Here is a 72,089-nt window from a genome sequence, read left to right on the forward strand (position 1 = left end):
TTACGCTCACGGATCTGGGTTTGAGAGTCACAAGAAGTTTTAGAAGGAATCACTTTCTCAATGATTCAGCTGTACCGCTTTCATTCACAGGGAATTAACTTAAAAACATTCAGAAACAGTCACTTTAATTGAACATACCCATTCTCTGTGTTTCCATTGCTCTCTCCATACCCACTCCCTCTCCCTCCCTCCCCCCAGTCTCTTTCTCTCCATCCCTCATTCTTCATGTTTTGGATACTGGCGACCATCCCAGCACACCATGGTTTTAGCTCCCCTCTCCTGACTCCAAGCCAACGTTGGAGAGGGGATAAGGGTGTATGTGTGTGTGTGTGTGTGTGTGTGTGTATGTGTGTGTGTTTGTCTATATGTGTGTGTGTGTGTGCATGCCTGTTTATGTGTGTGCCTTTGTGTGCATGATTGCCAGTGTGTGTGCTTGTACACATCTGTGTGTCAGTGTGTTTGGCCACTAGTCTCCAGGGAGACAGAATAGTCCAGAGATCCCGGTACACTAGTCTCCAGGGAGACAGAATAGTCCAGAGATCCCGGTACACTAGTCTCCGGAGAGACAGAATAGTCCAGAGATCCCAGTACACTAGTCTCCGGGAGACAGAATAGTCCAGAGATCCCAGTACACTAGTCTCCGGGAGACAGAATAGTCCAGAGATCCCAGTACACTAGTCTCCAGGGAGACAGAATAGTCCAGAGATCCCAGTACACTAGTCTCCGGGGAGAGTGAATAGTCCAGAGATCCCAGTACACTAGTCTCCTCCAGAGATCCCAGTTCACTAGTCTCCAGGGAGACAGAATAGTCCAGAGATCCCAGTACACTAGTCTCCAGGGAGACAGAATAGTCCAGAGATCCCAGTACACTAGTCTCCGGGGAGACAGAATAGTCCAGAGATCCCAGTACACTAGTCTCCTCCAGAGATCCCAGTACACTAGTCTCCAGGGAGACAGAATAGTCCATAGATCCCAGTACACTAGTCTCCTCCAGAGATCCCAGTACACTAGTCTCCAGGGAGACAGAATAGTCCAGAGATCCCAGTACACTAGTCTCCAGGGAGACAGAATAGTCCAGAGATCCCGGTCACTAGTCTCCGGGGAGACAGAATAGTCCAGAGATCCCAGTACACTAGTCTCCTCCAGAGATCCCAGTACACTAGTCTCCGGGAGACAGAATAGTCCAGAGATCCCAGTACACTAGTCTCCGGGGAGACAGAATAGTCCAGAGATCCCAGTACACTAGTCTCCAGGGAGACAGAATAGTCCAGAGATCCCAGTACACTAGTCTCCGGGGAGACAGAATAGTCCAGAGATCCCAGTACACTAGTCTCCAGGGAGACAGAATAGTCCAGTACATTCCACTGGCTCTAGCAGCATTCTGAGGTCACATTAATCCTTTAGGGAACATGCTTAATTCAGAACATAAAGGATACCTCCCAAATGGCACCCTAGTCCCTACATCGTGCACTACTGTTGACTAGGGTCCATGAGGCTCTGGTCTAAAGTAGTGCACTATGTAGGGAATACGGTGCCATTTGGGACACAGTCATATTCCCCCCCCCCCATCCCATGCTTTCTCACAAGACCTCACTGCACTGCACTGTAGGCTGTTTTCCCTGTGGAATCCCAAGTTCTTCCATTGTCACAATCAGCCAGTGCATAGGCTTATCCCATTCCCATTGGAATAGAAGGATTCCTGAAGTCATAAACGGCTAAATTATACTGCATCCTTTTACTGTTCCATTATTCCTCGTTTCCTATTCTCTGGTGTTCCATGATCAAGGATCGTACCTCCCCTGAGGGAGGTTTCTCTGGTGTTCCATGATCAAGGATCGTATCTCCCCTGAGGGAGGTTTCTCATGTTCCCATTCGCTGGTGTTCCATGATCAAGGATCGTACCTCCCCTGAGGGAGGTTTCTCATGTTCCCATTCGCTGGTGTTCCATGATCAAGGATCGTATCTCCCCTGAGGGAGGTTTCTCATGTTCCCATTCTCTGGTGTTCCATGATCAAGGATCGTACCTCCCCTGAGGGAGGTTTCTCATGTTCCCATTCGCTGGTGTTCCATGATCAAGGATCGTATCTCCCCTTGAGGGAGGTTTCTCATGTTCCCATTCTCTAGTGTTCCATGATCAAGGATCGTATCTCCCCTGAGGGAGGTTTCTCATGTTCCCATTCGCTGGTGTTCCATGATCAAGGATCGTATCTCCCCTGAGGGAGGTTTCTCATGTTCCCATTCTCTAGTGTTCCATGATCAAGGATCGTACCTCCCCTTGAGGGAGGGTTCTCTGGTTCCCATTTGAATGAGGAAGATCTAATCTAGTCTCCACTACATAGTCTTTGCCTTCAAGGTATATGTTGCGCAATTACAATCAGTAACATGTAATAACACGGTCATAACAGCTGACATAACTAGTCATAACCTGTCATAATATGGTTATAACACTGTCATGACCCATATATTTACACCTGTTGTGACATACAGTGTGTTATTTTATGGCTGGTTACACCTACATAAGAGTGTCACAACCCACATTTATTCAAATAATCTTTTTCACAGCCAATATGTTTCCTTTCGTTTGAAAGTTTGTTTTGTTGTTGGACAAGTTTGTCCTTTGTTGTTGTAATGAATTCTTTACAGTATTTTGTTCGTCATATTTTAAATAACTAATAGAAAATATACTTCATGCCAATGTCAAGAAGCATTTCGACCATCGTAATCTTATCAGGCAGAGAGTCCTATCATGTCCTTTAATCAGTCCTCAGTCTAATAGAGGGTGTCTTGTCCTGCTCCTGAAATCTGCTCCTACATTCATCCCAGTCATCAGAAACAGAGCACTGAGGCAGGTGCATGTCTGACTCTGTGCACAATAACAATGATAATGATGATAATTTAATATGGACAATTAAAAATGTAATATTAACATAAACAAGGAGGCTGTGATGTAATGGAATGTTTTTCCTTGTGTGGTGTGTTTTGACACTTTATAATAGGTTATGACAAGGTAATGTCAGCTGTTATGACCATATTATGACAGGTTAATGTCAGCTGTTATGACCTTATTATGACATGTTAATGTCAGCTGTTATGACCATATTATGACAGGTTAATGTCAGCTGTTATGACCATATTATGACAGGTTAATGTCAGCTGTTATGACCATATTATGACAGGTTATAACAGGTTAATGTCAGCTGTTATGACCATATTATAAACAGGTTAATGTCAGCTGTTATGACCATATTATGACAGGTTAATGTCAGCTGTTATGACCATATTATGACAGGTTAATGTCAGCTGTTATGACCATATTATAACAGGTTAATGTCAGCTGTTATGACCATATTATGACAAGGTAATGTCAGCTGTTATGACATATTATGACAGTGTTATGACGCAGGGTGTCAAGTAAAGTGTTTCCTTATTCTGTGCACCCCCCTCTATTCACAGAACCAAACCTCTCTGGTTTCCTCATACATAATGCTTAGTGTGTTTGTTACTGTGTCCCTTCTGGGCACCCTTACTGTGTGTGTGTTGTGTGCTGTATTTCTTATGGTGAGCTCTCCCTGAAGAGTGTGTAGTCCTTATCGCCCCCAAACAGTTCAAGTAACTGGGGAGAATGTCACCACCAGGATCCATCCCTGCTCTGGACCCCAGGACCAGATAACTCTCACTGGGCTTGGTGTAGCCAGCCTCCCCCAGGTCCAGATAACTCTCTCTGGGCTTGGCGTAGCCGGCCTCCCCCATGGGTAAATACAGATGGCCCTTCTCCTGGTAAGGCGAAACTTGCTGCATCTCCATCTCCAGGCTTGGAGCACCAGGCCGGACTCGGACCCCGGCTATGCCAGGAAAGGTGTACTGCTCCTGGGCGTAGCGTTGTTCTAGGTGGTGGGTGATGGCCAACTGGAGGAGGTAGAGGAGCTCTGCTAGGTTGAGAAGGAGAGAGACTCCAGCGATGGTCTGGGTGTAGATGGTGAAGATGGTCTTCTCCGTGGGTCTGGAGACGAAGCAGTCCACCGTGTGAGGACAGGGGTCCCGGACACACTCGAACCGGGCCGGGATCACGAAGCCGTAGAGGTACCATAGCCCCACGATGAAGCCGACCTCCAGGAGGACCTTGAGGAGGATGCTGGCGGCGTAGGCACAGAGGAGACGGCCCTTCAGCTTAGGAGCCTCTGGGAGAGCTTTCACCACCTTTCTCCCTCCTTTCTCCTCCTCTAGTTCTTCTATCTCTTCCCCCTTTCTCACCTCCCTCTTCTTCTTCTTTACTCCACCCTTCTCTCGTCCCTCACCAGCCCCACCCTCCTCCGTCCTCTCCTCCTCCTCTTCCTCCTTTTTCTTCTCCTTTGCAGCCCTCATGGCCACATATCCGAAGTAAAAAATAGTCGGCGTGGAAACAAAAATCACCTGGAGGACAAAATAGCGGTAATGTGATATGGGGAAAGCTTTGTCGTAACACACGGCGGTACATCCAGGTTGCTTGGTATTACAGACGAAGTCGTCCTGTTCGTCGTCCCAGGCTGACTCTGCGGCGGTGCCCAGGACCAGCATGCGGAACAGGAAGAGGACAGTGAGCCAGACACGGCCCACCCCGGTGCTATACTCCTGCCCCTCCTCCAACAGCTGCTCCAGGAAGGACCAGTCAGCTCTGGACATCCTCTGTCACCTGCAGGGGGAGACAGGTGAACTCATGTTAACACGACGTACCATACAGGACGTACCATACAGGACGTACCATACAGGACGTACCATACAGGACGTACCATACAGGACGTACCATACAGGACGTATCATACAGGACGTACCATACAGGACGTACCATACAGGACGTCCCATACAGGACGTCCCATACAGGACGTACCATACAGGACGTACCATACAGGACGTACCATACAGGGGGAGACAGGTGAACACCATACACAACGTACCATACGCAATGTACCATATGCAACGTAAAAACATTAGATAATGTATATCAGCACACACACACACTACAAACAAGACTCTCTCTTACTCACACACACACAAAGACTCTCTCTCTCACACACACAGACAGACACACACTACAAACAGACTCTCTCTTACTCACACAAAGACTCTCTCTCTCTCTCTCTCTCTCTCACACACACACACACACACACACACACACACACACACACACACACACTACAAACAGACTCTCTCTTACTCACACACACACACAAAGACTCTCTCTCTCACACACACAGACAGACACACACTACAAACAGACTCTCTCTTACTCACACACACACAAAGACTCTCTCTCTCTCTCTCACACACACACACACACACACACACACACACACACACACACACACACACACACACACACTACAAACAGACTCTCTCTTACGTGAAACATGCTCCTGGATGTTTTCTAGAATACTTCCTTTTACTAGAGGTCATGTGTGTCAGAACACAACATAACCCACCTAATAAATAACCCTGTTTCCATGAGCTCACCACCCAAACCAATGTGCTTCGGGGTTTTTCCACCTTCATGTTTTGGTTTAAAGAAACATTAAATAAAACATCGAAACCTTTCGGAATAGTATTACAAATAAAGTAATTTTAGTCTTTTTTTGACTGTATCATATTACGCAACACTGTAGTCGTTCTCAGCATACTCCACCGAGTGTTATATGATGCTGATTTAATTACACTTATGGAATGTTCAGAATGAGATTCATGTTTCTCTGTCTCAGTGACGTACACAATACTGTGTCTCTTCCAGTCTACGTTCCCCTGGGGGACTGTTGTTATGCTGTCCCCTGAAATGTCCACATGATTCGCACGCACGCACGCACGCAGGCACGCACACACACATATAAACATCCTGTGAACTCTTGACTTTTATCTGTTTGTTTGTTATCTCTCTTTTACTATTATTACATATTATATATATACTTTCCTCAAAGTGGAGTAGAGAGAGGGAACTAAGGGAAGGGAGGGAGGAGAGAGAGGGAACTAAGGGAAGGGAGGGAGAAGAGAGAGGGAACTAAGGGAGGGGAGGGAGAAGAGAGAGGGAACTAAGGGATGGGAGGGAGGAGAGAGGGAACAAAGGGAAGGGAGGGAGAAGAGAGAGGGAACTAAGGGAAGGGAGGGAGGAGAGAGAGGGAACTAAGGGATGGGAGGGAGGAGAGAGAGGGAACTAAGGGAAGGGAGGGAGGAGAGAGGGAACTAAGGGAAGGGAGGGAGGAGAGAGAGGGAACTAAGGGAAGGGAGGGAGGAGAGAGGGAACTAAGGGAAGGGAGGGAGGAGAGAGAGGGAACTAAGGGAAGGGAGGGAGGAGAGAGAGGGAACTAAGGGATGGGAGGGAGGAGAGAGAGGGAACTAAGGGATGGGAGGGAGGAGAGAGAGGGAACTAAGGGAAGGGAGGGAGGAGAGAGGGAACTAAGGGAAGGGAGGGAGGAGAGAGAGGGAACTAAGGGAAGGGAGGGAGGAGAGAGAGGGAACTAAGGGATGGGAGGGAGGAGAGAGGGAACTAAGGGAAGGGAGGGAGGAGAGAGAGGGAACTAAGGGAAGGGAGGGAGGAGAGAGGGAACTAAGGGAAGGGAGGGAGGAGAGAGAGGGAACTAAGGGAAGGGAGGGAGGAGAGAGAGGGAACTAAGGGAAGGGAGGGAGGAGAGAGAGGGAACTAAGGGATGGGAGGGAGGACAGAGAGGGAACTAAGGGATGGGAGGGAGGAGAGAGAGGGAACTAAGGGAAGGGAGGGAGGAGAGAGGGAACTAAGGGAAGGGAGGGAGGAGAGAGAGGGAACTAAGGGAAGGGAGGGAGGAGAGAGAGGGAACTAAGGGACGGGAGGGAGGAGAGAGAGGGAACTAAGGGATGGGAGGGAGGAGAGAGGGAACTAAGGGAAGGGAGGGAGGAGAGAGGGAACTAAGGGAAGGGAGGGAGGAGAGAGAGGGAACTAAGGGAAGGGAGGGAGGAGAGAGAGGGAACTAAGGGATGGGAGGGAGGAGAGAGAGGGAACTAAGGGAAGGGAGGGAGGAGAGAGGGAACTAAGGGAAGGGAGGGAGGAGAGAGAGGGAACTAAGGGAAGGGAGGGAGGAGAGAGAGGGAACTAAGGGATGGGAGGGAGGAGAGAGAGGGAACTAAGGGATGGGAGGGAGGAGAGAGGGAACTAAGGGAAGGGAGGGAGGAGAGAGGGAACTAAGGGAAGGGAGGGAGGAGAGAGAGGGAACTAAGGGATGGGAGGGAGGAGAGAGAGGGAACTAAGGGAAGGGAGGGAGGAGAGAGGGAACTAAGGGAAGGGAGGGAGGAGAGAGAGGGAACTAAGGGAAGGGAGGGAGGAGAGAGAGGGAACTAAGGGATGGGAGGGAGGAGAGAGAGGGAACTAAGGGATGGGAGGGAGGAGAGAGGGAACTAAGGGAAGGGAGGGAGGAGAGAGGGAACTAAGGGAAGGGAGGGAGGAGAGAGAGGGAACTAAGGGAAGGGAGGGAGGAGAGAGAGGGAACTAAGGGATGGGAGGGAGGAGAGAGAGGGAACTAAGGGATGGGAGGGAGGAGAGAGGGAAATAAGGGAAGGGAGGGAGGAGAGAGGGAACTAAGGGAAGGGAGGGAGGAGAGAGAGGGAACTAAGGGATGGGAGGGAGGAGAGAGGGAACTAAGGGAAGGGAGGGAGGAGAGAGGGAACTAAGGGAATGGAGGGAGAAGAGAGAGAGCGGGAACTAAGGAAAGGGAGGGAGAAGAGAGAGAGAGGGAACTAAGGGAAGGGAGGGAGGAGAGAGAGGGAACTAAGGGAAGGGAGGGAGGAGAGAGAGGGTACTAAGGGAAGGGAGGGAGGAGAGAGAGGGAACTAAGGGAAGGGAGTGAGAAGAGAGAGAGGGGGAACTAAGGGAAGGGAGTGAGAAGAGAGAGAGCGGGAACTAAGGAAAGGGAGGGAGAAGAGAGAGAGAGGGAACTAAGGGAAGGGAGGGAGGAGAGAGAGGGAACTAAGGGAAGGGAGCGAGGAGAGAGAGGGTACTAAGGGAAGGGAGGGAGGAGAGAGAGGGAACTAAGGGAAGGGAGTGAGAAGAGAGAGAGGGGGAACTAAGGGAAGGGAGTGAGAAGAGAGAGAGAGGGAACTAAGGGAAGGGAGGGAGGAGAGAGAGGGAACTAAGGGAAGGGATGGAGGAGAGAGAGGGAACTAAGGGAAGGGAGTGAGAAGAGAGAGAGAGGGAACTAAGGGAAGGGAGTGAGAAGAGAGAGAGAGGGAACTAAGGGAAGGGAGGGAGGAGAGAGAGAGAGGGAACTAAGGGAAGGGAGTGCGGAGAGAGAGAGAGGGAACTAAGGGAAGGGAGAGAGGAGAGAGAGGGAACTAAGGGAAGGGAGTGAGGAGAGAGAGAGAGGGAACTAAGGGAAGGGAGTGAGAAGAGAGAGAGAGGGAACTAAGGGAAGGGAGTGCGGAGAGAGAGAGAGGGAACTAAGGGAAGGGAGTGAGGAGAGAGAGAGAGGGAACTAAGGGAAGGGAGAGAGGAGAGAGAGGGAACTAAGGGAAGGGAGTGAGGAGAGAGAGGGAACTAAGGGAAGGGAGGGAAGAGAGAGAGGGAACTAAGGGAAGGGAGTGCGGAGAGAGAGGGAACTAAGGGAAGGGAGGGAGGGGAGAGAGAGGGAACTAAGGGAAACGAGGGAGGAGAGAGAGGGAACTAAGGGAAGGGAGGGAGGAGAGAGAGGGAACTAAAGGAAGGGAGTGAGGAGAGAGAGGGAACTAAGGGAAGGGAGGGAGGACAGAGAGGGAACTAAGGGAAGGGAGGGAGGGGAGAGAGAGGGAACTAAGGGAATGGAGGGGGGAGAGAGAGGGAACTAAGGGAAGGGAGGGAGGAGAGAGAGGGAACTAAGGGAATGGAGGGGGGAGAGAGAGGGAACTAAGGGAAGGGAGGGAGGAGAGAGAGGGAACTAAGGGAAGGGAGGGAGAGAGAGAGGGAACTAAGGGAATGGAGGGGGGAGAGAGAGGGAACTAAGGGAATGGAGGGGGAAGAGAGAGGGAACTAAGGGAAGGGAGGGAGGAGAGAGAGAGAGGGAACTAAGGGAAGGGAGGGAGAAGAGAGAGGGAACTAAGGGAAGGGAGGGAGGTGAGAGAGGGAACTAAGGGATGGGAGGGAGGGGAGAGAGAGGGAACTAAGGGAAGGGAGGCAGGAGAGAGAGGGAACTAAGGGAAGGGAGGGAGAAGAGAGAGAGGGAACTAAGGGAAGGGAGGGAGGGGAGAGAGGGGGAACTAAGGGAAGGGAGGGAGGAGAGAGAGAGGGAACTAAGGGAAGGGAGGAGAGAGAGAGGGGGAACTAAGGGAATGGAGGGAGGAGAGAGAGGGAACTAAGGGAAGGGAGGGAGGAGAGAGAGGGAACTAAGGGAAGGGGGGAAGAAGAGAGAGGCAACAAAAGGAATGGAGGGAGAAGAGAGAGGGAACAAAAGGAATGGAGGGAGAAGAGAGAGGGAACTAAGGGACTGGAGGGGGGAAAGAGAGGGAACTAAGGGAATGGAGGGAGGAGAGAGAGGGAACTAAGGGAATGGAGGGAGGAGAGAGGGAACTAAGGGAAGGGAGGGAGGAGAGAGAGGGAACTAAGGGAATGGAGGGAGGAGAGAGGGAACTAATGGAATGGAGGGAGGAGAGAGGGAACTAAGGGAAGGGAGGGAGGAGAGAGAGGGAACTAAGGGAATGGAGGGAGGAGAGAGAGGGAACTAATGGAAGGGAGGGGGGAAAGAGAGGGAACTAAGGGAAGGGAGGGAGAAGAGAGAGAGAGGGAACTAAGGGAAGGGAGGGGGGAAAGAGAGGGAACAAAGGGAAGGGAGGGGGGAAAGAGAGGGAACTAAGGGAAGGGAGGAGAGAGAGAGGGAACTAAGGGAAGGAAGGAGGGGAGAGAGAGAGAACTAAGGGACGGGAGGTATTTTTTGTATTTCATTTCATTGACTTCATCTCTACTTGTATTTGTGAGAGGTATTGAATGCACTGAGCTGTCTGTTTGAACTACTGGCACACAGCTCAGACACCCATGGATACCGTACAAGACATGACACCAGAGGTCTCTTCACAGTCCCCAAGTCCAGAACAGACTGTTGGAGGCACACATTACTACATAGAGCCATGACCACATGGAACTCTATTCCACAGTACTACATAGAGCCATGACTACATGGAACTCTATTCCACAGTACTACATAGAGCCATGACTACATGGAACTCTATTCCACAGTACTACATAGAGCCATGACTACATGGAACTCTATTCCACAGTACTACATAGAGCCATGACTACATGGAACTCTATTCCACAGTAATACATAGAGCCATGACTACATGGAACTCTATTCCACAGTAATACATAGAGCCATGACTACATGGAACTCTATTCCACAGTACTACATAGAGCCATGACTACATGGAACTCTATTCCACAGTACTACATAGAGCCATGACCACATGGAACTCTATTCCACAGTACTACATAGAGCCATGACTACATGGAACTCTATTCCACATCAGGTAACTGATGCAGCAGTAGAATCAGATTTAAAAAACAGATAAAAATACACCTAATGGAACAGCGGGGACTGTGAAGAGACACACACAAAGACACATAGACATGCAAACACACACATGGTAACATACACACTATACACACACACACACATGATAACACACACACTATACACACACACACACACACGATAACACAAACACTATACACACACGATAACACACACACTATACACACATGATAACATACACACTATACACACACACTATAACATACACATTATACACACATGATAACATACACACTATACACACACACTATAACATACACACTATACACACACACATGATAACATACACACTATGCACACATACACGTTAACATACACGCTATACACACACACGATAACATACACACTATACACACACACACGATAACATTCACACACATGGATTTAGTACTGTAGATATGTGGTAGTGATGGAGTAGGGGCCTGAGGGCACACACTTAATATGTTGTGAAATCTGTTGTGAATTTATAGTCATGTTTTTTCAATTGTACAACTGCCTTAATTTTGCTTGACTCCAGGAAGAGTAGCTGCTGCCATGGCATGAACTAATGGGGATCCATAATAAACCCCAGGAAGAGTAGCTGCTGCTATGGCAGGAACTAATGGGGATCATAATAAACACCAGGAAGAGTAGCTGCTGCCCTGGCAGGAACTAATGGGGATCCCTAATAAACGCCAGGAAGGGTAGCTGCTGCCTTGGCAGGAACTAATGGGGATCCCTAATAAACCCCAGGAAGAGTAGCTGCTGCCTTGGCAGGAACTAATGGGGATCCATAATAAACACCAGGAAGAGTAGCTGCTGCCTTGGCAGGAACTAATGGGGATCCATAATAAACCCCAGGAAGAGTAGCTGCTGCCTTGGCAGGAACTAATGGGGATCCCTAATAAACCCCAGGAAGAGTAGCATTTCATACGCACACAAAAATGCCAGTCCTGTTTAGCTGTTTACTGTATGTTAGTGTTTCCCCACCCTGGTCCTCCAGTACCCCCAACACCCTGGTCCTCCAGTACCCCCATCACCCTGGTCCTCCAGTACCCCCAACACCCTGGTCCTCCAGTACCCCACAACACCCTGGTCCTCCAGTACCCCCCAACACCCTGGTCCTCCAGTACCCCCAACACCCTGGTCCTCCAGTACCCCCAACACCCTGGTCCTCCAGTACCCCCCAACACCCTGGTCCTCCAGTAGCCCCCAACACCCTGGTCCTCCAGTAGCCCCCAATACCCTGGTCAACCAGTACCCCCAACACCCTGGTCCTCCAGTACCCCACAACACCCTGATCCTCCAGTACCCCCAACACCCTGGTCCTCCAGTACCCCACAACACCCTGATCCTCCAGTACTCCCCAACACCCTGATCCTCCAGTACCCCCAACACCCTGATCCTCCAGTACCCCCAACACCCTGGTCCTCCAGTACCCCACAACACCCTGGTCCTCCAGTACCCCCCAACACCCTGGTCCTCCAGTACCCCCAACACCCTGGTCCTCCAGTACCCCCAACACCCTGGTCCTCCAGTACCCCCCAACACCCTGGTCCTCCAGTAGCCCCCAACACCCTGGTCCTCCAGTAGCCCCCAATACCCTGGTCAACCAGTACCCCCAACACCCTGGTCCTCCAGTACCCCACAACACCCTGATCCTCCAGTACCCCCAACACCCTGGTCCTCCAGTACCCCACAACACCCTGATCCTCCAGTACCCCCAACACCCTGGTCCTCCAGTACCCCACAACACCCTGATCCTCCAGTACTCCCCAACACCCTGATCCTCCAGTACCCCCAACACCCTGATCCTCCAGTACCCCCAACACCCTGGTCCTCCAGTACCCCCAACACCCTGGTCCTCCAGTACCCCACAACACCCTGATCCTCCAGTACCCCCCAACACCCTGGTCCTCCAGTAGCCCCCAACACCCTGGTCCTCCAGTAGCCCCCAATACCCTGGTCAACCAGTACCCCCAACACCCTGGTCCTCCAGTACCCCCAACACCCTGATCCTCCAGTACCCCCAACACCCTGATCCTCCAGTACCCCCAACACCCTGGTCCTCCAGTACCCCCAACACCCTGCACCTCCAGTACCCCACAACACCCTGGTCCTCCAGTACCCCCCAACACCCTGGTCCTCCAGTACCCCCCAACACCCTGGTCATCCAGTACCCCCAACACCCTGCACCTCCAATACCCCCTCCAGTACCCCCAACACCCTGGTCCTCCAGTACCCCCAACACCCTGGTCCTCCAGTACCCCACAACACCCTGATCCTCCAGTACCCCCAACATCCTGGTCCTCCAGTAATCCCCTGGTCCTCCAGTACCCCCAACACCCTGCACCTCCAATACCCCCTCCAGTAACCCCCAACACCCTGGTCCTCCAGTACCCCCCAACACACTGGTCCTCCAGTACCCCCCCCCCCCAACACCCTGGTCCTCCAGTACTTCCCAACACCTTGATCATCCAGTACCCCACAACACCCTGGTCCTCCAGTACCCACAACACCCTGGTCCTCCAGTACCCACAACACCCTGTTCCTCCGGTAACCCCCAACACCCTGGTCCTCCAGTACCCCACAACACCCTGGTCCTCCAGTACACCCAACACCCTGGTCCTCCAGTACCTCCAACACCCTGGTCCTCCAGTAATCCCCTGGTCCTCCAGTACCCCCAACACCCTGCACCTCCAATACCCCCTCCAGTACCCCCAACATCCTGGTCCTCCAGTAATCCCCTGGTCCTCCAGTACCCCCAACACCCTGCACCTCCAATACCCCCTCCAGTAACCCCCAACACCCTGGTCCTCCAGTACCCCCCAACACACTGGTCCTCCAGTACCCCCCCCCCCCAACACCCTGGTCCTCCAGTACTTCCCAACACCTTGATCATCCAGTACCCCACAACACCCTGGTCCTCCAGTACCCACAACACCCTGGTCCTCCAGTACCCACAACACCCTGTTCCTCCGGTAACCCCCAACACCCTGTTCCTCCAGTACCCCACAACACCCAGGTCCTCCAGTACACCCAACACCCTGGTCCTCCAGTACCTCCAACACCCTGGTCCTCCAGTAATCCCCTGGTCCTCCAGTACCCCCAACACCCTGCACCTCCAATACCCCCTCCAGTAACCCCCAACACCCTGGTCCTCCAGTACCCCCCAACACACTGGTCCTCCAGTACCCCCCCCCCCCCAACACCCTGGTCCTCCAGTACTTCCCAACACCTTGATCATCCAGTACCCCACAACACCCTGGTCCTCCAGTACCCACAACACCCTGATCCTCCAGTACTCCCCAACACCCTGATCCTCCAGTACCCCCAACACCCTGATCCTCCAGTACCCCCAACACCCTGGTCCTCCAGTACCCCCAACACCCTGGTCCTCCAGTACCCCCCAACACACTGGTCCTCCAGTACCCCCCCCCCCCACCCAACACCCTGGTCCTCCAGTACTTCCCAACACCTTGATCCTCCAGTACCCCCCCCCCCCCCCCAACACCCTGGTCCTCCAGTACTCCCCCACACCCTGATCCTCCAGTACCTCCCAACAACCTGATCCTCCAGTACTTCCCAACACCCTGGTCCTCCAGTACACCACAACACCCTGGTCCTCCAGTACCCCCAACACCCTGGTCCTCCAGTACCCCCCAATACCCTGGTCCTACAGTACTCCCCAACACCCTGGTCCTCCAGTACCCCCAACACCCTGATCCTCCAGTACCCCCAACACCCTGGTCCTCCAGTACCCCAAACACCCTGATCCTCCAGTACCCCCAACACCCTGGTCCTCCAGTACCCCCAACATCCTGGTCCTCCAGTACCCCCCAACACCCTGGTCCTCCAGTACCCCCAACACCCTGGTCCTCCAGTACCCCCAACACCCTGGTCCTCCAGTAACCCAAACACCCTGATCCTCCAGTACCCCCAACACCCTGGTCCTCCAGTACCCCAAACATCCTGGTCCTCCAGTACCCCCCAACACCCTGGTCCTCCAGTACCCCCAACACCCTGGTCCTCCAGTACCCCACAACACCCTGATCCTCCAGTACCCCCCAACACCCTGGTCCTCCAGTACCTCCAACACCCTGGTCCTCCATTAATCCCCTGGTCCTCCAGTACCCCCAACACCCTGCACCTCCAATACCCCCTCCAGTACCCCCCAACACCCTGGTCCTCCAGTACCCCCCAACACCCTGATCCTCCAGTACCCCCAACACCCTGGTCCTCCAGTACCCCCAACACCCTGCACCTCCAATACCCCCTCCAGTAACCCCCAAAACCCTGGTCCTCCAGTACCCCCCAACATACTGGTCCTCCAGTACCCCCCCCCCCCCAACACCCTGGTCCTCCAGTACTCCCCCACACCCTGATCCTCCAGTACCTCCCAACACCCTGATCCTCCAGTACTTCCCAACACCCTGGTCCTCCAGTACACCACAACACCCTGGTCCTCCAGTACCCCCAACACCCTGGTCCTACAGTACTCCCCAACACCCTGGTCCTCCAGTACTCCCCAACACCCTGGTCCTCCAGTACCCCCAAACACCCATGTCCTCCAGTAATCCCCTGGTCCTCCAGTACCCCCAACACCCTGCACCTCCAATACCCCATCCAGTAACCCCCAACACCCTGGTCCTCCAGTACCCCCCAACACACTGGTCCTCCAGTACCCCCCCCCCCCACCCAACACCCTGGTCCTCCAGTACTTCCCAACACCCTGATCCTCCAGTACCCCCAACACCCTGGTCCTCCAGTACCCCAAACACCCTGATCCTCCAGTACCCCCAACACCCTGGTCCTCCAGCACCCCCAACATCCTGGTCCTCCAGTACCCCCCAACACCCTGGTCCTCCAGTACCCCCAACACCCTGGTCCTCCAGTACCCCACAACACCCTGATCCTCCAGTACCCCCCAACACCCTGGTCCTCCAGTACCTCCAACACCCTGGTCCTCCATTAATCCCCTGGTCCTCCAGTACCCCCAACACCCTGCACCTCCAATACCCCCTCCAGTACCCCCCAACACCCTGGTCCTCCAGTACCCCCCAACACCCTGATCCTCCAGTACCCCCAACACCCTGGTCCTCCAGTACCCCCAACACCCTGCACCTCCACTCCCCCCTCCAGTAACCCCCAAAACCCTGGTCCTCCAGTACCCCCCAACACACTGGTCCTCCAGTACCCCCCCCCCCCCCCAACACCCTGGTCCTCCAGTACACCCCCACACCCTGATCCTCCAGTACCTCCCAACACCCTGATCCTCCAGTACTTCCCAACACCCTGGTCCTCCAGTACACCACAACACCCTGGTCCTCCAGTACCCCCAACACCCTGGTCCTCCAGTACCCCCCAACACCCTGGTACAGTCCCCCAACACCCTGGTCCTCCAGTACCCCCAACACCCTGTCCTCCAGTAATCACCTGGTCCTCCAGTACCCCCAACACCCTGCACCTCCAATACCCCCTCCAGTACCCCCCAACACCCTGGTCCTTCAGGACCCCCACATCCTGATCCTCCAGTACCCCCCCAACACCCTGGTCCTCCAGTACCCCCCCAACACCCTGGTCCTCCAGTACCCCCAACACCCTGGTCCTCCAGTAACCCAAACACCCTGATCCTCCAGTACCCCCAACACCCTGGTCCTCCAGTACCCCAAACATCCTGGTCCTCCAGTACCCCCCAACACCCTGGTCCTCCAGTACCCCCAACACCCTGGTCCTCCAGTACCCCACAACACCCTGATCCTCCAGTACCCCCCAACACCCTGGTCCTCCAGTACCTCCAACACCCTGGTCCTCCATTAATCCCCTGGTCCTCCAGTACCCCCAACACCCTGCACCTCCAATACCCCCTCCAGTACCCCCCAACACCCTGGTCCTCCAGTACCCCCCAACACCCTGATCCTCCAGTACCCCCAACACCCTGGTCCTCCAGTACCCCCAACACCCTGCACCTCCAATACCCCCTCCAGTAACCCCCAAAACCCTGGTCCTCCAGTACCCCCCAACACACTGGTCCTCCAGTACCCCCCCCCCCAACACCCTGGTCCTCCAGTACTCCCCCACACCCTGATCCTCCAGTACCTCCCAACACCCTGATCCTCCAGTACTTCCCAACACCCTGGTCCTCCAGTACACCACAACACCCTGGTCCTCCAGTACCCCCAACACCCTGGTCCTACAGTACTCCCCAACACCCTGGTCCTCCAGTACTCCCCAACACCCTGGTCCTCCAGTACCCCCAAACACCCATGTCCTCCAGTAATCCCCTGGTCCTCCAGTACCCCCAACACCCTGCACCTCCAATACCCCATCCAGTAACCCCCAACACCCTGGTCCTCCAGTACCCCCCAACACACTGGTCCTCCAGTACCCCCCCCCCCCACCCAACACCCTGGTCCTCCAGTACTTCCCAACACCCTGATCCTCCAGTACCCCCAACACCCTGGTCCTCCAGTACCCCAAACACCCTGATCCTCCAGTACCCCCAACACCCTGGTCCTCCAGCACCCCCAACACCCTGGTCCTCCAGTACCCCCCAACACCCTGGTCCTCCAGTACCCCCAACACCCTGGTCCTCCAGTACCCCACAACACCCTGATCCTCCAGTACCCCCCAACACCCTGGTCCTCCAGTACCTCCAACACCCTGGTCCTCCATTAATCCCCTGGTCCTCCAGTACCCCCAACACCCTGCACCTCCAATACCCCCTCCAGTACCCCCCAACACCCTGGTCCTCCAGTACCCCCCAACACCCTGATCCTCCAGTACCCCCAACACCCTGGTCCTCCAGTACCCCCAACACCCTGCACCTCCAATACCCCCTCCAGTAACCCCCAAAACCCTGGTCCTCCAGTACCCCCCAACACACTGGTCCTCCAGTACCCCCCCCCCCCCCCCAACACCCTGGTCCTCCAGTACTCCCCCACACCCTGATCCTCCAGTACCTCCCAACACCCTGATCCTCCAGTACTTCCCAACACCCTGGTCCTCCAGTACACCACAACACCCTGGTCCTCCAGTACCCCCAACACCCTGGTCCTCCAGTACCCCCCAACACCCTGGTCCTACAGTACTCCCCAACACCCTGGTCCTCCAGTACCCCCAAACACCCATGTCCTCCAGTAATCCCCTGGTCCTCCAGTACCCCCAACACCCTGCACCTCCAATACCCCCTCCAGTACCCCCCAACACCCTGGTCCTTCAGGACCCCCACATCCTGATCCTCCAGTACCCCCCCAACACCCTGGTCCTCCAGTACCCCCCCAACACCCTGGTCCTCCAGTACCCCCAACACCCTGATCCTCCAGTACCCCCAACACCCTGGTCCTCCAGTACCCCCAAACACCCATGTCCTCCAGTACCCCCAACACCCTTGTCCTCCAGTACCCCCCAACACACTGGTCCTCCAGTACCTCCCAACACCCTGATCCTCCAGTACTTCCCAACACCCTGGTCCTCCAGTACCCCACAACACCCTGGTCCTCCAGTACCCCCAACACCCTGGTCCACCAGTACCCCCAAACACCCATGTCCTCCAGTACCCCCAACACCCTTGTCCTCCAGTACCCCCCAACACACTGGTCCTCCAGTACCCCCAACACCCTGGTCCTCCAGTACCCCCAAACACCCATGTCCTCCAGTAATCCCCTGGTCCTCCAGTACCCCCAACACCCTGCACCTCCAATACCCCCTCCAGTACCCCCCCCCCCCCCCCAACACCCTGGTCCTCCAGTACTCCCCCACACCCTGATCCTCCAGTACCTCCCAACACCCTGATCCTCCAGTACTTCCCAACACCCTGGTCCTCCAGTACACCACAACACCCTGGTCCTCCAGTACCCCCAACACCCTGGTCCTCCAGTACCCCCCAACACCCTGGTCCTACAGTACTCCCCAACACCCTGGTCCTCCAGTACCCCCAAACACCCATGTCCTCCAGTAATCCCCTGGTCCTCCAGTACCCCCAACACCCTGCACCTCCAATACCCCCTCCAGTACCCCCCAACACCCTGGTCCTTCAGGACCCCCACATCCTGATCCTCCAGTACCCCCCCAACACCCTGGTCCTCCAGTACCCCCCCAACACCCTGGTCCTCCAGTACCCCCAACACCCTGATCCTCCAGTACCCCCAACACCCTGGTCCTCCAGTACCCCCAAACACCCATGTCCTCCAGTACCCCCAACACCCTTGTCCTCCAGTACCCCCCAACACACTGGTCCTCCAGTACCTCCCAACACCCTGATCCTCCAGTACTTCCCAACACCCTGGTCCTCCAGTACCCCACAACACCCTGGTCCTCCAGTACCCCCAACACCCTGGTCCACCAGTACCCCCAACACCCTTGTCCTCCAGTACCCCCCAACACACTGGTCCTCCAGTACCCCCAACACCCTGGTCCTCCAGTACGCCCAAACACCCATGTCCTCCAGTAATCCCCTGGTCCTCCAGTACCCCCAACACCCTGCACCTCCAATACCCCCTCCAGTACCCCCCAACACCCTGGTCCTTCAGGACCCCCACATCCTGATCCTCCAGTACCCCCCCAACACCCTGGTCCTCCAGTACCCCCCCAACACCCTGGTCCTCCAGTACCCCCAACACCCTGGTCCTCCAGTACCCCCCAACACCCTGGTCCTACAGTACTCCCCAACACCCTGGTCCTCCAGTACCCCCAAACACCCATGTCCTCCAGTAATCCCCTGGTCCTCCAGTACCCCCAACACCCTGCACCTCCAATACCCCCTCCAGTACCCCCCAACACCCTGGTCCTTCAGGACCCCCACATCCTGATCCTCCAGTACCCCCCCAACACCCTGGTCCTCCAGTACCCCCCCAACACCCTGGTCCTCCAGTACCCCCAACACCCTGGTCCTCCAGTACCCCCCAACACCCTGGTCCTACAGTACTCCCCAACACCCTGGTCCTCCAGTACCCCCAAACACCCATGTCCTCCTGTAATCCCCTGGTCCTCCAGTACCCCCAACACCCTGCACCTCCAATACCCCCTCCAGTACCCCCCCAACACCCTGGTCCTCCAGTACCCCCCCAACACCCTGGTCCTCCAGTACCCCCAACACCCTGATCCTCCAGTACCCCCAACACCCTGGTCCTCCAGTACCCCCAAACACCCATGTCCTCCAGTACCCCCAACACCCTTGTCCTCCAGTACCCCCCAACACACTGGTCCTCCAGTACCTCCCAACACCCTGATCCTCCAGTACTTCCCAACACCCTGGTCCTCCAGTACCCCACAACACCCTGGTCCTCCAGTACCCCCAACACCCTGGTCCACCAGTACCCCCAAACACCCATGTCCTCCAGTACCCCCAACACCCTTGTCCTCCAGTACCCCCCAACACACTGGTCCTCCAGTACCCCCAACACCCTGGTCCTCCAGTACCCCCAAACACCCATGTCCTCCAGTAATCCCCTGGTCCTCCAGTACCCCCAACACCCTGCACCTCCAATACCCCTTCCAGTACCCCCCAACACCCTGGTCCTTCAGGACCCCCACATCCTGATCCTCCAGTACCCCCCCAACACCCTGGTCCTCCAGTACCCCCCCAACACCCTGGTCCTCCAGTACCCCCAACACCCTGGTCCTCCAGTACCCCCCAACACCCTGGTCCTACAGTACTCCCCAACACCCTGGTCCTCCAGTACCCCCAAACACCCATGTCCTCCAGTAATCCCCTGGTCCTCCAGTACCCCCAACACCCTGCACCTCCAATACCCCCTCCAGTACCCCCCAACACCCTGGTCCTTCAGGACCCCCACATCCTGATCCTCCAGTACCCCCCCAACACCCTGGTCCTCCAGTACCCCCCCAACACCCTGGTCCTCCAGTACCCCCAACACCCTGGTCCTCCAGTACCCCCCAACACCCTGGTCCTACAGTACTCCCCAACACCCTGGTCCTCCAGTACCCCCAAACACCCATGTCCTCCAGTAATCCCCTGGTCCTCCAGTACCCCCAACACCCTGCACCTCCAATACCCCCTCCAGTACCCCCCAACACCCTGGTCCTTCAGGACCCCCACATCCTGATCCTCCAGTACCCCCCCAACACCCTGGTCCTCCAGTACCCCCCCAACACCCTGGTCCTCCAGTACCCCCAACAACCTGATCCTCCAGTACCCCCAACACCCTGGTCCTCCAGTACCCCCAAACACCCATGTCCTCCAGTACCCCCAACACCCTTGTCCTCCAGTACCCCCCAACACACTGGTCCTCCAGTACCTCCCAACACCCTGATCCTCCAGTACTTCCCAACACCCTGGTCCTCCAGTACCCCACAACACCCTGGTCCTCCAGTACCCCCAACACCCTGGTCCTCCAGTACCCCCAAACACCCATGTCCTCCAGTACCCCCAACACCCTTGTCCTCCAGTACCCCCCAACACACTGGTCCTCCAGTACCTCCCAACACCCTCATCCTCCAGTACTTCCCAACACCCTGGTCCTCCAGTACCCCCAACACCCTGGTCCTCCAGTACCCCCAACACCCTGGTCCTCCAGTACCCCCAAACACCCATGTCCTCCAGTAATCCCCTGGTCCTCCAGTACCCCCAACACCCTGCACCTCCAATACCCCCTCCAGTACCCCCCAACACCCTGGTCCTTCAGGACCCCCACATCCTGATCCTCCAGTACCCCCCCAACACCCTGGTCCTCCAGTACCCCCAACACCCTGGTCCTCCAGTACCCCCAAACACCCATGTCCTCCAGTAATCCCCTGGTCCTCCAGTACCCCCAACACCCTGCACCTCCAATACCCCCTCCAGTACCCCCCAACACCCTGGTCCTTCAGGACCCCCACATCCTGATCCTCCAACACCCCCAACACCCTGGTCCTCCAGTACCCCCCCAACACCCTGGTCCTCCAGTACCCCCAACACCCTGGTCCTCCAGTACCCCCCAACACCCTGGTCCTACAGTACGCCCCAACACCCTGGTCCTCCAGTACCCCCAAACACCCATGTCCTCCAGTAATCCCCTGGTCCTCCAGTACCCCCAACACCCTGCACCTCCAATACCCCCTCCAGTACCCCCCAACACCCTGGTCCTTCAGGACCCCCACATCCTGATCCTCCAGTACCCCCCCAACACCCTGGTCCTCCAGTACCCCCCCAACACCCTGGTCCTCCAGTACCCCCAACACCCTGATCCTCCAGTACCCCCAACACCCTGGTCCTCCAGTACCCCCAAACACCCATGTCCTCCAGTACCCCCAACACCCTTGTCCTCCAGTACCCCCCAACACACTGGTCCTCCAGTACCTCCCAACACCCTGATCCTCCAGTACTTCCCAACACCCTGGTCCTCCAGTACCCCACAACACCCTGGTCCTCCAGTACCCCCAACACCCTGGTCCTCCAGTACCCCCAAACACCCATGTCCTCCAGTACCCCCAACACCCTTGTCCTCCAGTACCCCCCAACACACTGGTCCTCCAGTACCTCCCAACACCCTCATCCTCCAGTACTTCCCAACACCCTGGTCCTCCAGTACCCCCAACACCCTGGTCCTCCAGTACCCCCAACACCCTGGTCCTCCAGTACCCCCCCAACACCCTGGTCCTCCAGTACCCCCCCAACACCCTGGTCCTCCAGTACTCCCCAACACCCATGTCCTCCAGTACTCCTCAACACCCTGATCCTCCAGTACTCCCCAACACCCTGATCCTCCAGTACCCCCAACACCCTGATCCTCCAGTACCCCCAACACCCTGGTCCTCCAGTACCCCCAAACACCCATGTCCTCCAGTACCCCCCAGCACCCTGGTCCTCCAGTACCCCCAACACCCTGGTCCTCCAGTACCCCCAACACCCTGGTCCTCCAGTACCCCCAACACCCTGCACCTCCAATACCCCCTCCAGTAACCCCCAAAACCCTGGTCCTCCAAGTACCCCCAACACCCTGATCCTCCAGTACCCCCAGCACCCTGATCCTCCAGTACCCCCCAACACCCTGGTCCTCCAGTACCCCCAAACACCCATGTCCTCCAGTACCCCCCAACACCCTGGTCCTCCAGTACCCCCAACACCCTGGTCCTCCAGTACCCCCAACACCCTGGTCCTCCAGTACCCCCAACACCCTGCACCTCCAATACCCCCTCCAGTAACCCCCAAAACCCTGGTCCTCCAAGTACCCCCAACACCCTGATCCTCCAGTACCCCCAGCACCCTGATCCTCCAGTACCCCCCAACACACTGGTCCTCCAGTACCTCCCAACACCCTGATCCTCCAGTACTTCCCAACACCCTGGTCCTCCAGTACCCCACAACACCCTGGTCCTCCAGTACCCCCAACACCCTGGTCCTCCAGTACCCCCCCAACACCCTGGTCCTCCAGTACCCCCCCAACACCCTGGTCCTCCAGTACTCCTCAACACCCTGATCCTCCAGTACTCCCCAACACCCTGATCCTCCAGTACCCCCAACACCCTGATCCTCCAGTACCCCCAACACCCTGGTCCTCCAGTACCCCCAAACACCCATGTCCTCCAGTACCCCCAACACCCTTGTCCTCCAGTACCCCCCAACACCCTGGTCCTCCAGTACCCCCAACACCCTGGTCCTCCAGTACCCCCAACACCCTGGTCCTCCAGTACCCCCAACACCCTGCACCTCCAATACCCCCTCCAGTAACCCCCAAAACCCTGGTCCTCCAAGTACCCCCAACACCCTGATCCTCCAGTACCCCCAACACCCTGGTCCTCCAGTACCCCCAAACACCCATGTCCTCCAGTACCCCCAACACCCTTGTCCTCCAGTACCCCCCAACACACTGGTCCTCCAGTACCCCCCCCCCCCCCCAACACCCTGGTCCTCCAGTACTCCCCCACACCCTGGTCCTCCAGTACCTCCCAACACCCTGATCCTCCAGTACTTCCCAACACCCTGGTCCTCCAGTACCCCACAACACCCTGGTCCTCCAGTACCCCCAACACCCTGGTCCTCCAGTACCCCCCCAACACCCTGGACCTCCAGTACCCCCCCAACACCCTGGTCCTCCAGTACTCCCCAACACCCTGGTCCTCCAGTACCCCCAAACACCCATGTCCTCCAGTACTCCTCAACACCCTGATCCTCCAGTACTCCCCAACACCCTGGTCCTACAGTACCCCCCAACACCCTGGTCCTTCTGGACCCCCACATCCTGATCCTCCAGTACCCCCCCAACACCCTGGTCCTCCAGTACCCCCAACACCCTGATCCTCCAGTACCCCCAACAACCTGGTCCTCCAGTACCCCCAAACACCCATGTCCTCCAGTACCCCCAACACCCTTGTCCTCCAGTACCCCCCAACACACTGGTCCTCCAGTACCTCCCAACACCCTGATCCTCCAGTACTTCCCAACACCCTGGTCCTCCAGTACCCCACAACACCCTGGTCCTCCAGTACCCCCAACACCCTGGTCCTCCAGTAACCCCAAACACCCATGTCCTCCAGTACCCCCAACACCCTTGTCCTCCAGTACCCCCCAACACACTGGTCCTCCAGTACCTCCCAACACCCTGATCCTCCAGTACTTCCCAACACCCTGGTCCTCCAGTACCCCACAACACCCTGGTCCTCCAGTACCCCCAACACCCTGGTCCTCCAGTACCCCCCCAACACCCTGGTCCTCCAGTACCCCCCCAACACCCTGGTCCTCCAGTACTCCCCAACACCCTGGTCCTCCAGTACCCCCAAACACCCATGTCCTCCAGTACCCCCAAACACCCATGTCCTCCAGTACTCCTCAACACCCTGATCCTCCAGTACTCCCCAACACCCTGATCCTCCAGTACCCCCAACACCCTGATCCTCCAGTACCCCCAACACCCTGGTCCTCCAGTACCCCCAAACACCCATGTCCTCCAGTACCCCCAACACCCTTGTCCTCCAGTACCCCCCAACACCCTGGTCCTCCAGTACCCCCAACACCCTGGTCCTCCAGTACCCCCAACACCCTGGTCCTCCAGTACCCCCAACACCCTGCACCTCCAATACCCCCTCCAGTAACCCCCAAAACCCTGGTCCTCCAAGTACCCCCAACACCCTGATCCTCCAGTACCCCCAACACCCTGGTCCTCCAGTACCCCCAAACACCCATGTCCTCCAGTACCCCCAACACCCTTGTCCTCCAGTACCCCCCAACACACTGGTCCTCCAGTACCCCCCCCCCCCCCCCCCCCCCCAACACCCTGGTCCTCCAGTACTCCCCCACACCCTGGTCCTCCAGTACCTCCCAACACCCTGATCCTCCAGTACTTCCCAACACCCTGGTCCTCCAGTACCCCACAACACCCTGGTCCTCCAGTATCCCCATCACCCTGGTCCTCCAGTACCCCCCCAACACCCTGGTCCTCCAGTACCCCCCCAACACCCTGGTCCTCCAGTACTCCCCAACACCCTGGTCCTCCAGTACCCCCAAACACCCATGTCCTCCAGTACTCCTCAACACCCTGATCCTCCAGTACCCCCAACACCCTTGTCCTCCAGTACCCCCCAACACACTGGTCCTCCAGTACCCCCCCCCCCCCCCAACACCCTGGTCCTCCAGTACTCCCCCACACCCTGGTCCTCCAGTACCTCCCAACACCCTGATCCTCCAGTACTTCCCAACACCCTGGTCCTCCAGTACCCCACAACACCCTGGTCCTCCAGTACCCCCATCACCCTGGTCCTCCAGTACCCCCCCAACACCCTGGTCCTCCAGTACCCCCCCAACACCCTGGTCCTCCAGTACCCCCAAACACCCATGTCCTCCAGTACTCCTCAACACCCTGATCCTCCAGTACTCCCCAACACCCTGATCCTCCAGTACCCCCAACACCCTGATCCTCCAGTACCCCCAACACCCTGGTCCTCCAGTACCCCCAAACACCCATGTCCTCCAGTACCCCCAACACCCTTGTCCTCCAGTACCCCCCAACACCCTGGTCCTCCAGTACCCCCAACACCCTGGTCCTCCAGTACTCCCCAACACCCTGATCCTCCAGTACCCCCCAACACCCTGGTCCTCCAGTACCCCCAACACCCTGGTCCTCCAGTACCCCCCAACACCCTGGTCCTCCACTACCCCCAAACACCCTGGAGGACCAGGGTGTTGGGGGTACAGGGTGTTCTGACCAGGGTGTTGGGGGTACAGGGTGTTCTGACCAGGGTGTTGGGGGTACAGGGTGTTCTGACCAGGGTGTTGGGGGTACTGGAGGGCAAGGGTTGGAAACCACTGCTGCATGTACTGTAAGTGGACCACAGCTTCCCCCCTCCTCAATCACTACAGCACGCTAACAATCCTCTTTTAAAACCATGTTATGTGAGGCCAGAACGAATAACACCTGTCTCCCTGTCCATCCGTCCACCTGTCTCCCTGTCCATCCGTCCACCTGTCTCCCTGTCCATCCGTCCACCTGTCTCCCTGTCCATCCGTCCACCTGTCTCCCTGTCCATACGTCCACCTGTCTCCCTGTCCATCCGTCCACCTGTGTCCCTGTCCATACGTCCACCTGTCTCCCTGTCCATCCGTCCACCTGTCTCCCTGTCCATCCGTCCACCTGTCTCCCTGTCCATCCGTCCACCTGTCTCCCTGTCCATCCGTCCACCTGTCTCCCTGTCCATCCGTCCACCTGTCTCCCTGTCCATCCGTCCACCTGTCTCCCTGTCCATCCGTCCACCTGTCTCCCTGTCCATCCGTCCACCTGTCTCCCTGTCCATCCGTCCACCTGTCTCCCTGTCCATCCGTCCACCTGTGTCCCTGTCCATCCGTCCACCTGGCTCCCTGTCCATACGTCCACCTGTCTCCCTGTCCATCCGTCCACCTGTGTCCCTGTCCACACATCCACTTGTGTATCCATCCTGTGTTACACCATATGTTTCTTTGTTGTAGTTTAATGCCATTTCAGAAACATATATTCTTCCTGTATTTTGCAGGCCTATTTACCATCCAAATGTATGAAATATATTTCCCAATAGTTTGTATGACGAAGGCTGTGTGGTCGATTCGTAGAGCTTGTTGTTAAAGAGCAGTGATACACTATCAAGAGCGGTGTGCGTGTTTCTTATCCCCCCCCCCCCCCCCCCCCCCCCCCCCCCCCCCAATAATTCGTATACAAAGTTATGTTCTTGAGACACGTTTGACCGAACTTGATGGATTTTTCAACTGTTGACAGTTGGGGCAAACTATTTTATACATTGTTGTTGTTGTTGTATACTCTTAAAATGTGAGCAAGCCCTATGTTAATTGACTCTGTCATTTTAACTTTGCTATACCAGATCATTTACAATCCCATACGCATGCGTCACTTTGTATGTTATGCTTTCATCATCACAGTCGTAACTCACAGATAATTCTACGAAGACGAAAAGTAAAAGTTATGGGCGACCAATATGTTATAAGAATAGCCTACATTTTTTTTAAAAGCTCGTCTTAAGATAAAAACGAAGCATCCGTACCTGTCAGTCGTAAAGTTGGGTTCTTCTGTTGGTTGACTTCTCCTCAGTACTCCGTCGTTCTACCACTCTGCGGTATGTTCGGCAGGCGTCCCCGCGTGCTTTCTTTTAATAACCAGCCCTGTAAATGGAAAAAGTGGGGCGAATTTTCCCACGCTTTTTATTGGTCTTTCCAAAAGGAAATTGGTCCAGGAAAGGGGATGGATGAATTCTAAAATAGTTCTCTAGAGCTTTTCACTGCGCTCTGCAACGCCCGCGACTTCAGAGATGACCTGTCGATAATGAAGGATTTGTTTAGCCTAAGTAAGCTATTAGCTAGAATAAGTGAAAGTGCCAAAGTTATCAACTTGAAGGCATTTCGTATCAAAGTTGACCAATCGGTGTAGAAGGTGAAGTCTATAGCGTAATTGTCAACCTGTGCGTAACCATAAAGGTGTGAAACAATATGTCAATACGATCTGTTCAACAGTAGATTTAACACGTAGCCTATAATGAAATTCATTGTCGTTTAAGTTTGCTGATTGATTGGACTCCTATGAATTTGAGTTTTCAACTCTTTTGGTGTTATTTTCCGTAAAGCCACACAATGGCGCCAGTCACCGTTTTTCCGAGAAGAAACTCTATGACGCACCAACAGAGTGTATGAAGCGCCAGCGGATTGTATGACCAGGGCCGGTTAAATGCAGGGGCCTATCGGTGCTGAAGCCCCTGGGCCCAGGCCCGTGGGGGGCCCAAGAGGAAGCAACAATTTTTTTGTAATATGTTGCTGTCAACAGTTTGGACACACCTCCTCATTAAAGGTGTTTTCTTTAGTTTTACTATTTTCTACATTGTAGAATAATAGTGAAGACATCAAAACTATGAAATAACACATATGGAATCATGTAGTAACCAAAATAGTGTTCAACAAATCAAACTAGATTTTAGATTTTTCGAAGAAGACACCCTTTGCCTCGATGACAGCTTTGCACACTATTGACACTCTTGCATCTCACAAAGACATGGTGGTTGGAACCAAACATCTCAAATTTGGACTCATCAGACCAAAGGACAGATTTCCACTGGTCTAATGTCCATTGCTCGTGTTTCTTGGCCCAAGGAAGTCTCTTCTTATTGGTGTCCTTTAGTGGTTGTTTCTTTGAAGCAATTTGACCACGAAGGCCTGATTTCACGCAGTCTCCTCTGAACATATGATGTTGTCTGTTACTTGAACTCTATGAAGCATTTATTTGGGCTGCAATTTGTGAGGATGGTAACTTTAATGAACTTATCCTCTGCAGCAGAGGTAACTCTGGGTCTTCCTTTCCTGTGGCGGTCGTCATGAGAGCCAGTTTCATCATAGCGCTTGCTGGTTTTTGTGACTGCACTTGAAGAAACTTTCAAAGTTCTTGGAATTTTCCAGATTGACTGACCTTTATGTCTTAAAGTAACGATGGACTGTCGTTTCTCTTTGCTTATTTCAGCTGTTCTTGCCATAACGTGGACTTGGTCTTTTACCAAATAGGACTATATTCTGTATACAATTCTACAATGTAGAAAATAGTAAAAATAAAGAAAAATCCTCGAATGAGGTATGTGTGTTCAAAATGTTGACTATTACCATTCCATTGGTGTTGTTCAATGAGCACATAATAGTCAAATATCTTACCAGCATCAATGATACAACATCGTCTTCTGTCTCAAGATATCTATCTATTCTTTGGGACTGATTTAATCCAGGATAAATTATTGGAAGTGTGTCCTTGTCAGCATCAATGATTTAAATAAATCAATGTTTTAGTGATTGGTCCCACAGCCAACTTTAGCCTAATGCAAGTCATCACTATTTATTTTGTCTTTCTAAACTCTAAACATCCATTTATCAAAAAGTTTAAAATATGTAGATGTAAGCGTAGCAAATTAGAAGTTGGCTGAAGACCAAATGGAGACAAGGCCTAGCTTTCCCTTTGTGTATGTAACATCAATTTAAAAAAAACTACAATCCCCATGGTCAATCGCAAGTTGACTACAAAGAATGATCAACCTTAACCAACACGATTGGTGTTGTATGTATGGTATAATGAATCTAAGCGTAATGAATTCAGCCATGAGGGATGGCAACATTTCCTTTGCCCATGATAAGGACCAGTCAAGCGCGTGATGCAGAGTTCTAAAGATTCTATACGCCCTACAGCCGAATTGAAAAGAGACAGAGAGAGCAGAGAAATGGAAATGGAATCGTGAGATGCCTAGACGATTATCTAATCGATCATTAAATCAAAATAGCTGCTACAGTGCTTTGTGACTGACTGGCTGGCTGACTGACTGGCTGGCTGGTTGGTTGGCTGACTGACTGACTGGCTGGCTGGCTGACTGACTGACTGGCTGGCTGACTGGCTGGCAGACTGACTGGCTGACTGACTGACTGGCTGGCTGGCTGACTGACTGGCTGGCTGACTGGCTGACTGACTGACTGGCTGGCTGGCTGGCTGGCTGACTGGCTGGCTGGCTGGCTGGCTGGCTGGCTGGCTGACTGACTGACTGGCTGACTGACTGGCTGGCTGGCTGACTGGCTGACTGGCTGGCTGGCTGACTGGCTGACTGACTGGCTGGCTGACTGGCTGGCTGACTGGCTGGCTGACTGACTGACTGGCTGGCTGGCTGGCTGGCTGGCTGGCTGGCTCGCTGGCTGACTGGCTGGCTGGCTGGCTGACTGACTGACTGGCTGGTTGGCTGACTGACTGGCTGGCTGGCTGACTGACTGACTGACTGACTGACTGACTGGCTGGCTGGCTGGCTGGTTGGCTGGCTGACTGGCTGACTGGTTGGCTGACTGGCTGGTTGGCTGGCTGACTGACTGGCTGGCTGGCTGGCTGACTGACTGGCTGGTTGGTTGGTTGGCTGACTGGCTGACTGGCTGACTGGCTGACTGGTTGGCTGACTGGCTGACTGACTGACTGACTGACTGGCTGGTTGGCTGACTGGCTGGCTGGCTGGCTGGCTGGCTGGTTGGTTGGCTGACTGGCTGACTGGTTGGTTGACTGGCTGGCTGGCTGACTGACTGACTGGCTGACTGGCTGGCTGGTTGGTTGGCTGACTGGCTGACTGGTTGGCTGACTGGCTGACTGACTGACTGACTGACTGGCTGGTTGGCTGACTGACTGACTGACTGACTGACTGGCTGGTTGGCTGACTGACTGACTGACTGACTGGCTGGCTGACTGGCTGACTGACCCACTCCAATTTGGATACCGCACCAACAGATCCACAGATGATGCAATCTCTATTGCACTCCACACTGCCCTTTCACTCCTGGACAAAAGGAACACCTACGTGAGAATGCTGTTCATTGACTACAGCTCAGTGCTCAACACCATAATGCCCTCAAAGCTCATCACTAAGCTAAGGACCTTGGGACTAAACATATCCCTCTGCAACTGGGTCCTGTACTTCCTGACGAGCCGCCCCCAGGTGGTAAGGTTAGGTAACAACACATCCACCACGCTGATCCTCACCACGTGGGCCCCTGAGTGGTGCGTGCTCAGTCCCCTCCTGTACTCCCTGTTCACTCATGACTGCATGGCCAAGCACGACCCCAACACCATCATTAAGTTTGCTGATGACACAACAGTGGTAGGCTTGATCACTGACAACGATGAGACAGCCAGTCAGAGACCTGACCGTGTAGTGCAAGGACAACAACCTCTCCCTCAACGTGATCAAGACAAAGGAGATGATTGTGGACTACAGAAAAATGAGGACAGAGTACGTCCCCATTCTCATCGATGGAGTGGAGCAGGTTGAGAGAGCTTCAAGTTCCTTGGTGTCCACATCACCAACAAACTAACATGGTCCAAACACACCATGACAGCCGTGAAGAGGGCACGACAAAACCTATTCCCCCTCAGGAGACTGAAAAAGACTAGGCATGGGTCCTCAGATACTCCAAAGGATTTACAGCTGCACCATCGAGAGCATCCTGACGGGTTGCATCACTGCCTGGTATGGCAACTGCCTAAGCTTCCTGCCATCCAGGACCTCTATACAAGGTGGTGTCAGAGGAAGGCCCTAAACATTGTCAAAGACTCCAGCCACCATAATCATAGACTGTTCTCTCTGCTACCACATGTCAAGCGGTACCGGAGCGCCAAGTCTAGGTCCAAGAGGCTTCTAAACAGCTTCTATCCCCAATCCATAAGACTGCTGAACAACTAACCCAAACTATTGACTCTGTACCGGTACCCCCTGTATATAACCTCCACATTGACTCTGTACCGGTACCCCCTGTATATAACCTCCACATTGACTCAGTACTGGTACCCCCTGTATATAGCCTCCACATTGACTCTGTACCGGTACCCCCTGTATATAGCCTCCACATTGACTCTGTACCGGTACCCCCTGTATATAGCCTCCACATTGACTCTGTACCGGTACCCCCTGTATATAGCCTCCACATTGACTCTGTACCGGTACCCCCTGTATATAGCCTCCACATTGACTCTGTACCGGTACCCCCTGTATATATTGTTATTTTTTTCTTCTCCTCTTAAATTACTTTTTACTTTTATCTCTTATTCTTATCCATATTTTTTTTAAACTGAATTATAAAACTGCATTGTTGGTTAGGGGCTCGTAAGTAATCATTTCACTGTAAGGTCTACTACACCTGTTGTATTCAGCATTTCACTGTGAGGTCTACTACACCTGTTGTATTCAGCATTTCACTGTAAGGTCTACTACACCTGTTGTATTCAGCATTTCACTGTGAGGTCTACTACACCTGTTGTATTCAGCATTTCACTGTAAGGTCTACTACACCTGTTGTATTCAGCATTTCACTGTAAGGTCTACTACACCTGTTGTATTCAGCATTTCACTGTGAGGTCTACTACACCTGTTGTATTCAGCATTTCACTGTGAGGTCTACTACACCTGTTGTATTCGGCATTTCACTGTAAGGTCTACTACACCTGTTGTATTCAGCATTTCACTGTAAGGTCTACTACACCTGTTGTATTCAGCATTTCACTGTAAGGTCTACTACACCTGTTGTATTCAGCATTTCACTGTAAGGTCTACTACACCTGTTGTATTCAGCATTTCACTGTAAGGTCTACTACACCTGTTGTATTCAGCATTTCACTGTGAGGTCTACTACACCTGTTGTATTCAGCATTTCACTGTAAGGTCTACACCGGTTGCATTCGGCGCATGTGACTAAAACGATCAGATTTTATTTTATTTGTAAATGCCTTGGTAGGTTGACTGATTGCAGGTTGCAGGCACTGGTTACAGTTTGAATGGGTAGCTTGATGAGAGCCAGTCAATATTTAAATCACTCAGAAAATATACTTCTCTGTTGATCACATACATTATCAACCATTTCCACACACACTGTATTATCCAGATTCTGACTGTTAGCAGTTGGTGGTCTATAGCATCTTCCCACCAGAATGGGCTTTAGTTGAGGCAGATGAACCTGTAGCCATATTAACTTCAACAGTATTTAACATTATTCAGATAGTGACTGTTAGCAGTTGGTGGTCTATAGCAGCTTCCCACCAGAATGGGCTTTAGGTGAGGAATGACAGGCAGATGAACCTGTAGCCATATTACAAAGGAGGTGATAGTGGACTACAGGAAAAAGAGGACCGAGCCCCCCCATTCTCATCGATGGAGTGGAGCAGGTTGAGAGCTTCAAGTTCCTTGGTGTCCACATCACCAACAAACTAACATGGTCCAAGCACATGAAGACAGTCGTGAAGAGGGCACGACAAAACCTATTCCCCCTCAGGAGACGGAAAATATTTGGCATGGGTCCCCAGATCCTCAAAAGGTTCTACAGCTGCACCATCGAGAGCATCCTGACTGGTTGCATCATTGCATGGTATGACAACTGCTCGGCCCCCCAATGCAAGGCTCTACAGAGGGTAGTGCGTACAGCCCAGTACAGCACCGGGGCCAGGACCTCTATACCAGGCGGTGTCGGAGGAAGGGCCTAAAAATGGTCATAGACTCCAGCCATCCTAGTGATAGACTGTTCTCTCTGCTACCGCACTGCAAGCGGTACCGGAGCGCCAAAGTCTAGGTCCAATAGGCTTCTAAACAGCTTCTACCCCCAAGCCATGAGACTGCTGAACAGATAATCAAATGGCTACACAGACTATTGCATTACCCCCCCCCCCCCCTCCCCCCCACCACCCACACACTGCTGCTACTCTCTGTTATTGTCTATGCATAGTCACTTTAATAACTTTACCTACATACATAATTACCTCAATTACCTCGACACCGGTGCCCCGCACATTGACATTGACTCTGTACCGGTACCCCCTGTATATAGCCTCCACAATGACTCTGTACCGGTACCCCCTGTATATAGCCTCCACATTGACTCTGTACCGGTACCCCCTGTATATAGCCTCCACAATGACTCTGTACCGTAATACCCTGTATATAGCCTCCACAATGACTCTGTACCGGTACCCCCTGTATATAGCCTCCACATTGACTCTGTACCAGTACCCCCTGTATATAGCCTCCACAATGACTCTGTACCGTAATACCCTGTATATAGCCTCCACATTGACTCTGTACCGTAACACCCTGTATATAGCCTCCACATTGACTCTGTACCGGTACCCCCTGTATATAGCCTCCACAATGACTCTGTACCGTAATACCCTGTATATAGCCTCCACATTGACTCTGTACCGTAACACCCTGTATATAGCCTCCACATTGACTCTGTACCAGTACCCCCTGTATATAGCCTCCATATTGACTCTGTACCGTAACACCCTGTATATAGCCTCCACATTGACTCTGTACCGTAACACCCTGTATATAGCCTCCACATTGACTCTGTACCGGTACCCCCTGTATATAGCCTCCACATTGACTCTGTACCGTAACACCCTGTATATAGCCTCCACATTGACTCTGTACCGGTACACCCTGTGTATAGCCTCCACATTGACTCTGTACCGTAACCCCCTGTATATAGCCTCCACATTGACTCTGTACCGGTACCCCCTGTATATAGCCTCCACATTGACTCTGTACCGGTACCCCCTGTATATAGCCTCCACATTGACTCTGTACCGTAACACCCTGTATATAGCCTCCAAATTGACTCTGTACCGTAACACCCTGTATATAGTCTCCACACTGACTCTGTACCAGTACCCCCTGTATATAGCCTCCACATTGACTCTGTACCGGTACCCCCTGTATATAGCCTCCACATTGACTCTGTACCGGTACCCCCTGTATATAGCCTCCACATTGACTCTGTACCGGTACCCCCTGTATATAGCCTCCACATTGACTCTGTACCGTAACACCCTGTATATAGCCTCCACCTTGACTCTGTACCGTAACACCCTGTATATAGCCTCCACATTGACTCTGTACCGTAACACCCTGTATATAGCCTCCACATTGACTCTGTACCGTAACACCCTGTATATAGCCTCCACATTGACTCTGTACCGTAACACCCTGTATATAGTCTCCACATTGACTCTGTACCGTAATACCCTGTATATAGCCTCCACATTGACTCTGTACCGTAACACCCTGTATATAGCCTCCACATTGACTCTGTACCGTAACACCCTGTATATAGCCTCCACATTGACTCTGTACCGTAACACCCTGTATATAACCTCCACATTGACTCTGTACCGTAACACCCTGTATATAGCCTCCACATTGACTCTGTACCGTAACACCCTGTATATAGCCTCCACCTTGACTCTGTACCGTAACACCCTGTATATAGCCTCCACATTGACTCTGTACCGTAACACCCTGTATATAGCCTCCACATTGACTCTGTACCGTAACACCCTGTATATAGCCTCCACATTGACTCTGTACCGTAACACCCTGTATATAGTCTCCACATTGACTCTGTACCGTAATACCCTGTATATAGCCTCCACATTGACTCTGTACCGTAACACCCTGTATATAGCCTCCACATTGACTCTGTACCGTAACACCCTGTATATAGCCTCCACATTGACTCTGTACCGTAACACCCTGTATATAACCTCCACATTGACTCTGTACCGTAACACCCTGTATATAGCCTCCACATTGACTCTGTACCGTAACACCCTGTATATAGCCTCCACATTGTTATTTACTGCTGCTCTTTAATTATTTGTTATTCTTACCTCTTACTTTTTTGGAGGGTATTTTCTTAAAACTGCATTGTTGGTTAATAAGGGCTTGTAAGTAAACCATTTCACAGTAAGATCTACACCTGTTGTATTCGGCGCATGTAACAAATAAAATGTGAATAAATAAAATTAGATTTGATGTGTGTGTGTTACAGGGGATGCGAGATAGAGACAGGAACAGATAGAGAGAACGACAGACAGACAGACAGACAGACAGACAGACAGACAGACAGACAGACAGACAGACAGACAGACAGACAGACAGACAGACAGACAGACAGACAGACAGACAGACAGACAGACAGACAGACAGACAGACAGACAGACAGACAGGACATTCCAGAGTTCCTAACCTCCTGCCAAATGTATGACCATATTAGAGACACATATTTCCCTCAGATTACACAGATCCACAAAGAATTTGAAAATAGCTTTGATGAACTATTGGGTGAAATTCCACAGAGTGTCATCACAGCAGCAAGATGTGTGACCTGTTGCCACAAGAAAAGGTCAACCAGTGAAGAACAAACACCATTGTAAATAAAACCCTTATTTATGTTGATTTGTCTTCCCTTTTGTACTTTAAGTATTTGCACATCGTTACAACACTGTATATAGACATAATATGAACTTATAGACATAATGACACTTGAAATGTCTCTCTTATTTTGTAACTTTCGTGAGTGTAATGTTTCCAGTACAATTTATATTGTTTATTTCACTTTTGTTTATTATCTATTTCACTTGCTTTGGCAATGTAAACAAAATGTCTCCATTGCCATTAAAGCCCTTTGAATTTAATTGAGCGAGAGAGAGAGAGAGAGAGAGAGAGAGAAAGAGAGAGAGAGACAGAGACAGACAGAGACAGAGACAGAGACAGAGAGAGAGAGAGAGAGAGAGAGAGAGAGAGATAGAGAGAGAGACAGAGACAGAGACAGACAGAGAGACAGAGAGACAGAGAGACAGAGAGAGAGAGCGAGAGAGAGAGAGAGAGACAGAGACAGAGAGAGAGAGAGAGAGAGGAGACAGAGACAGACAGAGAAAGACAGAGACATAAAGAGGCTCTTTCATAGCTATAGATGATCCTTACTTATTTACTTCAACCAGAAAGGTGTGAGTTGGGTAAGTTTAAGGGAATGTGGGCCCACTGTTAGTTTACTTCAACCAGAAAGGTGTGAGTTGGGTAAGTTTAAGGGAATGTGGGCCCACTGTTAGTGGTCTGTTTCTTTGACATGTTCATGGTGACATAAAGGTTCGCAAGAACACATCATTAATATTCACTGATGCATGAGTTCCATGCAGAACTAGAATGAGATTCTATTTTATGGTTCCATGTAGAACGACAATGAGATTCTATTTTTATGGTTCCATGTAGAACGACAATGAGATTCTATTCTAATGGTTCCATGTAGAACTAGAATGAGATTCTATTCTAATGGTTCCATGTAGAACTAGAATGAGATTCTATTCCTATGGTTCCATGTAGAACTAGAATGAGATTCTATTCTAATGGTTCCATGTAGAACTAGAATGAGATTCTATTCTTATGGTTCCATGTAGAACTAGAATGCCATTCTATTCTTATGGTTCCATGTAGAACTAGAATGAGATTCTATTCTTATGGTTCCATGTAGAACTAGAATGCCATTCTATTCTTATGGTTCCATGTAGAACTAGAATGAGATTCTATTCCTATGGTTCCATGTAGAACTAGAATGAGATTCTATTCTAATGGTTCCATGTAGAACTAGAATGAGATTCTATTCTCATGGTTCCATGTAGAACTAGAATGAGATTCTGTTCTTAGCAGATGCCATGCCATCAGGCCCTGTGATTACATTGAGACACACGTTGACAGTCCGTACATCGGGCCCTGTGATTACATTGAGACACACGTTGACGGTCCGTACATCGGGCCCTGTGATTACATTGAGACACACGTTGACAGTCCGTACATCAGGCCCTGTGATTACATTGCGACACACATTGAGGGTCCGTACATCAGGCCCTGTGATTACATTGCGACACACGTTGACAGTCCGTACATCGGGCCCTGTGATTACATTGCGACACACGTTGACAGTCCGTATATCAGGCCCTGTGATTACATTGAGACACACGTTGACAGTCCGTACATCAGGCCCTGTGATTCCATTGCGACACACGTTGACAGTCCGTACATCGGGCCCTTAACGGCTTTTCACATCACTAATGTCCTTCCCACTCTCGCTACACGACCGGACAACTTAACATCTCCTCACAGACTTATCCAATCAGTGCCGAGCCTTAAAAAGTGTCAATATGTGGATTACCCAAAAGGAGCTGCATTTAATCTAGCAGGGCAGGTTATGTTTGTGCATGTGGACAGCAGAAAGTTTATGAAAGCAGGCTAAATTGATAGGCCATGTCCAAAATGGTGACCTATTCTCTTATAGTCAATTTGTGGTTGTGTGCAGAAACATGTTGTGAACCCATGCTCTGCTATGAATGTCAGTAACATTACTCATGTCCTCCAACATCTCTTCCAGCAGCATCTGGTCTTCCATCCAGGGACCGAACCTGCTTAGCTTTATAAGCAAGCCAGTAGTGAGATGCTGGGATGGTATGCTGCTGTAAATAGCAATCTCCTGAAAGACAAGACAGATGGATCAATATACAGACAGGAGAATAGAGGTGTGAGGCCCAGCTAGGGGTCTTTCAACTGGGATTTCTGGGAAAACATGGGGAAATTTGAGAAAATTACCTTTTGTTTGGTGCTGACGCTCTTCAGTCCAGTGTGTTTATTGTCTTCAGTCAAGGCTCTGAGTTGAATATTTTCTGGAGATGGTGCTGTACACTGAGTGGTGAGAGTCTCTTTGAAGGCCAGTGTTGTCATCCCCGTCCTGTATGTTGTCATCATCATCAGGGTCTACGTACATATCGTCAGGTTCATTAATGGTTTCATAGACAGAGCTCCATCCCCAGTATAGTAGCCAGGAAAGCCCCCAGCTTCAGTATAGTAGCCAGGAAAGCCCCATCTCCAGTACAGTAGCCAGGAAAGCCCCCAACTCCAGTATAGTAGACAGGAAAGCCCCCAACTCCAGTATAGTAGCCAGGAAAGCCCCCAGCTCCAGTACAGTAGCCAGGAAAGCCCCCAGCTTCAGTACAGTAGCCAGGAAAGCCCCAGCTTCAGTACAGTAGCCAGGAAAGCCCCCATTCTCAGTATAATAGCCAGGAAAGCCCCAACTTCAGTACAGTAGCCAGGAAAGCCCCAACTTCAGTACAGTAGCCAGGAAAGCCCCCAGCTTCAGTACAGTAGCCAGGAAAGCCCCAACTTCAGTACAGTAGCCAGGAAAGCCCCAGCTTCAGTACAGTAGCCAGGAAAGCCCCAACTTCAGTACAGTAGCCAGGGAAGACGAGGTGAAAAACACTGGTCCATCAGTTTTGAGGTCTATGTCAGTAGAGTTCTGAGCATCGATCCAATTCTCAACCCCACTCCAGCAATGGACAAAGTTTCCAGGACTGCGCTGGGGAAGTTATAGTAAGTTCCTGCACCTGTCTGTTTGACACTCACTTCAGTTCCATCCCTTCTGTTACCAGGTGAACCAGTCTTTCTCTACCAGTGGGATCACTGCTGCAGAGTCATCAAACTACCCTCCACTATTTCCCCAGAGGGACTTCTTGTCACCTTGGATCATATTTCACAGTAAGAGTACCTTCAATGTGGGGGAGATGCTTGTGGCCAACCAAAGCACAGCAGTAGGTGCCCGTATCCTTACTTTTTGAATGAGAGGACATCGATTACCCCGCGTCTGCCCGGGACAGGTTTTCAATTCTTATCAAATATGAAGTCAGCTGGAATAATACAGGACGTGCTGATTCTGTCTCTCTCTCTCTGTCTCCCCCTCTGTCTCCCTCTGTCTCCCTCTGCCTCCCTCTGTCTCCCCCTCTGTCTCCCTCTGTCTCCCTCTGTCTCCCTCTGTCTCCCTCTGTCTCTCTCTCTCTCTGTAGTGAAGTCAGGATATTAGGATAAACCTCTCCATGTACTTCTGGGACTAGTAGATTGACCCCAAATGGATGATGATATGTCCTGTCTGGTGTTTCAAACATGAATGTGTACTGAGCCTGAGCCACTCACTCCTAGAGTGAGATTTTGATCTAACACGGACGACGCTGGGTCAAACCCTGCCCTAACACGTGACGACGCTGGGTCAAACCCTGCCCTAACACGTGACGACGCTGGGTCAAACCCTGCCCTATCACGGATGACGCTGGGCCAAACCCTGCCCTAACACGGACGACGCTGAGCCAAACCCTGCCCTAACACGGACGACGCTGGGTCAAACCCTGCCCTAACACGTGACGACGCTGGGTCAAACCCTGCCCTAACACGTGACGACGCTGGGTCAAACCCTGCCCTAACACGTGACGACGCTGGGTCAAACCCTGCCCTATCACGGACGACGCTGGGTCAAACCCTGCCCTAACACGTGACGACGCTGGGTCAAACCCTGCCCTAACACGTGACGACGCTGGGTCAAACCCTGCCCTAACACGGACGACGCTGGGTCAAACCCTGCCCTAACACATGACGACGCTGGGTCAAACCCTGCCCTAACACGTGACGACGCTGGGTCAAACCCTGCCCTATCACGGATGACGCTGGGTCAAACCCTGCCCTAACACGGACGATGCTGGGCCAAACCCTGCCCTAACACGGACGACGCTGGGCCAAACCCTGCCCTAACACGGACGACGCTGGGCCAAACCCTGCCCTAACACGGATGACGCTGGGTCAAACCCTGCCCTAACACGGACGACGCTGGGTCAAACCCTGCCCTAACACATGACGACGCTGGGCCAAACCCTGCCCTATCACGGATGACGCTGGGTCAAACCCTGCCCTAACACGGACGACGCTGGGCCAAACCCTGCCCTAACACGGACGACGCTGGGCCAAACCCTGCCCTAACACGGACGACGCTGGGCCAAACCCTGCCCTAACACGGACGACGCTGGGCCAAACCCTGCCCTAACACGGACGACGTTGGGCCAAACCCTGCCCTAACACGGACGACGCTGGGCCAATTGTGCGCCGCCCTATGGGACTCAAAATCACGGTCAGTTGTAATACAGCCCGGGATCGAACCCGGGTCTGTAGTGATGCCTTTAGTGCTGCGATGCAGTGCCTTAGACGGCTGCACCATTCGAGTACATGTGTAGACTTTACCCTGAAATACTTACAAGCCCTTAACCAACAGTGCAGTTCAAGAAGAGTTAAGAAAATATTTACTGAAGTAAAATAAAATAAAAAGTAATTAAAAAGTAACATGACGAAATAACAATAAAGAGGCTTTATACAGGGTGTTACGGTACAGAGTCAATGTGGAGGCTATATACAGGGTGTTACGGTACAGAGTCAGTGTGGAGGCTATATACAGGGTTTTACGGTACAGAGTCAATGTGGAGACTATATACAGGGGATACCGGTACAGAGTCAATGTGGAGACTATATACAGGGGGTACCGGTACAGAGTCAATGTGGAGGCTATATACAGGGGCTACTGGTACAGAGTCAATGTGGAGGCTATATACAGGGGCTACTGGTACAGAGTCAATGTGGAGGCTATATACAGGGGTACCGGTACAGAGTCAATGTGGAGGCTATATACAGGGGCTACTGGTACAGAGTCAATGTGGAGGTTATATACAGGGGCTACTGGTACAGAGTCAATGTGGAGGCTATATACAGGGTATTACGGTACAGAGTCAATGTGGAGGCTATATACAGGGGGTACCGGTACAGAGTCAATGTGGAGGCTATATACAGGGTATTACGGTACAGAGTCAATGTGGAGGCTATATACAGGGTGTTACGGTACAGAGTCAATGTGGAGGCTATATACAGGGTGTTACGGTACAGAGTCAAAGTGGAGGCTATACACAGGGTGTTACGGTACAGAGTCAATGTGGAGGCTATACACAGGGTGTTACGGTACAGAGTCAATATGGAGGCTATATACAGGGGCTACTGGTACAGAGTCAATGTGGAGGCTATATACAGGGTGTTACGGTAGAGAGTCAATGTGGAGGCTATATACAGGGGCTACTGGTACAGAGTCAATGTGGAGGCTATATACAGGGTGTTACGGTACAGAGTCAATGTGGAGGCTATATACAGGGGCTACTGGTACAGAGTCAATGTGGAGGCTATATACAGGGTGTTACGGTACAGAGTCAATGTGGAGGCTATATACAGGGGGTACCGGTACAGAGTCAATGCGGAGACTGTATACAGTGTGTTACGGTACAGAGTCAATGTGGAGGCTATATACAGGGGGTACCGGTACAGGGTCAATATGGAGGCTATATACAGGGGCTACTGGTACAGAGTCAATGTGGAGGCTATATACAGGGGGTACCGGTACAGAGTCAATATGGAGGCTATATACAGGGGCTACTGGTACAGAGTCAATATGGAGACTATATACAGGGTATTACGGTACAGAGTCAATGTGGAGGCTATATACAGGGGGTACCGGTACAGAGTCAATGTGAAGGCTATATACAGGGGGTACCGGTACAGAGTCAATGTGGAGGCTATTTACAGGGGCTACTGGTACAGAGTCAATGTGGAGACTATATACAGGGTATTACGGTACAGAGTCAATGTGGAGGCTATATACAGGGTGTTACGGTACAGAGTCAATATGGAGGCTATATACAGGGGCTACTGGTACAGAGTCAATGTGGAGGCTATATACAGGGGCTACTGGTACAGAGTCAATGTGGAGGCTATATACAGGGTATTACGGTACAGAGTCAATGTGGAGGCTATATACAGGGGCTACTGGTACAGAGTCAATGTGGAGGCTATATACAGGGGCTACTGGTACAGAGTCAATGTGGAGGCTATATACAGGGGGTACCGGTACAGAGTCAATGTGGAGGCTATATACAGAAGGTACCGGTACAGAGTCAATGTGGAGGCTATATACAGGGGGTACCGGTACAGAGTCAATGTGGAGGCTATATACAGGGGGTACCAGTACAGAGTCAATGTGGAGGCTATATACAGGGGCTACTGGTACAGAGTCAATGTGGAGGCTATATACAGGGGGTACCGGTACAGAGTCAATGTGGAGGCTATATACAGGGGGTACCGGTACATAGTCAATGTGGAGGCTATATACAGGAGGTACCGGTACAGAGTCAATGTGGAGGCTATATACAGGGGGTACCGGTACAGAGTCAATGTGGAGGCTATATACAGGGGGTACCAGTACAGAGTCAATGTGGAGGCTATATACAGGGGGTACCGGTACAGAGTCAATGTGGAGGCTATATACAGGGGGTACTGGTACAGAGTCAATGTGGAGGCTATATACAGGGGGTACCGGTACAGAGTCAATGTGGAGGCTATATACAGGGTATTACGGTACAGAGTCAATGTGGAGGCTATATACAGGGGGTAACGGTACAGAGTCAATGTGGAGGCTATATACAGGGGGTACCGGTACAGAGTCAATGTGGAGGCTATATACAGGGGGTACCGGTACAGAGTCAATGTGGAGGCTATATACAGGGGATAATGGTACAGAGTTAATGTGGAGGCTATATACAGGGGGTACTGGTACAGAGTCAATGTGGAGGCTATATACAGGGTATTACAGTACAGAGTCAATGTGGAGGCTATATACAGGGGGTACCGGTACAGAGTCAATGTGGAGGCTATATACAGGGGTACCGGTACAGAGTCAATGTGGAGGCTATATACAGGGGCTACTGGTACAGAGTCAATGTGGAGGCTATATACAGGGGCTACTGGTACAGAGTCAATGTGGAGGCTATATACAGGGGCTACTGGTACAGAGTCAATGTGGAGGCTATATACAGGGTATTACGGTACAGAGTCAATGTGGAGGCTATATACAGGGGCTACTGGTACAGAGTCAATGTGGAGGCTATATACAGGGGCTACTGGTACAGAGTCAATGTGGAGGCTATATACAGGGGGTACCGGTACAGAGTCAATGTGGAGGCTATATACAGAAGGTACCGGTACAGAGTCAATGTGGAGGCTATATACAGGGGGTACCGGTACAGAGTCAATGTGGAGGCTATATACAGGGGGTACCAGTACAGAGTCAATGTGGAGGCTATATACAGGGGCTACTGGTACAGAGTCAATGTGGAGGCTATATACAGGGGGTACCGGTACAGAGTCAATGTGGAGGCTATATACAGGGGGTACCGGTACAGAGTCAATGTGGAGGCTATATACAGGAGGTACCGGTACAGAGTCAATGTGGAGGCTATATACAGGGGGTACCGGTACAGAGTCAATGTGGAGGCTATATACAGGGGGTACCGGTACAGAGTCAATGTGGAGGCTATATACAGGGGGTACTGGTACAGAGTCAATGTGGAGGCTATATACAGGGGGTACCGGTACAGAGTCAATGTGGAGGCTATATACAGGGTATTACGGTACAGAGTCAATGTGGAGGCTATATACAGGGGGTACCGGTACAGAGTCAATGTGGAGGCTATATACAGGGGGTACCGGTACAGAGTCAATGTGGAGGCTATATACAGGGGGTACCGGTACAGAGTCAATGTGGAGGCTATATACAGGGGCTACTGGTACAGAGTCAATGTGGAGGCTATATACAGGGTGTTACGGTACAGAGTCAATGTGGAGGCTATATACAGGGGTACTAGTACAGAGTCAATGTGGAGGCTATATACAGGGGGTACCGGTACAGAGTCAATGTGGAGGCTATATACAGGGGGTACCGGTACAGAGTAAATGTGGAGGCTATATACAGGGGCTACTGGTACAGAGTCAATGTGGAGGCTATATACAGGGGGTACCGGTACAGAGTCAATGTGGAGGCTGTATACAGGGGGTACCGGTACAGAGTCAATGTGGAGGCTATATACAGGGGCTAATGGTACAGAGTTAATGTGGAGGCTATATACAGGGGCTACTGGTACAGAGTCAATGTGGAGGCTATATACAGGGTATTACAGTACAGAGTCAATGTGGAGGCTATATACAGGGGGTACCGGTACAGAGTCAATGTGGAGGCTATATACAGGGGGTACCGGTACAGAGTCAATGTGGAGGCTGTATACAGGGGCTAATGGTACAGAGTTAATGTGGAGGCTATATACAGGGGCTACTGGTACAGAGTCAATGTGGAGGCTATATACAGGGTGTTACGGTACAGAGTCAATGTGGAGGCTATATACAGGGGTACCGGTACAGAGTCAATGTGGAGGCTATATACAGGGGTACCGGTACAGAGTCAATGTGGAGGCTATATACAGGGGGTACCGGTACAGAGTAAATGTGGAGGCTATATACAGGGGCTACTGGTACAGAGTCAATGTGGAGGCTATATACAGGGGTACCGGTACAGAGTCAATGTGGAGGCTATATACAGGGGGTACCGGTACAGAGTCAATGTGGAGGCTATATACAGGGGTACCGGTACAGAGTCAATGTGGAGGCTATATACAGGGGGTACCGGTACAGAGTCAATGTGGAGGCTATATACAGGGGGTACCGGTACAGATTCAATGTGGAGGCTATATACACGGGGTACCGGTACAGAGTCAATGTGGAGGCTATATACAGGGGGTACCGGTACCGAGTCAATGTGGAGGCTATATACAGGGGGTACCGGTACAGAGTCAATGTGGAGGCTATATACAGGGGGTACCGGTACAGAGTCAATGTGGAGGCTATATACAGGGGGTACCGGTACAGAGTCAATGTGGAGGCTATATTCAGGGGGGTACCGGTACAGAGTCAATGTGGAGGCTATATACAGGGGGTACCAGTACAGAGTCAATGTGGAGGCTATATACAGGGGCTACTGGTACAGAGTCAATGTGGAGGCTATATACAGGGGGTACCGGTACAGAGTCAATGTGGAGGCTATATGCAGGGGGGTACCGGTACCGAGTCAATGTTACTCAAGGTCATTTGTACATGTATGTGGGAGGGTAAAGTCACCGGTTTTAACCAGCGTTTGTCTGTGATGGTCTGACCACTGGTTTTAACCAGCATTTGTCTGTGATGGTCAGGTTTTAACCAGCGTTTGTCTGTGATGGTCTGACCACTGGTTTTAACCAGCGTTTGTCTGTGATGGTCAGGTTTTATCCAGCGTTTGTCTGTGATGGTCTGACCACAGGTTTTAACCAGCGTTTGTCTGTGATGGTCAGGTTTTAACCAGCGTTTGTCTGTGATGGTCTGACCACAGGGGTGTAAATTCAACACTGCTGCTGATCCAGTCAGCCTTGTAAGCAGTTATCCAGGAGACTGAAGAAGAACGGAAACCCCCGAAGCCTTTCACGGCACAGGAGTATCGTCCTGAATCCTCCTTTGTGACTGGTTTTAGGCACACACACACACACACACGCACACGCGCACACGCACACACTCACACACGCACACACACACACACACACACTGCTGGTTTTGATGGGCAGGTTGACATACAAAACAATGTTTCTATTTCTGTCAACGCAGCACTGAAATCCTCCTCTCCTCTCCTCTCCTCTCCTCTCCTCTCCTCTCCTCTCCTCTCCTCTCCTCTCCTCTCCTCTCCCCTCCCCTCCCCTCCCCTCCTCTCCTCTCCTCTCCTCTCCTCTCAGCCTAGTTCCAGTGAGGACAGGTCCTGACAGTACCAGATTGATCTGGTTGAACTCAGAGCGACACTATGAAAGGCAGCCATTTGGCAGCTGATGATAGTTATATTAAAGGAGGTGAATTAGCCAAGCAGCATCATGTGTCTAAACCCTGAGGGAATTCGTCAACTGTTAGCAGATCTGCGACAATGGAGCCCTGAGAGTCTAAATATTAGCAGAGTTGTCACGCAAACACTTCTACAAGTGAGTGGCATCCCAAATGGCACCCTATTCCCTTAATAGTAAACTACCTTTCACCAGGGCCCATAGGGACTTTATAGCGTATGTTGTCACACAAGCACTTCTACAAGGAAGTGGCCATTAAAAAGACAGAATGTCATGATTTTGGTGTCACTGGGTCTAGAAGTAGCTCTGTTATTGGTCATTCTGGTGTTACTGGGCCTAGAAGGTCATTCAGGTGTCACTGGGCCAAGAAGGTCATTCAGGTGTCACTGGGCCAAGAAGGTCATTCTGGTGTCACTGGGCCTAGAAGGTCATTCAGGTGTCACTGGGCCTAGAAGGTCATTAAGGTGTCACTGGGCCTAGAAGGTAATGTTGGTGTCACTGGGCCTAGAAAGTAATTCAGGTTTCACTGGGCCTAGATTCAGTCAGAGGATCCAGTCTATCAACAGATTCAGTCCGGGGATCCAATGGATCTTTCTGTTTCTTTGTCACAAACACGATAGTGAGAATATACCAGAAGATGATCACTGATGATGTGGACAAGTCACCTCTGAGCTAGAGCTTGATGGCAACCCACTGGGGACAGATGTCTATTCCACTTTGGTTAAACGTAATGTTATGAGGGAAACAGCAGCAGTGTCTGTGTGAGGTAGAGAGGGAAACAGCAGCAGTGTCTGTGTGAGGTAGAGAGGGTAACAGCAACAGTGTCTGTGTGAGGTAGAGAGGGAAACAGCAGCAGTGTCTGTGTGAGAGAGGGAAACAGCAGCAGTGTCTGTGTGAGAGAGGGAAACAGCAGCAGTGTCTGTGTGAGGTAGAGAGGGAAACAGCAACAGTGTCTGTGTGAGGTAGAGAGGGAAACAGTAGCAGTGTCTGTGTGAGGTAGAGAGGGAAACAGCAGCAGTGTCTGTGTGAGGTAGAGAGGGAAACAGTAGCAGTGTCTGTGTGAGGTAGAGAGGGAAACAGCAACAGTGTCTGTGTGAGGTAGAGAGGGAAACAGCAGCAGTGTCTGTGTGAGGTAGAGAGGGAAACAGCAGCAGTGTCTGTGTGAGGTAGAGAGGGAAACAGCAGCAGTGTCTGTGTGAGGTAGAGATGGAAACAGTAGCAGTGTCTGTGTGAGGTAGAGAGGGAAACAGCAACAGTGTCTGTGTGAGGTCGAGAGGGAAACAGCAACAGTGTCTGTGTGAGGTAGAGAGGGAAACAGTAGCAGTGTCTGTGTGAGGTAGAGAGGGAAACAGTAGCAGTGTCTGTGTGAGGTAGAGAGGGAAACAGCAGCAGTGTCTGTGTGAGGTAGAGAGGGAAACAGCAGCAGTGTCTGTGTGAGGTAGAGCCGGAAACAGTAGCAGTGTCTGTGTGAGGTAGAGAGGGAAACAGCAACAGTGTCTGTGTGAGGTAGAGAGGGAAACAGCAACAGTGTCTCTGTGAGGTAGAGAGGGAAACAGCAGCAGTGTCTGTGTGAGGTAGTGTGGGAAACAGCAACAGTGTCTGTGTGAGGTAGAGAGGGAAACAGCAACAGTGTCTTTGTGAGGTAGAGAGGGAAACAGCAACAGTGTCTGTGTGAGAGAGGGAAACAGCAACAGTGTCTGTGTGAGGTAGAGAGGGAAACAGCAACAGTGTCTGTGTAAGGTAGAGAGGGAAACAGCAGCAGTGTCTGTGTGAGGTAGAGAGGGAAACAGCAGCAGTGTCTGTGTGAGGTAGAGAGGGAAACAGCAGCAGTGTCTGTGTGAGGTAGAGAGGGTAACAGCAACAGTGTCTGTGTGAGGTAGAGAGGGAAACAGCAGCAGTGTCTGTGTGAGAGAGGGAAACAGCAGCAGTGTCTGTGTGAGAGAGGGAAACAGCAGCAGTGTCTGTGTGAGGTAGAGAGGGAAACAGCAACAGTGTCTGTGTGAGGTAGAGAGGGAAACAGTAGCAGTGTCTGTGTGAGGTAGAGAGGGAAACAGCAGCAGTGTCTGTGTGAGGTAGAGAGGGAAACAGTAGCAGTGTCTGTGTGAGGTAGAGAGGGAAACAGCAACAGTGTCTGTGTGAGGTAGAGAGGGAAACAGCAGCAGTGTCTGTGTGAGGTAGAGAGGGAAACAGCAGCAGTGTCTGTGTGAGGTAGAGAGGGAAACAGCAGCAGTGTCTGTGTGAGGTAGAGATGGAAACAGTAGCAGTGTCTGTGTGAGGTAGAGAGGGAAACAGCAACAGTGTCTGTGTGAGGTCGAGAGGGAAACAGCAACAGTGTCTGTGTGAGGTAGAGAGGGAAACAGTAGCAGTGTCTGTGTGAGGTAGAGAGGGAAACAGTAGCAGTGTCTGTGTGAGGTAGAGAGGGAAACAGCAGCAGTGTCTGTGTGAGGTAGAGAGGGAAACAGCAGCAGTGTCTGTGTGAGGTAGAGCCGGAAACAGTAGCAGTGTCTGTGTGAGGTAGAGAGGGAAACAGCAACAGTGTCTGTGTGAGGTAGAGAGGGAAACAGCAACAGTGTCTCTGTGAGGTAGAGAGGGAAACAGCAGCAGTGTCTGTGTGAGGTAGTGTGGGAAACAGCAACAGTGTCTGTGTGAGGTAGAGAGGGAAACAGCAACAGTGTCTTTGTGAGGTAGAGAGGGAAACAGCAACAGTGTCTGTGTGAGAGAGGGAAACAGCAACAGTGTCTGTGTGAGGTAGAGAGGGAAACAGCAACAGTGTCTGTGTAAGGTAGAGAGGGAAACAGCAGCAGTGTCTGTGTGAGGTAGAGAGGGAAACAGCAGCAGTGTCTGTGTGAGGTAGAGAGGGAAACAGCAGCAGTGTCTGTGTGAGGTAGAGAGGGAAACAGCAACAGTGTCTGTGTGAGGTAGAGAGGGAAACAGTAGCAGTGTCTGTGTGAGGTAGAGAGGGAAACAGCAGCAGTGTCTGTGTGAATGAGGGAAACAGCAGCAGTGTTTGTGTGAGGTAGAGAGGGAAACAGCAGCAGTATCTGTGTGAGGTAGAGAGGGAAACAGCAGCAGTGTCTGTGTGAATGAGGGAAACAGCAGCAGTGTTTGTGTGAGGTAGAGAGGGAAACAGCAGCAGTGTCTGTGTGAGAGAGGGAAACAGCAACAGTGTCTGTGTGAGGTAGAGAGGGAAACAGCAGCAGTGTCTGTGTGAGGTAGAGAGGGAAACAGCAGCAGTGTCTGTGTGAGGTAGAGAGGGAAACAGCAGCAGTGTCTGTGTGAGGTAGAGAGGGAAACAGCAGCAGTGTCTGTGTGAGAGAGGGAAACAGCAACAGTGTCTGTGTGAGGTAGAGAGGGAAACAGTAGCTGTGTCTGTGTGAGAGAGGGAAACAGCTACAGTGTCTGTGTGAGGTAGAGAGGGAAACAGCAGCAGTGTCTGTGTGAGAGAGGGAAACAGAAACAGTGTCTGTGTGAGGTAGAGAGGGAAACAGGTTTTTAGCGTGTTAGGAGCTATGATATTCCAAGATGTAGCTAGTGTCCGAGGTTCGACTGATCGTGAGAGAGAGCCTTGCGTGAAGGGGACGACGCTATTAGGGAACATGATACTGAAGGTAGAAGTCTAGGATCAGTTTTCCCTTCTAAAAGAATCCATTGTTTGGAAAATTACAAAAAACTGATCTAAGATCAGTGTTTAATAACTTCCTCCTACTAACACACAGTAACGAGTGTAGTAGAGAGCAGAGAGAGAAGGCTTCAGTTAGGCTGCTGCTAACGCCTGGAAGGCTACGTGTTAGCATTGCAGTTAGGCTGCTGCTAACACCTGGAAGGCTACGTGTTAGCATTGCAGTTAGGCTGCTGCTAACGCCTGGAAGGCTACGTGTTAGCATTGCAGTTAGGCTGCTGCTAACGCCTGGAAGGCTACGTGTTAGCATTGCAGTTAGGCTGCTGCTAACACCTGGAAGGCTACGTGTTAGCATTGCAGTTAGGCTGCTGCTAACGCCTGGAAGGCTACATGTTAGCATTGCAGTTAGGCTGCTGCTAACGCCTGGAAGGCTACATGTTAGCATTGCAGTTAGGCATGTTATGTTCACATAGATCAATGCACACTAGAATCCAGCATTGGAATGACGTCTTTCCCTTCTTAGTCTAGATCAGTACAAATAGTACCAAGGGAGAAAAAACAACTTTAATTGCACCCAACCTTGTGTGCCAAATCTAAATCAGTTGAACGAGCATTGAGGACCAGAATTGAGTTTTAGGGCAAGTAGTACTGTCCATGGTGCTGAAACCTCAGTGATGCAGTGGTACTGTCCAGGGTGCTGAATCCTCAGGGTGATGGGGTAGTACTGTCCATGGTGCTGAAACCTCAGGGTGATGAGGTAGTACTGGGTTGAAGATGCACCTAACTAACAATATTATTTAATCTTCCTATTATTTAAAGAGAGTATTGTGGGTATTCTTATCTTAGATCTGCGAATAGTACCAACTTTTATACCTCCAGTGTGATTGTAGGATCCTCAAAGGCATTCGACCATTGGAGCTAAAATGATTAGACGACTGGAGGGAACAACCAATCCAGCACAATCCAACTGTATGTAGTTGCACCAAATTACCCACATTCAGAGCAGCTCAGACATTTTTCAAAAAATAGAACAAAAACGCCTTACAGAGCAAGAATGAGACATCTAATTTGATCCTGTTACTGACGTCTGAACAGCTTTACGTCTTAGTGTACATCCCAAATGGGACCCTATTCCCTACATAGTGCACTACTTTAAACCAGGGCCCATAGGGAGTAGGGTGTCATTTGGGACATAGGCTTTGATATCGAAGTGGCGCCGAATGAATTCACACAAAATCAAATCTGAGAAATGAACATGCATTGCATTGCCTTGAGCCTGCGGAAGTGACACTGCCTTCGGTGTGTGTGTGAAAGTGATGTTGCGGTACACCATCGTTAGCACCTGTGAGAACACTCAGAGGGCATGCTGTGTATGTGGTTTGTGTGTGCGTGTGCGTGTGCGTGTATTAGAGAGCGAGAGAGAAAGAGAGAGATACAGAGCAGAGAAACAGAGCAGAGAGAGAGATACAGAGCAGAGATACAGATCAGAGCAGAGAGAGATACAGAGCAGAGAGAGAGATACAGAGCAGAGAGAGAGAGATACAGAGCAGAGAGAGAGAGATACAGAGCAGAGAGAGAGATACAAAGCAGAGAGAGAGATACAGAGCAGAAAGAGATACAGAGCAGAGAGAGAGATACAGAGAGAGATATACAGAGCAGAGAGAGATACAGAGCAGAGAGAGATACAGAGCAGAGAGAGATACACAGAGAGAGAGATACAAAGCAGAGAGAGAGAGATATAGAGCAGAAAGAGATACAGAGCAGAGAGAGAGAGATAGAGAGAGATACAGAGAGAGAGAGATACAGAGAGAGAGATACAGAGCAGAGAGAGATACAGAGCAGAGAGAGATACAGAGAGAGAGAGATACAGAGCAAAGAGAGAGAGATACAGAGCAGATAAAGATACAGAGCAGAAAGAGATACAGAGCAGAGAGAGATACAGAGCAGAGAGAGAGATACCCCCCCCCCCCCCACACACTTGATCTGTTACCCCCCAACTTTATGATCCTGTTCTTCCTTGTCAAATAGCCAACTTTGTCTGAGCAAACAGAAAATTCAACAAAAAACATTTGGCCTTCTTTTTATTTGAATACCTGTACCCCATTATAAACATCCCAACAGTAAAAACTACCCCCAACCTCTCACACAGACATTCCAACAGAGACATTAATGGCATTAACCTGGCGCACACAGAAAACACATGAATCACAGTTTCTCTCATATCCCCTTTCCAATTCCCGGTTCAACCTGTACAAACCAGCTGTTAGTGGCCAGGGCTCCATGTAGAACCCTCCACTGGAGGTCCCCTGATCTCTTTGGTACTGGGGGTTTGTAAAGCCCCCTCCACCTAAAACCCACCGTACTCTCCGCCCCACATAAACCCTGCCACTGGAGGTCCCCTGATGTCTTTGGTACTGGGGGCTTGTAGAGCCCCCTCCATCTAAAACCCACCATACTCTCCGCCCCACATACCCCCTGCCACTGATGTGCCTTCACTCCTGTTAGACTTCTATGATATTCCTATACTATAATGTTCCTAACCTTAACGCAGAGGTTGTAGAGGGCTTTACCTCCCACATCCTCAAACTCCCCCAGGCTTCTAATGTTCCTCACCTTAACGCAGAGGTTGTAGAGGGCTTTACCTCCCACATCCTCAAACTCCCCCAGGCTCCTAATGTTCCTAACCTTAACGCAGAGGTTGTAGAGGGCTTTACCTCCCACATCCTCAAACTCCCCCAGGCTTCTAATGTTCCTCACCTTAACGCAGAGGTTGTAGAGGGCTTTACCTCCCACATCCTCAAACTCCCCCAGGCTCAGAGTGTTAAAATCTAACAAGTCCCCCAGACCCCCTTGCCAGTCCCCAGTCTCTGCAGTCATCTGCAGTGGCAGAAACATTGGTGGCCCCTCCCCAATTGGCTGCTCAAACACCCCCCCCCCCTTACCGGCTCAGACAGTGCCTCCTTGACCTCCTCCAGGAATGTCTCCAGCAGCCTAAGAGACGTTATTCCTGTTTGTTGTGCCAGGACTTCCGGGTTTTCCACCCCTCCTCTCCCAACAGACGCAGGTCACCAGCCTTAGTGAGCCTGCTGCCATCAGTCGCCTCTACAGGGTGGCCAATTGAAACAATCTCAAAAGGATGGCTGGGTTGTGGAAGATAGGCTCCTCCCACACCCACAGCCCAGGCTCCACATCTCGTTCTCGTGTGGGTCTGAGCATCTGCCAGGCCCTCAGCATTGCAGAGTAAAAATCAGAGAGACCTGCTGTACTCAGCATCTCCAGCTTCATGAGGAACTGCTGCCGGTCCAACTCTAATCCACCAGATCTCCTCAGCAGTGTACATGCTGGCTCCCTCCAGCTGACATCCGTATGGTACAGCAGTCTCTGTGCCGCCTTTAGTCTGAATGCAGCCACCCTGCTCTCTAGTTCCACCAGGCCCTGTCCTCCTTCGTGGATGGTCATGTACAACACTGCCGCCCTCAGCCAGTGATGGCCCGACCATAAAAAGTCCACCAGGTCCTGTCCTCCTTCGTGGACGGTCATGTACAACACTGCTGCCTTCAGCCAGTGATGGCCCAACCATAAAAAGTCCACCAGGTCCTGTCCTCCTTCGTGGACGGTCATGTACAACACTGCTGCCTTCAGCCAGTGATGGTCCGACCAGAAGAAGTCCACCAGGTCCTGTCCTCCTTCGTGGACGGTCATGTACAACACTGCTGCCCTCAGCCAGTGATGGTCCGACCAGAAGAAGTCCACCAGGTCCTGTCCTCCTTCGTGGACGGTCATGTACAATACTGCTGCCTTCAGCCAGTGATGGTCCGACCAGAAGAAGTCCACCAGGTCCTGTCCTCCTTCGTGGACGGTCATGTACAACACTGCTGCCTTCAGCCAGTGATGGTCCGACCAGAAGAAGTCCACCAGGTCCTGTCCTCCTTCGTGGACGGTCATGTACAACACTGCTGCCTTCAGCCAGTGATGGTCCGACCAGAAGAAGTCCACCAGGTCCTGTCCTCCTTCCTGGATGGTCATGTACAACACTGCTGCCTTCAGCCAGTGATGGTCTGACCAGAAAAAGTCCACCAGCTTGCGTTGCAGGTCGGCGAGCAGACTGGTGGCGATGTTGAGGACAGCCAGTTTATGCCACAGGGAAGATGCCACCAGGTTGTTGATTTTGGCTGAAGGCAGCAGTGTTGTACATGACCGTCCACGAAGGAGGACAGGACCTGGTGGACTTCTTCTGGTCGGACCATCACTGGCTGAAGGCAGCAGTGTTCAGCACCCTCCCTCTCTATGACACTTGGGACAGGGGCCACCTCCACCTGGCCAGTTTACCTTAGCTTACGAAGCTCCCTCCTCCCTACCACTGCCTGTGACAGCTCCTCCCAGTTCTTCCTGACCCACCTCGCCGAGCCCAGATACACCCCAACATTTTAAGCCCTTCACAAGCCCACTGCAAACCCCCTGGAAGCAGAGGGACCCTATCCCCCCATGCCCCACATAGCAGAGCTTCTATCTTACTCTAGTTTACCTTAGCTTACGAAGCTCCCTCATAAACCTTCAGACTGCCTGCATATCCTGCCCATCCCAACCATCACAGAAACGTCATCTGCATATGCTGGCACTGCTATGCCTGTCAACACACCTATGCCTGTCCAGCACACTCCCTATAGTCTCCTGCGAAAAAAAGCTCAATGGCTAGTGTTTATACGTACCTCCCCCGATAGAGGGCGTCCTTGTCTCATGCCCCGTCTCACCCAGACTAGCCTACTGAGCCCCCCTCCCACCTTGACCAAACACAGACATCACATTAACCTCTCTAGGGGGTGTGGGACGCTAACGTCCCACCTGGCCAACATCCAGTGAAATTGCAGAGCGTCAAATTCAAAAACAGAAATACTCATTATAAAAATGTATGAAACATACAAGTGTTATACACCAGCTTAACCTGTTGGATCTCTAGGGGCGCTATTTCATTTTTGGATAAAAAACGTTCCCGTTTTAAGCGCGATATTTTGTCACGAAAAGATGCTCGACTATGCATATTCTTGAAAGAAAACACTCTGAAGTTTCAGAATCTGCGAAGATATTGTCTGTAAGTGCCCCAGAACTCATTCTACAGGCGAAACCAAGATGATCCGTCAAGCAGGAAATAAGCAGAATCTCTGAAGCTCTGTTTTCCATTGTCTCCTTATATGGCTGTGATTGCGCAAGGAATGAGCCTACACTTTCTGTCGTTTCCCCAAGGTGTTAGCAGCATTGTGACGTATTTTTAGGCATATCATTGGAAGATTGACCATAAGAGACTACATTTTCCAAGTGTCCGCCTGGTGTCCTGCGTGGAATTCGGTGCGCAAACGCCAGCTGCTTGTACTTTTCCATTTGATTGAGGGGAGAAACCATGCTTCCACGAACGATATATCATTGAAGAGATATGTGAAAAACACCTTGAGGATTGATTCTAAACAAAGTTTGCCATGTTTTCAGTCGATATTATGGAGTTAATTTGGAAAAAAGTTCGCGTTTTGAGGACTGAATTTTCGTTTTTTTTTTGGTAGCCAAATATGATGTAGAAAACGGAGCTATTTCGAATTCACAAAGAATCTTTTTTGGAAAAACTGAGCATCTGCTATCTAACTGAGAGTCTCCTCATTGAAAACATCCGAAGTTCTTCAAAGGTAAATGATTTTATTTGAAGGCTTTTATTTTTTTTGTTGAAATCTTGCGTGCTGGATGCTAACGCTAATGCTAACGCTAAATGCTACGCTAGCTAGCCACTTTTACACAAATGATTGTTTTCCTATGGTTGAGAAGCATATTTTGAAAATCTGAGATGACAGTGTTGTTTACAAAAGGCTAAGCTTGAGAGATGGCATATTTATTTAATTTCATTTGCGATTTTCATGAATAGTTAACGTTGCGTTATGGTAATGAGCTTAGGTCTGTAAATAGAATCCCGGATCCGGGTTTGGTCGACGCAACAGGTTAAAGATAAACTTCTTGTTAATCCAACCGCTGTGTCAGATTTCAAAAAGGCTTTACGGCAAAAGCGAACCATTCAATTATCTCAGAACAGCGCCCAGCAGACAAATCATTACAAACAGTAACCAGCAAAGTAGAGGAGTAACAAAAGTTAGAAATAGCAATAGAATTAATCACTTACCTTTGATGATCTTCATATGGTTGCACTCCCAAGACTCCGTGTCACACAATAAATGTTAATTTTGTTTGATAAAGTCCCTCTTTATATTCAAAAACCTCAGTTTTGTTGCTGCGTTTTATTCAGTAACCCATTGGAACAAAGCGCGTTCACAACAGACAGACAAAAAAATCAATAAAATACCATAAAGGATCATAGAAACGATGTTTGTAATCAATCCTCAGGTCCTCAGGTTTTTTTTGTGATAAATAATCGATCTCAACCGGACAAAAGTTACGTCAATAGAAAAGAAAAACAAGAAATGCGCACTCCCGGTCACACGCTGGACTCATGTCTGGAAATGTCCACTGTCCTCTCATTGGAAGTGCTGTTGCTCCCTCATTTTTCAGAGTAAAAGCCTGAAACAATGCCTAAAGGCAGACCACATGTTGAAGAAGCCATAGGAATCGTGAACTGCGTCTTAAGTCTTTGTATGGTGGATTTCAATGGAAAAACACAATTTCAAAATAATAGCACTTCATGGATGGATTTTCCTCAGGTTTTCACCTGCCAAATCAGTTCTGTTATACTCACAGACAATATTTTAACAGTTTTGGAAACTGAGAGTGTTTCCTATCCAAATCTACCAATTATATACATATTATAGCTTCTGGGCCTGAGTAGCAGGCAGTTTAATGTGGGCATGCTTTTCATCCAAAATTCCGAATGCTGCCCCCTACCCTAGAGAAGTTAAACACTAAAGGTCTTTACCTAACACATCCATAAACATATCTTAACTTTGAATTGGCATCATTCTGAACAGTTGTAACCTCCTTGCATCAGCAAAACCTGAGACTTATGATTCAGGACTAAACAAATTAGTTTAATTATTTATTTACTAGCTAATTAGTGAGGTTAACCTCTCTAGGGTATGGGGGACGCTAGCGTCACATCTGGCCAACATCCAGTGAGGTTGCAGAGTGCCAAATTCAATTATAGAAATGTTCATTATACAAATTCAGAAAACAAAACATATTTTACATAGGTTTAAAGATGAACTTCTTGTTAAACCAACCACAGTGTCATATTTATAAAAATGCTTTTTGTCGAAAGCATACCTAGCCCAGAACATAGCCCAGTTGACAAATTATTGCAAACAGTAACCAGCCAAGCAGAAGCGTTACAAAACTCAGAAATAGAGATATAATTAATCCCTTACCTTTGATGATCTTCATATGGTGGCAATCAGAAGACATTCATTTACTCAATAAATGTTCCTTTTGTTCGATGAAGTCTCTTTATATTCAAAAAACTCTGTTTTGTTAGCGTGTTTTCTTCAGTAATCCACAGGCTCAACTCAGTCAAAACAACCAGACAAAAAAATCTAAATTGTATCCGTAAAGTTCATAGAAACATGTCAAACGATGTTTATATTCAATCCTCAGGTTGTTTTTTAGCCTAAATGATCTATAATATTTCAACCGGACAATAACGTTGTCAATATAAAAGGTAAACAAGAAATGCACATGCGCCTGAACAAACTCTGCATTACGTTTGGGTCCACTCTTTCAGACTGGTCTTACTCCCTCATTTATAAGAATACAAGCCTGAAACGATTTCTAAAGACTGTTGACATCTAGTGGAAGGCATAAGAATTGCAAATACAGTCCTATGTCAATGGATACTGTAATGGCATTGAATAGAAAACTACAAAACAAAAACTACAAAACAAAACTACTTCCTGAATGGATTTTTCTCAGGTTTTCGCCTGCTAAATCAGTTATGTTATACTCACAGACACTATTTCAACAGTTTTGGAAACTTTAGAGTGTTTTCTATCCAGATCTACCAGTTATATGCATATCATATCTCCTGGGCCCGAGTAGCAAGCCATTACATTTTGGCATGCTTTTCATCCAAATTTCCGAATGCTGCCCCCTACCCTAGTGAGGTTAAACAGGTCCTCATGGTCCACTCTATCAAAAGCCTTCTCTTGATCTAAAGAGACCAGTCCAGTGTTCACACTATAAACTCTTGACAAGTCCAACATGTCCCTGATTAACCTCTCTTGGGTAGGGGGCAGTATTTTGACATCTGGATGAAAAGCGTGCCCAAAGTAAACTGCCTGTTACTCAGGATGTGTATATAATTGGTAGATACTCAGGCCCTGTGTAACAGGCAGAACTGATATGGTGAAACCCAGGGGACAAACCACCCCTGCCCCCCCCCCCCCCCCACAAAAAAATAAAATAATAAGCCTACCCCTATTTTCAATGGCAATCACTTTTATTATAAGCCCAAGTTCTCCCAGATTGCAGTTCCCAGGGCTTCCACTAGATGTCAACAGTCTTTAGAAAAGAGTTTCAGGCTGGTTTTTGGAGAAATGCGCCAGAAATGGTAGTTTTTCTGGGTGGCTCCCATTATGGCTGTAGTGTTTCCAAGCGTGTGAATGAGAGCTCGTTCTTTGGTATTTTTCAGACAGTAACGATTATCAATCTTAAATTTTATTGGTTGTTTACGTATTAGGGTACCTAAGGTTTGATTAAACGTTGTTTGACTTGTTTGGATAAGTTTAATATATTAATTTTGTATGCATTTTGATGGAGGGAAACTGGGTGGATTATTGACTGAAGCGTGCCAGCCAAACTGAGTTAGTCTATAGTCTAGGATTATGAGGAAAAACATTAAGATCCACAACAAAACTAGGTCCAGAGTATGACTGTGGCAGTGAGTAGGTCCGGAGACATGTTGGACAAATCTCACTGAGTCGATGATGGCTCCGAAAGCCTTTTGGAGTGGGTCTGTGGACTTTTCCATGTGAATATTAAAGTCACCAATCATGTGAATATTATCTGCCATGACTACAAGATCCGATAGGAGTTCAGGGAACTCAGTGAGGAACACTGTATATGGCCCAGGAGGCCTGTAAACAGTAGCTATAAAAGGTGATTGAGTAGGCTGCATAGATTTCATGACTAGAAGCTCAAAAGACGATAATGTGTTTTCTTTTTTTATAAATTGAAATATGCTTTCATAAATGTTAGCAACACCTCCGCCTTTGCGGGATGCGCGGGGGATGTGGTCACTAGCGTAACCAGGAGGTGAGGCCTCATTTAACACAGTAAATTCATCAGGCTTAAGCCACGTTTCAGTGAGACCAATCACATCAAGATTATGATCAGTGATTAGTTCATTGACTAGAACTGCCTTTGAAGTGAGGGATCTAACATCAAGTAGCCCTATTTTGAGATGTGAGGTATCACGATCTCTTTCAATAATGGCAGGAATGGAGGAGGTTTTTATTCCAGTGAGATTGCTAAGGTGAACACCGCCATGTTTAGTTTAGCCCAACCTAGATTGAGGCACAGACACGGTGCCAATGTGGATAGCTGAGCTGACTACACTGACTGTGCTAGTGGCAGACTCCACTAAGCTGGCAGGCTGGCTAACAGCCTGCTGCCTGGCCTGCACCCTATTTCATTGTGGCGCTAGAGGAGTTAGAGCCCTGTCTATGTTGGTAGACAAGATGAGAGCACCCCTTCAGCTAGGATGGAGTCTGCCACTCCTCAACTGGCCAGGCTTGGTCCTGTTTGTGGGTGAGTCACAGAAAGAGGGCCAATTATCTACAAATGGGAGTGACCAGTGAGATATACCTGTTGGAGCGGGTGCTGCTATGGTGACCAGTGAGCTGAGATAAGGCGGGGCTTTACCTAGCAGAGACTTGAAGATAACCTGTAGCCAGTGGTTTTGGCGACGAGTATGAAGCGAGGGCCAACCAACGAGAGCATACAGGTCGCAATGGTGGGTAGTGTATGGGGCTTTGGTGACAAAACGGATGGCACTGTGATAGACTGCATCCAGTTTGAAGAGTAGAGTGTTGGAGGCTATTTTACAAATGACATCACCGAAGTCGAGGATCGGTAGGATGGTCAGTTTTACGAGGGTATGTTTGGCAGCATGAGTGAAGGATGCTTTGTTGCAAAGTAGGAAGCCAATTCTAGATTTAATTTTGGATTGGAGATGTTTGATATGAGTCTGGAAGGAGAGTTTACAGTCTAACCAGACACCTAGGTATTTGTAGTTGTCCACATATTCTAAGTCAGAGCCATCCAGAGTAGTGATGCTGGACGGGCGAGCAGGTGCGGGCAGTGATCGGTTGAATAGCATGCATTTAGTTTTACTTGCTTTTAAGAGCAGTTGGAGGCCACGGAAGGAGAGTTGTATGGCATTGAAGCTTGCTTGGAGGGTTGTTAACACAGTGTCCAAAGAAGGGCCAGAAGTATACAGAATGGTATCGTCTGCGTAGAGGTGGATTAGAGAATCACCAGCAACAGGAGCGACATCATTGATGTATACAGAGAAGATAGTCGGCCCTAGGATTGAACCCTGTGGCACCCCCATAGAGACTGCCAGAGGTCTGGAAAACAGGCCCTCCGATTTGACACACTGAACTCTGTCTGCGAAGTAGTTGGTGAACCAGGCGAGGCAACCATTTGAGAATCCAAGGCTGTCGAGTCTGCCAATAAGAATGTGATGATTGACAGAGTCGAAAGCCTTGGCCAGGTCGATGAATACGGCTGCACAGTAATGTCTCTTTTCGATGGCGGATATAATGTTGTTTAGACCCTTGAGCATGACTGAGGTGCACCCAGGACCCGCTCTGAAACCAGATTGCATAGCGGAGAAGGTACGGTGGCATTCGAAATGATCGGTAATCTGTTTGTTAACTTGGCTTTCGAAGACCTTAGAAGGACAGGGTAGGATAGATATACGTAGGTCTGTAGCAGTTTGGGTCTAGAGTGTCCGGGGTAGGTTGGCCGGGGTGTTAAGTATGTCCCAGTTTAGGTAACCTAGTAGCACGAGTTCAGAAGATAGATGAGGGGCAATCAATTCACATATGGTATCGAGGGCACAGCTGGGGGCAGAGGGAGGTCTATAGCAAGCGGCAACAGTGAGAGACTTGTTTCTGGAAAGGTGCATTTTTAGAAGTAGAAGCTCAAATTGTTTGGGTACAGACTTAGATAGTAATACAGAACTTTGCAGGTTATCTCTGCAGTAGATTGCAACTCCGCCCCCTTTAGCAGTTCTATCTTGGTGGAAAATGTTATAGTTAGGGATGGAAATGTCTGGGTTTTTGGTGGTTTTTCTAAGCCAGGATTCAGACACGGCTAAGACATCCGGGTTGGCAGAGTGTGCTAAAGCAGTGAATAAAACAAACTTAGGGAGGAGGCTTCTAATGTTAACATGCATGAAACCAAGACTTTTACGGTTACAGAAGTCTTCTAATGTTAACATGCATGAAACCAAGACTTTTACGGTTACAGAAGTCAACAAATGAGAGCACCTAGGGAGTGGGAGTGGAGCTAGGCACTGCAGGACCTGGATTAACCTCTACATCACCAGAGGAACAGAGGAGGAGTAGGATAAGGGTACGGCTAAATGCTAAACAAACTGGCCGTCTAGCATGTTCGGAAAACAGAGAGGTAAAAGAGCAGGTTTCTGAGCACGAGAGCATAGATTTGAGGCATAGTGTACAGACTAAGGTAAGGTAGGATGTGAGTACATTGGAGGTAAACCTAGGCATTGAGTAATGATGAAAGAGATAAAGTCTCTAGAGATGTTTGAACCAGGTGATGGCATCGCATATGTAGGAGGTGGAACAACATGGTTGGTTAAGGCATATTGAGCAGGGCTAGAGGCTCTACAGTGAAATAAGACAGTAATCACTAACCAGGACAGTAATGGACAAGGCATATTGATATTAGAGAGAGGCTTGCGTAGCCAAGTGAACATATGGGTCCAGTGAGTGGTTGGGCTGGCTGGGGACACAGCGATTCAGACAGTTAGCAGGCCGATGCTAACACGCTAACAGTTAGTAGGCCGGGGCTAAACAAGCTAGCAGTTAGCAGACCGGGTTAGCAAGCAAGCAGTTAGGAGGGACTAGCAGTTAGCAGACCGGGGCATGCAAGCCTGCAGTTAGCAGAACGGGGCAGGCAAGCTAGCAGTTAGCAGACCGGGGCATGCAAGCTAGCAGTTAGCAGACCGGGGCTAGCCAGTTAGCCTAGGGGGGACGTCGCGATGGAGGTAAGTCTGTTTTTGCCTCTTCGTGCGGTGACGTCGATAGAACAGTCGTGGAAATAGTAGATTTCCAAGTAGTTCTAGGGAGGAAGTAGCTAGCAGGCCTAGCAGGTTAGTAGAATGGGCCTTAAGCGGACGTCGCGCCTCGGGCAGATTATGTCGGTATTCCAGTCGTAGAGGATCGGTGGGGTTCCGTTTCCCGTACCGGCAGTAGAAGGGGTCCGGATATTGTAGCCCAGGATTGAGCCGGGAGATGGGTCTAGCATGGGCTAGCCCCAGGCTAGTTTGTGCTAGCTCTGGGACGGAAACGTTAGCCAGGAGTAGTCAACCCGGGTTGTGGTTACCTAGTTGTGATGATCCAAATGAAAAAGGTTCAGAGCTTGTGGTAGGAATGCGGGGATATGGAGAGAAAAATAGGTCCGGTATGCTCTGGTTTGAAAAGCGTTGTACGAACTGGCGAGAGCTTTCCGAACTAAAGGTTAGCTGATGACCGCTAGCAGTGGTTAGCTGACTGATAGCTGGTAGCTAGTTAGCTAGCTAGCTTCAGTTGAGGTATTCCAGTTCGGAGGTAAATAGAAATACTTTAGGGGAAAAAAACAGATCCACACCACATTGGGTGAGGCGGGTTGCAGGAGAGTATTTTGAAGTTGAGGTTTAGGAAAAATATTAAAAAGAATGCGAAGAAAAATATATATACACATGGGATGAGACAAGACAACGATGTCTGACTGCTACGCCATCTTGGATATGATGATATCAGCTGATGTAAGAAGAGCTATATAAATACATTTGATATATAGAGTGTTATAGAGAAAGTATAGAGGGGTAAAGAGGATATATATAGAGGTATAGAAGGGTATAGATGATATAGATAGGTATAGAGGGTATAGAGGAGTATATAGATGGGTATAGAGAATATAGAAGGGTATAGAGGGTATAGAGAGGTATATAGAGGGGTATAGATAATATAGAAGGGTATAGAGGGTATAGAGAGGTATATAGATGGGTATAGAGAATATAGAAGGGTATAGAGGGTATAGGGAGGTATATAGATGGGTATAGATAATATAGAAGGGTATCGAGAATATAGAAGGGTATAGATGGGTATAGAGAAGTATAGATGGTATAGAGAATATAGAAGGGTAGAGAGGATATAGAGAGTTATATGGATGGGTATAGAGAATATAGAAGGGTATAGAAGGGTATAGATGAAATAGAGGTTATAAAGGGTATAGAGGATATAGATGGGTATAGAGGGGTATAGATGGGTATAGAGGATATAGAGAGGTATAGAAGGGTATAGATGAAATAGAGGGTATAGAGGGTATAAAGGATATAGATGGGTATAGAGAGGTATAGATGGGTATAGAGGATATAGAGAGGTATAGAAGGGTATAGATGAAATAGAGGGTATAGAGGGTATAGAGGATATAGATGGGTATAGAGAGGTATAGATGGGTATAGAGGATATAGAGACATATAGATGGATATAGAGGGGTATAGAGGATATAGATGGGTATAGAGGATAGATGGGTATAGAGGGGTATAGAGGATATAGAGAGGTATAGATGACAGAGGGGTATAGATGGGTATAGAGAGGTATAGAAGGGTATATATGATATAGAGGGGTATAGAGGGTATAGAGGATATAGAGAGGTATAGAGGGTATAGAGGATATAGATGGGTATAGATGGGTATAGAGAGGTTCAGATGGGTATAGAGGATATAGAGAGGTATAGATGGGTATAGGTGATATAGAGGGGTATAGAGGGTATAGAGGATATAGAGAGGTATAGAGGGGCATAGAAGGGTATAGAGGATATAGAGAGGTATAGAAGGGTATAGATGATATAGAGGGGTATAGAGGGTATAGAGAGGTATAGAGAGGTATAGATGGGTATAGAGGATATAGAGAGGTATAGATGGGTATAGATGATATAGAGGGGTATAGATGATATAGAGGGATATAGAGTGTATAGAGGATATAGAAAGGTATAGAGGGTATAGAGGATATAGATGGGTATAAAGAGGTATAGATGGGTATAGAGGATATAGAGAGGTATAGATGATATAGAGTGGTATAGAGGGTGTAGAGGATATAGAGAGGTATAGATGGGTATAGAGAGGTATAGAGGATAGAAATGGGTATAGAGGGTATAGAGGATATAGAGAGGTATAGAGGGTATAGAGGATATAGAGAGGTATAGATGGGTATAGAGGATATAGAGAGGTATAGAAGGGTATAGATGATATAGAGGGGTAGAGAGGGTATAGAGGATATAGATGGTTATAGATGGGTATAGAGAGGTATAGAGGATATAGAGAGGTGTAGATGGTATAGAGGATATAGAGGGGTATAGAGAGGTACAGATGGGTATAGATGGGTATAGAGAGGTATAGATGGGTATAGAGAGGATATAGAGGGGTATAGAGAGGTACAGATGGGTATAGATAGGTATAGATGGGTATAGAGAGGTATAGATGGGTATAGAGGATATAGAGGGGTAGAGAGAGGTATAGATGGGTATAGAGAGGTATAGATGGGTATAGAGAGGTATAGATGATATAGAGAGGTATAGATGGGTATAGAGAGGTTTAGATGGGTATAGAGAGGTGTAGAGAGGTATAGTTGGGTATAGAGAGGTGTAGAGAGGTATAGAGTGTATAGAGGGGTATAGATGGGTATAGAGGATATAGAGAGGTATAGAGGATATATAGAGGTATAGATGGGTATAGAGGGTATAGAGGATATAGAGTGGTATAGAGGATATAGATGGGTATATAGAGGTGTAGATTGGTATAGAGGGTATAGATGGGTATGGAGGATATAGAGAGGTATATATGGGTATAGAGGGTATAGAGGATATAGAGAGGTATAGAGGGTATAGAGAGGTGTAGAGGGTATATATGGCATAGAGGGTATAGAGGGTATAGAAGGGTAGAGGGTATAGATGGGCATGAAAGAGGAGAGATGCTTGTTACACCTGCATTTCATGTAGCGTGGTCTAATTGGGCAGAAGCAGGGCAGTGCTCGGGGCAGATAAAGTTAGTCTTTCCTTGAAACCAGGAACACAAAAGAGCAGCACAGCGAAGCTAGCTATTACACAATCCCCCAGCCAAATCAGACACTTTGGCTGGGATCATCCATCCAGGACAGGGATAGCATGTTTCAGATTTTAAAAAACAACAACAAAAACACTATCTTTCATATCTGTTGCCAGTTGCACACCTCATGGTTTAGGATACATGAGTATCCTCATGGTTTAGGATACTGGGTCTGTTATATTACACCTCATGGTTTAGGATACTGGGTCTGTTATGTTACACCTCATGGTTTAGGATACTGGGTCTGTTATATTACACCTCATGGTTTAGGATACTGGGCTGAACACAATATTGAGAGAGAAAGATAGAGAGAGACACAGAGAAAGGAGACACAGAAAGTAGACAGAGAGAGAGAAATGAGACACAGAGAGAGAGAGATACAGAGCAAGATACAGGAACATTAAATTCAACATTTTATTTTACCTTTATTTTACTAGGCAAGTCAGTTAAGAACAAATTCTTGTTTTCAATGACGGCCTAGGAACAGTGGGTTAACTGCCTGTTCAGGGGCAGAACGACAGATTTGTACCTTGTCAGCTCGGGGATTTGAACTTACAACCTTCCGGTTACTAGTCCAACGCTCTAACTACTCTAACCCTGCCGCCCCAATTAGCATCTAGCAATAAATACTGGAATCAGTTATAGAACCCACTGCCCTTTATGGTTGTGAGGTCTGGGGTCCGCTCACCAACCAAGAATTCACAAAATGGGACAAACACCAAATTGAGACTCTGCATGCAGAATTCTGCAAAAATATCCTCTGTGTACAACGTAAAACACCAAATAATGCAGGCAGAGTAGAATTAGGCCAATTCCCGCTAATTATCAATATCCAGAAAAGAGACATTCAATTCTACAACCACCTTAAAGGAAGTGATTCCCAAACCTTCCATAACAAAGCCATCACCTACAGAGAGATGAACCTGGAGAAGAGTCCCCTAAGCAAGCTGGTCCTGGGGCTCTGTTCACAAACACAAACACACCCTACAGAGCCCCAGGACAGCAACACAATGAGACCCAACCAAATCATGAGAAAACAAAAAGAAAATTACTTGACACATTGGAAAGAATTAACAAAAACACAGAGCAAACTAGAATGCTATTTGGCCCTAAACAGAGAGTACACAGTGGCAGAATACCTGACCACTGTGACTGACCCAAACTTAAGGAAAGCTTTGACTATGTACAGACTCAGTGAGCATAGCCTTGCTATTGAGAAAGGCCGCCGTAGGCAGACCTGGCTCTCAAGAGAAGACAGGCTATGTGCACACTGCCCACAAAATGAGGTGGAAACTGAGCTACACTTCCTAACGTCCTGCCAAATGTATGACCATATTTGAGACACATATTTCCCTCAGATTACACAGACCCACAAAGAATTAGAAAACAAACTTGATTTTGATAAACTCCCATATCTACTGGGTGAAATACCACAGTGTGCATCACAGCAGCAATATTTATGAAACCAGTGAAGAACAAACACCATTGTAAATACAACCCATATTTATGGTTTATTCTTAAACCCTTTTGTACTTCAACCATTTCCACATCGTTCCAACACTGCATATAGACATAATATGACATTTGAAATGTCTTTATTCTTTTGGAACTTCTGTGAGTGTAATGTTTACTGTTCATTTTGTATTTAACTTTTGTTCATTATCTAGTCCACTTGCTTTAGCAATGTTAAAATATTTTTCCCAGGCCAATAAAGCACCTAGAATTGAATTGATTCAGAGATGAGACAGTAGAGAGGAGACAGAGAGAGAGGAGACAGTAGAGAGGAGAGAGGTATAGGACACAGAGAGAGAGGAGACAGAGAGAGAGGAGACAGAGAGAGAGAGGAGACAGAGAGAGAGAGGAGACAGAGAGAGAGGAGACAGAGAGAGAGGAGACAGAGAGAGAGAGGAGACAGAGAGAGAGAGGAGACAGAGAGAGAGGAGACAGAGAGAGAGAGGAGACAGAGGAGACAGAGAGAGAGAGTAGACAGAGAGAGAGAGGAGACAGAGAGAGAGAGGAGATAAGAGAGAGAGAGGAGACAGAGCGTGTTGATGAGGATCGTTGGCACTAGCCCTCTCTCCATATTCCTAATCTACATCCTCAGATAGAATCCTATTATCTTCTACAATGCCTTCTCCTGATTGGTCTCGCTGTATTACTAGCCAATCATAGTGGACACGTCAGTTAAGTGTTCTGACGAGGACAGAATGTGTGACTGATTGACAACCGGATAACATTCACCTAAACAAACACTTCTCAAAAGCTGTCAGGGAGGCCCTGGGTTGGAGACGGCAGATCATAACAGAATTAAATTAAACTTGATAGAATCATAGAAAATAATACTTTATAACACTTTACTCGAAGCCTGCTGGTTTAATTCACGATTCCAATTCTAATGTGTTGTAAGACCTGTCGTGAGCAGCTATGATGCCGTTAGTGTGTCTTATAATCATATCAAACATTTTAGTGCCAAACACGTTACAGAAATGCAGGGCAATCAGTGAAAGGCAAACCCAGTGAGCCAACCCAGGGAGCCAACCCAGGGAGCCAACCCCTATACAGTCCGACAGGGAGCCAACCCAGGGAGCCAACCCCTATGCAGTCCTACAGGGAGCCAACCCCTATACAGTCCGACAGGGAGCCAACCCAGGGAGCCAACCCCTATGCAGTCCTACAGGGAGCCAACCCCTATACAGTCCGACAGGGAGCCAACCCAGGGAGCCAACCCCTATACAGTCCGACAGGGAGCCAACCCCTATGCAGTCTGACAGGGAGCCAACCCAGGGAGCCAACCCAGGGAGCCAACCCAGGGAGCCAACCCCTATGCAGTCCGACAGGGAGCCAACCCAGGGAGCCAACCCCTATGCAGTCCGACAGGGAGCCAACAGTAGACTATGGGTACAGTACAACAGTAGACTATGGGTACAGTATAACAGTAGACTATGGGTACAGTATAACAGTAGACTATGGGTACAGTACAACAGTAGACTATGGGTACAGTACAACAGTAGACTATGGGTACAGTATAACAGTAGACTATGGGTACAGTAACAGGGACTCAACAGTAGACTATGGGTACAGTACAACAGTAGACTATGGGTACAGTAACAGGGACTCAACAGTATAGTAAAGAACATAAAGTATAGACATTGACTAATATAAAATCCAGTAGGCTGCCTAATATTCCGCTGTTATTGTCCCAACAGTGGTACAGACAAGCATCACAAGTCTGTGAAAGGCTCGGTCCTATTTTAGTAATACAGGACAGTGAAGAACATAACATCATTAAATCCAGCTGCATAATATGAATATTATCTTATACTTGACTTGGCCCCTCCTCTAATTTAGGGTCCGCTAGGACTCCGGTGAACCAATCCCGCGCCAGCTGCACACGGAGGGAACCCTGCGTGCCCGTTCGGTTAGGAAGAGAGAGAGAGAGAGAGAGAGAGAGAGAGAGAGAGAGAGAGAGAGAGAGAGAGAGAGAGAGAGAGAGAGAGAGAGAGAGAGAGAGAGAGAGAGAGAGAGAGAGAGAGAGAGAGAGAGAGAGAGAGAGAGAGAGAGAGAGAGAGAGAGAGAGAGAGAGAGAGAGAGAGAGAGAGAGAGAGAGAGAGAGGAAGCTCAGACAGCGAGCAGCGGAGGAAATAACGGATCTGCTTCTTCGCTGGATTTCTCTCTTCTCATCCTTACCGACGTGGAGAACCAACCCGAGGAATACTGGTGTTTATTCAAAACGAAGAAAACGAGTCTAAATCCCCGCCGATCCCACACGTCTCAACCACAAGGTAAGAATGTTGTTTGTTTTTTTAAACGAGCAGAGAGAGAAATGAGAGCAGGTGCTTTCACATAAAAGGCTACAGATGTTCCTTTGCGTGAACGAACCGCTGCATTCTGACTTCCACATGTTGTCCCTGTCTTAAGAAACGCAAGGTCTTCGTTTAGAAAGGGTCGCGTTACAGGCAGTGGGTCTAGGTCGATGTATTTATTTGCTATTTAACCGTGTTCAGGGCAAGTCCTGTTCTGCAGTTTGCTCTCGGTCTCTTTGAAGCAGGCGACCGGCTGGTGTCAACAGACATGGGTCAACTTGACAGCGGATGGACAAGTTGCGGCCAAGAATAGCTGCGCAGCGGGAAGGAAGGGGGTCTTTCTTGGCCACAAGACGACACACACCAAATTAACTCGACAAGAGAAAGATAAGGAGGACAATCAAAACCAAACGCTCATCCCGTTCTGAGGGAAACGGTTCCTCGGTCAGTAAGTATTGAAATTAATGCTGTTACGTTGGTGCGTAAATGTTCCATGACACATGAACGCGATTGTATGTCCGGAAGAGCCGCACGGGTTTTCACGTTTACACCGAAAGCAGTGTCGGGAGCGCTAAATAATCACATGGGTTCGAGTGTTTCCGAGGCGAAGTGCGGGAGGGCCACCGATGTGACGATTCCGCCAGAAAGACCACCCAGGTGGGCTCTCCGTCTCATCCTCCCTGGGCAGAGCGCGATCACCAATACTTTGTAAACAGCTACAAGATAAAATACACACGTTATAATTAGTACTTGAGCTGTAACCGTTTTACTGCAGGTCGGCAGGCAGCTTGTATGGCAGTTATCGCTCTCTCTCTCAGTTCAATTCAAATGTTTTTTTTTTACATGGGAAACATGTCTCTCTCAGTTGTCCACCACGGCTGAATGCCTGCTGTTTTATGATAGGCCTAGTCTATACTAAACCTTACTTTAAAAAAAAATTAAGACAACGTTCTCCAGTTTGTGTTGACTAAGCAATTATGTTCTCACCACAAGTTAATTGGAGAAGGTTCAGTTGGATCAAACGTCTAACGACGAGCCGTCACCAGGATTGTGGTGTTTGATTGACTGAAACGTGTTCTCGATTTGGTCCATTGATTTTGGATTGATTGATTGAGTACCCTGCTCCGCTCTGGGATGGGGGAAGCATATGGAGCGCGGGCGCAGTGGCCGTGCGTAAAACACATTCTAATAATCGATGTTTAAATGGGGTGTGTGTGTTAGCGTGTGCGTGCTATTATCCTCTCATTCGTGTGAAAATGCCTCTAAATCACCAGCACACCACAGCAACACAAGTTCTGTTCAAACCCTTCCATTTTAATGGTTGATGTTTCGCAGCTAGGCTTTTTTCATGCAGAAATAACATTTAACTTACTAGTTTCGTTTATATGCTTCCTTGTCTCCCTGTTGGAGTCCCAAATTTCACACTATTCCCTACATAGCGCACTACCCTATGTGCTCTGGTCAAAATGGCACTAGATAAGGAATAGAGTGCCATTTGGGACCCTGTCGTTTCACATTCATCTACATGTATTTGTGGCATATTATCCATGTATATTGACTTGTTATTCACAATAAGGTTCTGTATTTACTTTCTTAGTCAACCTTGTGTTCTGTTTCTTTGTGTTCTGGAACGTAGCCCTGTTTCTTTGTGTTCTGGAACGTAGCCCTGTTTCTTTGTGTTCTGGAACGTAGCCCTGTTTCTTTGTGTTCTGGAACGTAGCCCTGTTTCTTTGTGTTCTGGAACGTAGCCCTGTTTCTTTGTGTTCTGGAACGTAGCCCTGTTTCTTTGTTCTGGAACGTAGCCCTGTTTCTTTGTGTTCTGGAACGTAGCCCTGTTTCTTTGTGTTCTGGAACGTAGCCCTGTCTCTTTGTGTTCTGGAACGTAGCCCTGTCTCTTTGTGTTCTGGAACGTAGCCCTGTTTCTTTGTGTTCTGGAACGTAGCCCTGTTTCTTTGTGTTCTGGAACAAAGCCCTGTCTCATTGTGTTCTGGAACTTAGCCCTGTTTCTGTGTGTTCTGGAACGTAGCCCTGTTTCTTTGTGTTCTGGAACGTAGCCCTGTCTTTTTGTGTTCTGGAACGTAGCCCTGTTTCTGTGTGTTCTGGAACGTAGCCCTGTTTCTGTGTGTTCTGGAACATAGCCCTGTCTCTTTGTGTTCTGGAACGTAGCCCTGTCTCTTTGTGTTCTGGAACGTAGCCCTGTTTCTGTGTGTTCTGGAACGTAGCCCTGTTTCTTTGTGTTCTGGAACGTAGCCCTGTTTCTTTGTGTTCTGGAACGTAGCCCTGTTTCTTTGTGTTCTGGAACGTAGCCCTGTTTCTTTGTGTTCTGGAACGTAGCCCTGTTTCTTTGTGTTCTGGAACGTAGCCCTGTTTCTTTGTGTTCTGGAACGTAGCCCTGTCTCTTTGTGTTCTGGAACGTAGCCCTGTCTCTTTGTGTTCTGGAACGTAGCCCTGTTTCTGTGTGTTCTGGAACATAGCCCTGTTTCTTTGTGTTCTGGAACGTAGCCCTGTTTCTTTGTGTTCTGGAACGTAGCCCTGTTTCTGTGTGTTCTGGAACGTAGCCCTGTTTCTGTGTGTTCTGGAACGTAGCCCTGTTTCTTTGTGTTCTGGAACGTAGCCCTGTTTCTTTGTGTTCTGGAACGTAGCCCTGTTTCTTTGTGTTCTGGAACGTAGCCCTGTTTCTTTGTGTTCTTGAACGTAGCCCTGTTTCTTTGTGTTCTGGAACGTAGCCCTGTTTCTTTGTGTTCTGGAACGTAGCCCTGTCTCTTTGTGTTCTGGAACGTAGCCCTGTTTCTGTGTGTTCTGGAACGTAGCCCTGTTTCTTTGTGTTCTGGAACGTAGCCCTGTTTCTGTGTGTTCTGGAACGTAGCCCTGTTTCTTTGTGTTCTGGAACGTAGCCCTGTTTCTTTGTGTTCTGGAACGTAGCCCTGTCTCTTTGTGTTCTGGAACGTAGCCCTGTTTCTGTGTGTTCTGGAACGTAGCCCTGTTTCTGTGTGTTCTGGAACATAGCCCTGTTTCTTTGTGTTCTGGAACGTAGCCCTGTTTCTTTGTGTTCTTGAACGTAGCCCTGTTTCTTTGTGTTCTGGAACGTAGCCCTGTTTCTGTGTGTTCTGGAACGTAGCCCTGTTTCTTTGTGTTCTGGAACGTAGCCCTGTTTCTGTGTGTTCTGGAACATAGCCCTGTTTCTTTGTTTTCTGGAACGTAGCCCTGTTTCTTTGTGTTCTGGAACGTAGCCCTGTTTCTGTGTGTTCTGGAACGTAGCCCTGTTTCTGTGTGTTCTGGAACGTAGCCCTGTTTCTTTGTGTTCTGGAACGTAGCCCTGTTTCTTTGTGTTCTGGAACGTAGCCCTGTTTCTTTGTGTTCTGGAACGTAGCCCTGTTTCTGTGTGTTCTGGAACGTAGCCCTGTTTCTTTGTGTTCTGGAACGTAGCCCTGTTTCTTTGTGTTC

At 49.8% G+C, this 72,089-nt stretch overlaps 1 protein-coding gene across 1 annotated transcript; it reads right to left on the minus strand.

Annotated features, from left to right (window-relative positions):
- Positions 1–3,450: 3,450 nt before the first annotated feature.
- On the minus strand, positions 3,451–27,059 carry LOC139392224 (gap junction protein alpha 4). The gene is made up of 2 exons (XM_071140056.1): positions 26,991–27,059; positions 3,451–4,669 (listed from the first exon to the last, which is right to left on the minus strand). Exon 2 carries the CDS (start codon positions 4,657–4,659, stop codon positions 3,475–3,477), a length of 1,185 nt encoding a protein of 394 aa, XP_070996157.1. The 5' UTR covers positions 4,660–4,669; positions 26,991–27,059; the 3' UTR covers positions 3,451–3,474.
- Between the last annotated feature and the right edge of the window lie 45,030 nt (positions 27,060–72,089).

Source organism: Oncorhynchus clarkii, chromosome 32 (genome assembly GCF_045791955.1).
Source record: "Oncorhynchus clarkii lewisi isolate Uvic-CL-2024 chromosome 32, UVic_Ocla_1.0, whole genome shotgun sequence".
Taxonomy (NCBI): Eukaryota; Metazoa; Chordata; class Actinopteri; order Salmoniformes; family Salmonidae; genus Oncorhynchus; species Oncorhynchus clarkii.

Bases quoted from the DNA above. Each gene is read 5' to 3' on its own strand.
- LOC139392224 (XM_071140056.1), bottom strand. From the start codon at position 4,659: ATGTCCAGAGCTGACTGGTCCTTCCTGGAGCAGCTGTTGGAGGAGGGG.